At 33.5% G+C, this 55,307-nt stretch overlaps 3 protein-coding genes, 1 long non-coding RNA gene and 1 pseudogene across 4 annotated transcripts in view; 3 read left to right on the plus strand and 2 right to left on the minus strand.

Annotated features, from left to right (window-relative positions):
- The first annotated feature begins 15,628 nt into the window (after positions 1-15,628).
- LOC146930238 (uncharacterized) lies at positions 15,629-23,832 on the plus strand (annotated as a pseudogene).
- Positions 23,833-26,687: 2,855 nt separating this feature from the next.
- Positions 26,688-26,882, minus strand: LOC146930239 (uncharacterized). Its single transcript, XR_015006307.1, has 2 exons — positions 26,804-26,882; positions 26,688-26,759 (listed from the first exon to the last, which is right to left on the minus strand). It is a non-coding gene; the product is annotated as an uncharacterized LOC146930239 (long non-coding RNA).
- A 2,609-nt stretch (positions 26,883-29,491) lies between these two features.
- On the minus strand, positions 29,492-34,527 carry LOC146930240 (uncharacterized). Its single transcript, XM_085701834.1, has 4 exons — positions 34,178-34,527; positions 32,067-33,044; positions 30,696-30,743; positions 29,492-30,455 (listed from the first exon to the last, which is right to left on the minus strand). The coding sequence occupies exons 1-4, from the start codon at positions 34,361-34,363 to the stop codon at positions 30,036-30,038; spliced, it is 1,632 nt and encodes a 543-aa protein (XP_085557960.1). The 5' UTR covers positions 34,364-34,527; the 3' UTR covers positions 29,492-30,035.
- A 484-nt stretch (positions 34,528-35,011) lies between these two features.
- On the plus strand, positions 35,012-38,462 carry LOC146930241 (uncharacterized). The gene is made up of 5 exons (XM_085707518.1): positions 35,012-36,292; positions 36,418-36,516; positions 37,192-37,608; positions 37,654-37,841; positions 37,947-38,462. Exons 1-5 carry the CDS (start codon positions 35,398-35,400, stop codon positions 38,460-38,462), a joined length of 2,115 nt encoding a protein of 704 aa, XP_085563644.1. The 5' UTR covers positions 35,012-35,397.
- Positions 38,463-50,923: 12,461 nt separating this feature from the next.
- Positions 50,924-55,307, plus strand: part of LOC146930242 (aspartic proteinase 36-like) — a 4,996-nt gene continuing 612 nt past the window's right edge. Inside the window, exons 1-9 of the mRNA XM_085701836.1 lie at positions 50,924-51,347; positions 52,193-52,322; positions 52,437-52,687; positions 53,023-53,250; positions 53,773-53,935; positions 54,086-54,159; positions 54,288-54,381; positions 54,877-54,943; positions 55,166-55,237. Coding sequence (XP_085557962.1) covers positions 51,112-51,347; positions 52,193-52,322; positions 52,437-52,687; positions 53,023-53,250; positions 53,773-53,935; positions 54,086-54,159; positions 54,288-54,381; positions 54,877-54,943; positions 55,166-55,237 — 1,315 coding nt within the window. The 5' untranslated portion in view covers positions 50,924-51,111. The remainder of the gene's footprint in view (positions 51,348-52,192; positions 52,323-52,436; positions 52,688-53,022; positions 53,251-53,772; positions 53,936-54,085; positions 54,160-54,287; positions 54,382-54,876; positions 54,944-55,165; positions 55,238-55,307) is intronic.

The raw sequence follows: 55,307 nt of genomic DNA on the forward strand, positions 1-55,307 counted from the left end.
CATTATCACTCCTGATGGATTTAACTTTCTTTTCAAACTGATTTTCCACCATGTAAACAAAGCTTCTAATTTTCTCTAAAGCTTCTGATTTGTTTTTCATCATAACTACCCAAACATGTCTACTATAATCATCTAAAATGGTCAAAAAATATTTGAAACCATGAATAGATTCAGTAGAAAAAGGGCCCCAAATATCAACATGCACAAGCTCAAACATTGCATGTGCATTATTCTTACTAACAGGAAATGGTAATTTTCTTTGTCTGGCCATTTGACATATATCACATGCTACATGATCACTTACAGAAATGTAACTATACATTTTATTCATGCATTGCATTCTATCATGAGATAGATGCCCAAGTCTAAGATGCCATAGAATACCAGAGGGCACTACATTCTCAAACTTGTTATTAGAAACAGAAATACTTGAAATTTTGACTTGTTTTTGTGTTTTCTTCTCAGCCTTCAAGTAATAGAGTCCATCAATCTCTTCAGCCAAACCAATCTTCCTCATATCCTTCTTTGCCTGTATAATATAATGATTAGCCTCAAAATTCACAATGCAATTTTGTTCTTTGCATAACTTTGAGACAGATATGAGATTGACAGCAAAGTCTGGCAAATATAACACATCATATATGTGTAAAGTGTCTGACAACTTCACATTTCCTCTGTAACAAGCTTCCACAATAGTTTTGTTGGGTAAAGTAACACTAATAGGTGTAATATCCCTATAACTAGTGAACCAACTCAAATCATGACATGTATGATGTGTTGCACTAGTATCAACAATCCAGCTATTATCATCAATTTTGCAAATAGCATTATTGATAAAAAGTTTACCTCCAATGTTTACACTTAAGATATTGGTCTTCATCATGTTTGCTGAACTTTTAGCTTCAACATTGCTCCTCTCCGAAAGTGCAATCAAATTCTGATACTGATCCTTAGTTAGCATCATTCCACCCTCATCATTTTTCCCAGCAGAAGTGCTTCCTTTAGATTCAGCATCTTCACAATCCACAAAATTAGCATTAGCAAAAGAGTTTCCTCCTCCTCTACCCCAATTAGGAGGATAACCATGCTTCTTATAGCATGTTTCAACTGTGTGATTGGTTCCATTGCAGAAACTACACACTCTGATATTTCCTATTCCTCTTCCTTGAGAGAATCCATTTCTTCTACCTCTTCCAAATTGTTTCTGACCATCCATGGCATTGATCAAGCCAGAAGCAGTATCATCCAAAGTGATAGATGGTGATGATACCACATTATATTGCATCTTTCTTTCTTGCTGCATAACCATTGAGAAAACTCTGTTTATCTGAGGTAAGGGATCCATTAACAACACTTGTGATACCACCCCTTGGTACTCTTCACTCAGTCCCATCAGAAACTTGATGATTCTATCCTCTGCTCTAAAGGCTTTGTTGTTCCTCATAGCCAAACAAACACAAGCAACTGGACACGTACACTGAGGCATAGGCCTATACTGATCCAATTCTTCCCATAATCCTTTCAATTCAGTGACTTTCTTGCTACCTTGCTTCAAATTTGCAATCTCTTCTTGCAACTGAGCCACTCTAATTCTGTCTCCTCTCATGAATCTATCCTTTAAATCATTCCACATATCAACAACATTTTCTATAAACACTACACTCTGCGCAATTGAAGGCGCAATAGAATTGATTATCCAAGTATGAACAAGATTATTGCACCTTTCCCAACGAGCGTAGTTCAAATCATCTTCTTCTGGCACAGGTATAGATCCATCAACAAATTTGAATTTGTTCTTCATAGCAAGTGCTCTTCGCATCTTCATAAACCACAAGTGATAATTGTCACCGGTTAATTGTGGTGTAACCGTAACAGTTGTAGAATTATCTGAAGAATGAACATAGTAAGAATCAAGACTTTGATCTTGATTCTGGTTATTGTTTCGCACCATCGTGTAAGAAAAATCCGATCAGAAAACGATCAAAGATTCAACAAAGAACTGAGAAATTGTTCAATTAAGAACAACGAAAAACAGAAACACAAATTCAAAACGAATTCGATGTAGAGGAAGGAGAAACGAAGAAGATGAACATAACAATCTTTATTGTGCGGAAGCAGAGCAAGAAAAACTTGCTCTGATACCATCTAAGAACAAAGAAACCATGGAATCTGCCATGGATAAAGCTTGAAGAAGCTTGAAGAAGAAGAGAGAATTGAGAAACAGATTCAGTTATTTCATTAAATGAAAAACGGTTACAAGCATTGTTTATATAGAAGCTTAGAGTGACACGTCATCACTATCACTTCTAACTAACTACATGAAATGTAAATGCAAGCTAAATGTAAATGAAATTACAAAGCTAAATGAAACTTGCGCCAGAAGCCAGAAGCTATGTGTAACTTCAGACTCTAGTAAGTCAGAAGCTATGTAACATCAGAAGCTATGTGACTTCAGAAGCTATGTAACATCAGAAGCTATGTGACTTCAGAAGCTGTGTAACTTCAGACTCTAGTAAGTCAGAAGCTATGTAACATCAGAAGCTATGTCCTTATTCTTTGACTGCTCCAATATTTAATAAAAAAAATTGAATACTCGATGTTTGGTTTGGTTTGGTTTGGATGACTACTAAAAGAAAATAATTTGATTCGATCCAATTTCATGCAGTTTAGTTTGGTTCGGTTTTTGAATATACAAATTACAAATTTATGAAAAAAATATATTAATATCAATCATGTTTGAAATATATAACATATGATATCTAAGGTTTGATTTTCTCTAAGGTTTCATGAAAAATATGACATATAATATACTAAAAAATAACAATTATGGATGAAAATAAACGATTATGTTTGAAACATATTTATTTTCTTTTCAAATAATAATGTTTGGAACAAATAAAATACTAATAAGTATTATTAAAAAAAAAAAAAAACCAACAACTAATAGATTACTGAGTATTAACATTTATGTATGTCGTTCGGTTTGGTATTAATAAAAAATGAGTTAAATTTTAATTATCTTATCATGCCCTCACACTAAAATTATTCTAAAAATTAGCCCCAATTGCGTCTATAAGTACATACATGTGACAAAGTACAAACGTTCATTCACAATTCAATATCAAAACTTTAGCACCATGGCTTTCTCTAGCTCATATCTTCCAACTCAAACTCTATTTTATGTTCTTTTTTTAGTTTTCACAATGTTCTTTCTCTTGCAAGCAACAGAAGGGAATGCCTAATTGTTTAACACAGGCTATTTCTTTGATGTCAGAAACTTCAGCCAAGCCGCTGATAATTGTACCCTCCATGGGAGTGCTCGGATTTCACCCAATGGAATATTGTCACTTAACTCTGCAAACCCTAATAGGGATGCAAGTCGGGTCTTGTATTCGACACCAATTCCTATTTGGATTAAAACCACCGGTAACATTGCAAACTTTAATACCACCTTCTCGTACGTCGTAATGGACAAAGAAAAATATAATGATCCGCCTGATAAACTCGTCTTCTTTCTTGTTGGTGAAAATTTTCAACAAGAGAATCCAACGTATTCACATACTGGAATCGATGTAAACTCTAGAAATTGGTTGAAAATTGTGCCTTTCACATGGAGCAGTGGATCATTGATTTCAGTGAGGATACAATATGAATCGTCGACGAAGACATTGACCGTTCTTGAGGATGACATGTTCCATTTTCACAAATTTGGTGAAGTCGTTAATTTGAAACATGTTCTCCCAAAGACCGTAAAAGTTGGTATAGCTACAACAAAACATGACATTCATATCTATTCATGGAGTTCCATTCACACTTCACATCATCTACAAGCAGCATGGCCCGATGCATCAACATTGATATTGCAAGCTATGCATTATTATTTTTTATCTATATTATGCATGAATGGTTGTTATGATAACTTGTACAATATGTCTAAATAAGGACTATATATATGCTACCTATAGATAGACATAGTCTGTGTGAACCATGTTTGAGTTTTTTTATTTGTGTGTGACCCATGTTTGAGTTTTTTTTTTTAAGAAAATAAAATTTTAAATAAAGGTAATGATTTTTTTTTTTGAAGAAAAATAAAGGTAATGATTGAAGTATGTGATTTGAGCTAATATTACTTATTACTTAAATTAGATTTTGGGTAATCGACTCATCGAATTGGTTGTTTAGACTAATCTATAAGAATCTCAACTCGAATCATGTTCTAAATTATAATAAATTAATAATCAAAATCTAAGTCATTAAACCATATCAATTTATGCATAACTAATAACAACTACTCCTTCAGTCTCATTTTAATAGCCGTTTTAGAGTTGTGTGTGGTTTTTAGGGATGGCAATTGGACCCAGGCCCGACGGGCACCCGCAAAAAATACCCGCAATGGGTAGGGTAAAACCCTGCATTTATGGGTATGGGCTTGGGTCCGGGTAATTACCCGCAAATTTAGATGGGTATGGGTGCGGGTAAGGGCACTAAACTACCCAGCCCCGCAACCCGCATATACATATTTATATAATATAATTAATATTTAATTTATTTTTGGTGTACAATTATTTAATTTATTTAGCTATTTAAATATAAACTTAAACCTAAAAACTAATATGGTAATCATTTCATTCATGCATCCATAAGCTCACGAGTTACAAATTTATGATTTAAATCAATTTGATGTTTATTTTAGCATGCACTTTTTTATATGTATTTTGAATGTTTTTATTTTAATTTTCGAGGAATATTTTGCATTTTTTTAATTGGCTAAATACTACAATTTCTACTATTTTATGAGTTGCTTTAAAAAAAATTGGATCATAGTTTTATTTCAATTGTGATATTTTTTTATTGTCTTTTTATAATTAAAGTGTGGGTAATGGGTACGGGTATGGGCACTTAGGTACCCATAGGGTATGGGGAAAGGTACTAAAGTTGTTACCCACGAGGGTATGGGGTCGGCTACGGACATTTTTTACAAACGCGGGTATGGGGAAGGGTACTATAGTACCCTACCCATTGGGTACCCATTGCCATCCCTAGTGGTTTTTAAGAAAATAATTAGTTGAGTTGATTTCATTGCTAAAATTAATATAATTTACTAAAACACCATTATTAATTGTAGATAATGAAGTAGTTAAGTGAAATGGAATTCAATAAATAAGGGTATATTAGTAGAAAAATGATAAATATAGTATTGGTATTTTAAAATGACAATTATTTAGAGACATATAAAAAATATTAAAATAACAATTAAAATGAGACGAATAGAGTAATTATTATCAAGCAAGTATCGAAATCCTTGAAGAAAACAAAACAAGCAAGTATCAAATGAGAAAGAAAATGGATTCTCTAATTATGTGTTTCTCCTGCGGTAGATAAAGGGAATTGGGTTTGGGAAAGTTTTTGTGTACCCTCCAATTCTTATGAAAAAATGAGTCCTGGTTATTATGAATTCAGTTAGGATATAAATATAGTCGAACTAAAAATTGTACTATCCAAAGATTAGAGTCGAACTAAAAATTGTACTATTTTCATAATTAAAAAATCTTTTAAAATTTCTTAGAATCCTAATCCAATACATCCCTTATTAGATCAGAACCTCTCTCACAAAAGTTTTCTTCATCTTTCAACATAATTTTATTTTTATCTAATTATCTCTTAATTATATTCTCTCTCCTAACACCTCCCAATTTCCCATTTTCTCTCTCCTTTCCCTTTACAACACAACATATTTACATACAAGGTATTCCTTGAGCCGGAAGCATTTTGCATGAGCAATTTGCAGTGCGATCACAAACTGCACACTACTTCACAAAGTTTACCATTTATCTCAGTATTATCACTTATATGAAATAATTCTCTTCCATCTTCCTCTTTTTTATTTTCAATTCTACAATACATAATTCATTATGAACTTAGGTCCCTCCAAACATCAGAAGCAAGGGCGACTGCTTTCATATACAAGGGGTAGCCAGAGAAAAAAAATTATTGAATGAGTATGTATATTTTTATATTAAATTACCCCTAATAATATATTTGGCTACCCCAAGTTTACTTTTAGATGGAATAATTTTTTGTTTAACTTTTCAAACTCCGGATTATCTTATCTCTTCCTCTAGGAACCGGAGAGTGAACACAAAAAAAGAAATATTTCTTTGATTGACAATGAAAATATGACAACGACCACAATCTATCACTTCCTCCCAATTTTTTTTATCACCATTGGCCCAAAGAGATTTAACGGCACTATATGAACCATTTATTATTTTAAAAACAAACCTTTTATTAACACTTTGTTTTTTTAGCTAAAAAATAACTAATTAGTAAATTATAACTCTTTATAATCCGTTCAGGTTGTTGTAAGTGTATTTTATAAAGTACATTTTATATGTGTGGTAGTTTTATTGCGATTTTTTTTTGTTTATTGTCTTCTTTTTCACAGACAAATGTTAGCGATGTCAGTAGCTATCCCAACTCTAACCTAAGACCTCCTTTAAACTGCTTCAACATCCCTTCGCTCACCAACTGAGCTGTCTATGCGGGACACATTTTGAATGCGTTGATTCTCTGCATTTGACATTGTCGTTGTGGACTTTTTATCGTTCTTTGTTATTTTTTTGAGTTTATGGCATATTTAACTTCGAGTGGTGTTCATTATATATATAAAAAAAATCAAATGTCTGTGTTAGAGTTATCTCTCATCACGTGAAAAGAAATGAAGGATCAACGCCGCTGAACGTCTTCCACCAATTTTCGTTTCACTTCACGAAGCTCTTTGTAAAGTCCCAACACAAAATTGAAGCGGAATATTTCATATAAATGATAATAGTGAGGCCAATGGTAAACTTCGAGAAGTGGTGTTTAATTTGGCTGGTCACAATGCAGATTGCTGATGCAAAATGTTCCAGGTTGAAGGAGTATATCGTAGACAAATATGTTGTGTTGTAAAGGGGATTGAGAGAGAAAATGGGAAATTGGGAGGAGAGGGAATAACATATGATTAAGAGAAAATTAGATAAAAAATTAGATAATGTAAAAAGATGTAGGAAAGTTTTGTGAGAGAGGTTCCCGATCTAACCAAGTGATTGAGATTAAGTGGATAATGAATTCACCTAAAAAGAATCGTTTAATCATACTTTATTAATCTCATGACCGAACTTAGAATAACTAGGACTCATTTTTACTAAGAATAGGAGGGCAACACTTTTTTCCCCAATCCCAATTTTTTTTATCTACCGCAGGAGAAACACGTAATTAGAGAGTTCATTTTCTTTCTCATTCGACACTAGCGTGTTAATATCATTGGGTTCGGCAATAGTGATATCCCCAACATTCCAAAACTAGTTGTTACCCCACCAGTAGTAGGAGATGTAAGTATCGGTACATAGAATAACTTTTGATTGATTTGATTAATTAGTTGTTATTAAGTTATGCATAAGTTGATATGGTTTCATCATCACTTAAGTAGATTGTAATTTTTAATTTATTATTATAATCTAGAACCCGATTCGAGTTGAGATTTTTATAGACAACCAATTCGATGAGTCGATTAGCCAAAATCTAATTAAGCAACATTAGCTAAAAAAAACATATTTCAACGATTGCCTTTATTTAGAATTTTATTTAAAAAGAAAAAAACTGAAACATGGTTCACATAGGCTATATCTATATATAGGTAGCATATATAGTCCTTATATTTAGACATATTATACAAGTTATCATAACAACCATTCATGCATAAAATATATAAAAAATAACAATGCATAGCTTGCAATATCAATGTTGATGCCTCGGGCCATGCTTGTAGTTGACATGAAGTGTGAATTGAAACTCCATGAATGGATATGAATGTCGTGTGTTTGACGACCTTCCATTTGTGCTGTAGATATACCAATTTTTACCGTCTCCGGGAGAACATCTTTCAAATTAATGACTCGATGAAATTCGATAAAATCGTGGATGTCAGTCGTCATAACAGTCAATGTCTTACTCGAGGAGTCATATCGTATCACCACTTTAATCAATGATCCACTCCTCCGTGTTGATGGCACAATTTTCAACAAATTTCTAGAGTATACATCAAGTCCAATATGCGAATACGTTGGATCGTCTTGTTGAAAATTTTCACCAACAAGAAAGAAAACGAGTTCACCAGGCCGAGCATTATAATTTTTGTTGTCCTTTGAGACGAATGTGAAGAAGGAGACAAAGTTGGCAGTGTCACCGGTGTATTTATTCCAAATAGGAATTGGTGTTGAATACAAGACCTGACTTACATTCTTATTAGGGTATTGAGGGCTGGTCAATTCCAGTATTCCATTAGGTAAAATCTGGGCATTCCCTTGTAAGGTAAAATTATCGGTAGCTTGGCTGAAGTTTTTGACATCAAAGGAATAATATGAGTCAAACCATTGGGCATTCCCTTCTCTTGATTGCAAGAAAATGAACATTGAAAAAACTAAAAAAAGAACATAAAATAGAGTTTGAGTTGGATGATATGAGCTAGAGAAAGCCATGGTGCTAAAGTTTTGATATTGAATTGTGAGTGAGCATTTGTAATCTGTCAGATGTAATATACTGATATATAATAATTTAATAAAAACTAAAATACATATTTAACAAGATTCGAATTGGGGGTAACGTACAAAATTATTCATTATAAAAATTAGTATAAATCAGAGATAGGACTCGGATCGCTTGCTAATCTGCTTCATGCAGTAGGCGATCTAGATCGTTGAAATGTGATCCAACAACTCCGATTTAAGTAGTGTAGTTTGACCAATTTCACATAGATTTAATCTTAGTTGTTCATTCGTGAACGAAAGGTCGATAACAAATATACAGTAATTGCATGGAATTTGTTTATGTCAAAGATATCAATTTCTTAGGAGGCTAGCCTTGGATATATATAATATTTATTGCAAGTTGTCATTTGTATTTGTATATGACTTGTTCTCACACTTTTGATACTCGTTCAATCTCTCAAAAGAGTAATACATGTAAAAAAAAATTAGGCTAAAATATGGTTTTAGTCCATGCAAATATGCCTCGTTTTGGTTTTAGTCCCTGTAAAAAAAAATTTGTTTTTGGTCCTTGCAAAATTTTTTGTTTTTGAAAATAGTCCCTGAAAAATTTTGCAGGGACCTTTTTAAAAAACAAAATATTTTGCAGGGACCAAAAACTACAAAATGGGTTCAGTCATCATGTGCCACGTATGCAAATCATCACAAAAATGGGGTCAGGGACTATTTTAAAAAACAAAAAATTTTGCAGGGACCAAAAACAAATTGTTTTTTTACAGGGACTAAAACCAAAACGAGACATATTTGCAGGGACTAAAACCATATTTTAGCCAAAAAATTACAAAGTAAATGACATTTTCAATTCTCAATACAACTTTTTTTTTTTTGTTTTAAGAAAAAATTGTACGCTCTAATTGAAATTGCACGCATCATTCCTAATTTTATATATCTATCTATTTTAGTTATGTAAAAATTTACAAAATATCAGTTTGGTAAAAATATCTCACACTTTTGTAGTTCATTTTAATTGAATATATCTCACAAATATTATTTGGTAAAAATATATGTGACTTGTTCATTTATACATTTCTCTTCTCTATACAAAATATTCTATCTATCTTACCAATATTTTATATATCTATCTTTTTGGTAAAAATATTATTTCTTCTCTTTCATTTATACATTTCTCTTCTCTATACAAAATATTCTAGTTGTTCATTCATTATGGAGGGAAGAGACTAATTTTCTCATACCATTTCAAGAAATCGTTCATTTTTACTCATCACATTTGAAATACTAGTTTGCTTCTATTTTTTTTGGTTGATTGTTCAAATTGACCATGTAATATACGCGATGTTTGAAAAATAACCCTGTAAAATACAAAATACATATTCTAACCCTCTAATTTGACGTTCTTATTTTTGACCCTATAATATATGCATAGTCCACAAAAATATTCTTGGGGTTGAACTTTTTATGATCTTTTCCAAGCAAGTTTAGGACGTTAAAATATATCTATACACCAAAAGAACAAATAGATTTTTCCAACTAGGAACGGAATAAGTACGAGTTTTTATTCTCTATAATTATGAATTTCTTAAACAACTCTTAATTAATTCGTATCTCGTTTAAAAACTCCAAAATTTTATGATAAAGGTTCTTATGATGTTCTAACCATGCCAACAAAAATAGAGAATTAAATTTCATCCGTGAGTATATGTTTACTCGGAATAAAATTGCAATTTTGTATGTTTTGGTTGAAAAATAAAAATAGATCGAAACATCTTCAAAATGCTATGAAACTTCGCAGATCTTTTTAATGTATTTTTATATATGATTCGCCAAACAATCAACTCAAAATTTGTTTTCTAGGTCGAAATTCCCGTTGTTTTATTTCTTGAGTCTTTGGCACTTTAAAAATTCATAATTAATCCGTCTTTAGTTGAAAAGTTTTAATTTTTTGTGTAAAGCCATATTTCAATGTCCTAAACATGCCTGAAAAAAAATCATAAAAAAAATTCAATATCCATATCACTCTTTTGGACTAAATGTATATTACAGGGTAAAAAATAATAAGAATATCAAATTACAAAGTTTGAATATGTGTTTTTTATTCTACATGGTCATTTTTCAGACTTTCCATATATTACAGGTCAATTTCAACAATCAACCTTTTTTGTTTGGATAAGCATAGTTGTTTCTATTTACTTGTCATTTTTTAAAGTTCTTATTTTGTCATTAAATTGCCGTAACTATTTATTATAGAGAGATATATGTGAGATGAGAAAATAAATAGTTATTGATATTCTTGGAAAAAGGAAAATAATTATATAAAAAGTAACAATTTTTATTTTCACAAAATATTGTATGAGTGAACATCATTCCAATATCTTTTAAAATTATCAATAAAAGGTTGCATACATATATATATATATATATATATATATATATATATATATATATATATATATATATATATATATATATATATATAGACACACATACCAATTGTTGGACTAGATGGACCTAGTATTACATCATCTAAAATTATGTACTACCTCCGTTCCTTTTTAAGTGTCACTTTTTAACATTTTACACAAACCAAGACACTCAATAAATGTTACTTTTTCTTATACAATAATCTATACTTTTACTATAATAGCCTTAATCATTTAATATCTTATTTCATATATTTCTCTCCCCACAATAAATAACTAAGGGTAATGTTGGTAAAACAACATTTATTGTTGCATTGAACTTTCAAAGTAACAGTTAAATAGAAACAAAAAAATTCTTCAAAAATGACACTTAAAAAGGAACGGAGGGAGTAAGGTTTTGGCATGCCACATATTAGGTGAATGGTTGTATGCGGTGACAATAATAGGCCAACATGAATAAGAAATACTCGATGCTCTTGGAACTAGTTTTCCAATATTTGATATCTAAAACGTTTGCTTTTACGATACCTTGGTTTATGACAAAATTTACATTCAACTAGACCTTTGTCTTTTACACCAAATTCATTCGTAGTACAACATGCACCCATTAGCACAACAATAAATTCTCTTAACACCAAGTCCTAACTTCGACACTAACTATTTAACATCATTATAACTTTGTGGCAAACCATCATTTATGAATGTTGCATCTAACATTGTAACACCCATACCAGACGTATCTAGAAAGTCTGGCACGAACGTTATTATTAGTACTGGATACATTAAAATATACAACAATAAAAAAAAATTTGAATGAATATTATTTACATCAAGTCCCGTTCGTATAAATAATAAAACAATACATCTCATCCATACATAAAATACATCCTTGATGTCCATAATATCCTGCGGCGGTACGAACGAACCCTTGTAGTAATATCCATCCGGCTACTAGCATGCATACACATCCTGCTTATCTGAAACAAATAAGGATTGGGATGAGACATAATGTCTCAGTGAGTTCCCCTAAATCCTAGGCTATAGGCAACCTCAAGGGGAAACCTATGGTCACCACGTGTCTACATTACAACCTGACGGTTGATTATACGTGTGTGGGGACTTGCATACTTAGACGGTAGTGCGTACTAGGGCCGTCATAATCTTATCTTAACTTGTTATAGGCTTCACTTCCTATACGTGTCATGGCGGTAAAGGGGGAGTCTAAGACCGCATTGCCAAGAATACGCTCTACATATCGAGGCCTAAACATAACATATCATGACACTAATCTAAACCGGACGATTAGGGGAAACCTAAGATCGTCATCAGTATCATGTTCTTTACTTGCTCTAATCCATGCCTTGTACTTGTCATGTAGCATCTAATGCTCTTATTCTTAAACATAAACTTGCATGGATTCACTCTTGCATAATCATGAACATAACATAATCATAATCATATCATACATAAACGTATCTAAGTTCATTCATTATGTTAGCGTTGAACATACAAACATTATCTGGATTCATTTTACGGATAGTCGCGAGTGGAGTAACCCCGGGAACAATCCCATACATGACTGATGTACGTACATCGGACTCCCTCGGTGTCGTGCGGGTCCATTGCGGCTTGAACCGTTCCCCTTAGGTCGAGAACCTCATGTATCCCCCTGGCGTGGATAACAAGAGACACGAGCACCTACATCTTGTTACTCAGTGACATGCGGGTCCCTTACGGCTTGAACCATTCCCATCATGAGAACCCCTTGTATCCCCCTGAGGTGGATAGCAAGAGACATGCCACCTACACTTATTAGTCATAGTCTTGTCGTGCATATAAGTTAAACATATACATACTTGCTTATTTACCTCGGAACCTTGATCGATCCGATTGACGGTAACTTATACTTATTCATACTTAACATGGTGGAGGGGTCTAACCTATCATTCCACAACTTACATATTTGCTAAGTCATTCTAGCTCATGTGCAAAGAGATTACACTTCACGTCTTACTTACATATGCACTCATTCCTATACTTGACATACTTAGGGATTCATGCTAACTTGCTAGTTCTCAACAACTATGTCGAGGCTCTACATTCATGCCCTTCTTAATTCATAGCTACCCGAGTAATATCGGCTTAAACTCTCTTGAATCACTCTTGCCATTCTTATTAAGTTTGCCATGATTTTCATTTCAAGAATCGTTTGATGTTATGTGCATTGCCTAGATGTTGTTTTGGGATTAAAAAGTTGTAAAACGTTGGAAGAAAAGCTTCGAAACGCACCACGGACCCTGAACTGGGCCAACAGGCCAAAGCAAGTTGGCCAAGTCCAGAGAGCTGCGCTAATAGCTTAGCTGGGGCGTGGTTCATCCTGAAGAATTTCGCTATTAGCGTAGATTTCGCTAATAGCGTGGTTCTTCGGGTCTGAGGTACAAAAGTTCCAGTTTTGACCCAAAACTTGTTCAGTTTGATCCTGCAATGCACCATAATCATCCAGCAACATATATTGACTTTAAATAACATATTTCATGCCAAACTAACATATAATTGACAAGAATTGCTCAAAGAGACATTAGGGTTTAAAACCTCTCATAAACATAAATCAATCCTTTCTAACATGAATTTACACAACCAAAGGTAGGTAAACTATCTATGGAACTCACCTAATCATGTTTTCTTGCTTCCCTTCAAGATCCAAGCTCAAACCCTAGATTCCTCTTCATTCTTGATCCACCATTTTCCCACCAAACCATGCTTCCTCTTGTTTCTTGCTTGCTAATCCACCAAATTACATGTCTTGTGAAGCTTTGATGCCTTAGGGAAAGGAAGGATGGGGCGGCCAAGTAAAGAGAAGGAGGAGAAACTTTCTTCTCAAAACCTAGAGAGAGAAAGTGTAAGGGAAAATGAATATTTTGTGTCCAAACATGCTTATATACTCCCTTGTGCGTAAATACTTATATGCCCTTCGTCTCAGTCGTGTTTACCTGACACTGATACATAAGTCCATACTCGAGTGATATTACATAATAATATCGTCCGTCGTACTTAACACTCTTCATCATAAGCACTTTCCATAAACCTTAATCCTCTTATACATTTAACAGATAAAATTTCCATTAGCTGACGAGCAGGATATTACAAACATCATTTTGAGACTTCAGGCCTAAAAGTCTAACACATATTGTTAACTTTGTGTTAAGAGATACTTCAAACAACGATTTATTTCTTTCTTTCAAAAGATTATAAATCATTTAGTATATAAATGCAACCTAATTTCACTTTCACTACGAATGCATATACACTCACAGACCACACACGACCATCTAATTCCCCCTTCATTTACGACAAATGGCCTCTCTTTTACGGTAATTATTAACGTCCTAAACTTGCATGGAAAAAATAATGAAAAAGTTCAACCTCTAGGTCACTTTTGTGGACTACGCATATTACATATATTATAGGGTCAAAAATAAGAAGAACGTCAAATTACAGGGTTAGAATATGTGTTTTGTATTTTACAGGATTATTTTTCAAATATCGTGTATATTACAGGGTCAATTTGAACAATAAACCTACAAAAAATAAAAGCAAACTTGTATTACAAATGTGATGAGTAAAAATGAACGATTTCTTGAAATGGTATGAGAAAATTTGTCCTTTTGTTCCATAATAAATGACCTATTAGAACATTTTATATAGAAAAGAGAAATGTATAAATGAAAGATAACAAATAATATTTTCACTAAACTACCCTTTGTGCACCAACATTAATCTAAAATAGATATATAAAATTGGGAATGATTCATGCAATTTCAATTAGAGCGTACAATTTTTTCTTAAAATTAAAAAAAGTTATATTGAGAATTGAAAATGTCGCTTATTTTAAAATAATATTTTTTAAATGTATTACTCTTTGAGAGATTGAACGAGTATCAAATGTGTGAGAACAAGTCACATATACAAATACAAATGACAACTTGCAATAAAAATTATAGGGTTTTGCTAGAAGCCACCAATGAATGTGTCTTTCAGCAATCCACAGTTCAAGGTGTGATTTCCACTTTTTAGTTATAACTTTGCTAAAAGACACCTTCATAAAAATTAGTTGGTGTCTTATAGCAAATGCTCATAGAATAACTTGCTAAAAGACACCTTCATAAAAGGTGTCTTCTAGCAAAAGCCAAAATTATATATACTAGCGAAAAGACGGGCACTCACATGTCTGTCTTTAAGATCTTTTTATTGCGCAAACGTTTGAAAATTATGAACGATATTTTTTTATGAAATTGTGATTTTGATATGGTATAGATATCCAAGGTTAGCTTCCCTAAGAAACGGATATCTCTTAAAAAAAAAAAACAAATTTCACGCATTTACTGCATGATGTATAATTGTTATCGACCTCTGTTCACGAATGAACGACTAAGATTAAATCTATGTAAAATTTGTCAAATTACACTAATTAAATTGTTGTTCTTGGATCGCATTTCAATGATCTAGATCGCCTGCTGCGTGAAGCAATTTTAATTATTTTAACCATCGTGCCCTCGCCTGAAAAGAAATTATAATTAAAAAAATAGCCTCAAGTGCGTGTATAAGTACATACATGTGACAAATTACAAAAGCTCACTCACAATTCACTATCAAAACTTCGGTGCCATGGCTTTCTCTATCTCATATCTTCCAACTCAAACTCTATTTTCTGTTCTTTTTCTAGTTTTCACAATGTTCTTTCTGTGGCAAGCAAGAGAAGGGAATGCCCAATACCTTGACACAAATTATTATGATTATTCCTTTGATGTCAAAAACTTCAGCCAAGTCGCCGAGTATTTTACCTTACAAGGGAATGCCCAGATTTTACCTAATGGAATATTGGAACTGACCAGCCCTACATACCCTAATAAGAATGTAAGTCAGGTCTTGTATTCAACAGCAATTCCTATTTGGAATAAAAACACTGGTGACACTGCCAACTTTGTCTCCACCTTTTCGTTCGTCTTAAAGGACAACGAAACTTATAATGCTCGGCCCGGTGAACTCATTTTCTTTCTTGTTGGTGAAAATTGTCAACAAGAATATGTTGGAATCGATGTATCCTCTAGAAATTGGTTGAAAATTGTGCCATCAAAATGGAGAAGTGGATCATTGATTAAAGTGATAATACGACATGACTTCTCGAGGAGGACATTGACTGTTGTGACGATTGACACCCACGATTTTAACGAATTTTATCGAGTCATTAATTTGAAAAATGACCTCCCAGAGACGGTAAAAATTGGTATATCTACGGCACAAATGGAAGGTCGTCAAACACACGACATTCATATCCATTCATGGAGTTTCCATTCACACTTCACATCATCCACAAGCAGCATGGCTCGATGCATCAACATTGATATTGCAAGCTATGCATTGTTATTTTTTATATATTTTATGCATGAATGGTTGTTATGATAACTTGTATAATATGTCTAAATATAAGGACTATATATGCTACCTATATATAGATATAGCCTATGTGAACCATGTTTCAGTTTTTTTCTTTTTAAATAAAATTCTACATAAAGGCAATCGTTGAAATATGTTATTTTTGAGCTAATGTTGCTTAAATAGATTTTGGCTAACCGACTCATCGAATTGGTTGTTTAAACTAATCTTTAATAATCTCAACTTGAACCGGGTTCTAAATTACAATAATAAATTAAAAATTACAATCTACTTAAGTGATGATGAAACCATATCAACTTATGCATAACTTAATAATAACTAATTAATCAAATCAGTCAAAAGTTATTCTATGTACCGATACTTACATCTCCTACTATTGCTGGGGTAACACCTAGTTTTGGAATGTTGGGGGATATCACTATTGCCGAACCGATGCTATTAACAAGCTAGTATCGAATGAGAAAGAAAATGAACTCTCTAATTACGTGTTTCTCCTGTGGTAGATAAAGAAAATTGGGATTGGGGAAAAAAGTGTTACCCTCCTATTCTTAGTAAAAATGAGTCCTAGTTACTCTAAGTTCGGTCATGAGATCAATAAAGCATGGCTATACGATTCTTTCTAGGTAAACTCATTATCTACTTAATCTCAATCACTTGGTTAAATCGGGAACCGCTCTCACAAAACTTTTCTACATCTTTCTACATAATCTAATTTTCTCTTAATCATGTTATTCCCACTCCTAACACCTCCCAAATTCCCATTTTCCCTCTCCTTCCCCTTTACAACACAACATATTTTTCCACAATATACGCCTTCAGCCTGGAACATTTTGCATCATCAATTTGCATTGTGATCAGCCAAATTAAACACCACTTCTCGAAGTTTACCATTGGCCTCACTATTATCATTTATATGAAATATTCCGCTTCAATTTTGTGCTATGACTTTACAAAGAGCTTCGTGAAGTGAAACGGAAATTGGTGGAAGATGTTCAGCGACGTTGATCCTTCATTTCTTTTCACATGATGAGAGATAACTCTAACACAGACATTTGATTTTTTTTTATATACAATGAACACTAACGGAAGTTAAATATACCATAAACTCAAAAAAAATAACAAAGAACGATAAAAAGTCCACAACAACAATGTCAAATGCAGAGAATCAACGCATTCAAAATGTGTCTCGCATAGGCAGCTCGGTTGGTGAGCTAAGGGATGTTGAAGCAGTTTAAAGCAAGTCTTAGGCAGTGGCGGAGCCACATTGCCTTCAGGGGATGCACTTGTCAACCCTCAAACTTTAATTTTTTCACATATACCCCTATGTTTTTTGCATTTTGAACCTGCTCATTTTTATTTTTTTTTGCACCAGCTGCCCTATACCCAAATCACCCTTACTTTACACATTTACATATTTTAACTTCTCTCTAACTATATGATCTCTTAACTTTGAGAACCTTTCTTCCTCCACTACTACCACTCTGGCTGCAACACCACCACCAAACTCCGTCGCGCCACCACCCAACCCTTCCATCTTCACTCTCGTGAGCCTACCCTCCAACCATCTACAGTCTCGGACTCTCGATTGAGTTCTCTCTCTATTGAAGGTTTGATGTCTAAGCATTCTCAAACAACTCGTAACTTGTACGAAGGCGGTTGACGGCCTCACTTGATTGTATTCGACTTCTATTGAAGCAACGATTGCCTTTTCGTGGTCATGATGAAAACATAGAATCATATAATCAAGGAAACTTACTTGAATTGCTTAAATGGTTTGCTGACCAAAAAAAGAAAGCGAAGCAAGTTGTATTAGAAAGTGCTCCTGAAATGATAAAAATGACTTGTCCGTCTATTCAAAAGGAATTTGTTAATGTCGTCTCTCTGGAAACCACTAAAGCTATTATTGAGGATCTTGGAGATGAATTATTTGCTATTCTTGTTGATGAAACAAGAGATGTGTCTAATAAGGAGCAAATGGTTTTTGTTTTGCATTATGTTAACAAATATGGATGTGTAACACCCCGTTTTCCCAACATAAAAATTTCAAAAATAAATCAGAGTTTCTCAACGTAAACGGAATGTTACATTTCTTTTCTTAAAATCGTAAACGGAATAAATAAATATTTATCCTTCAAAATTCAACCAACAAAGTACTTAATATCTTGCAGCGGAATTAATCGAAATCTAAAAATAGTCTTTGGCACATAAGGTCTCATCATAAAAGCCTCATAATAGTCTAAAACATCTCATTAGTTCAAATCTAGTAACTTAATCATAAATCTCGTAAAACAATACGTAAGGAATAGAAAACAGTGTCAAAATTCTCATCCCGTTGCGTATCAGAGCACCTAAAGACACATTGTGAGGAGTCCACTCACGACCACGCCTAATCTTGATTACCTGCAAGTTACTCATACGAAGAGCAACATTTCAAGCAGAAGGGGTGAGATTTCTCAAACAATAATATTAAGCTTATAAATCATAAATTACATTTAACAATATAAACATCTTATAATTTAACAATTATAATCAAATACATAGACATCATCATTTCATCTTAGCAATATATCATATCATATAACAGTCACAATCATCGTCACATATCATCATAAAATCGGGCCCCGGTTTAAGGTTCGTCTGGACGCGTTTTTCTCATTTCGGGCCCCGATTTTGAGACTCGGTGGCCGATTTTTGGTTGCCTATTTATAGAAAAGTGCGTTTCTGAATTAAGGGTTCACGTTTTGGGAGATCAAAAGGCATAGAAACACATAAGAAGAGATCTAGAGCATCACTGGAGGAGATTTATCAAGAATCATTCATGAATTATTCTTGTAATATCTCTTTTATCCCTTTCTCTTGTTTAATTGCTATGTGTAACTAAACCCTCCATTGTTGGGGATGAGTAAACCTAGATGAATACCTTTGCCATGTGATTTTGATTATGATTATTGATGAAACTTATTGAATTGTTTTTCTTATCTCCATGCTTAATGCTTTTATTGATTGATCACCTTTAAATTGATTTACGGTTTATATTGTGAAACGGAAGTGGAATTTATAAACGCTTGAGATAAGAGATCCTTGCCTTTGCAATCAAGGAATAGATGCAAACCCTTGGAATCGTTTGAGAATTCTTGTTTGTTCATGCTTAGTTCTAATCTTCAAATTCACTAAGGAATTAGGTTTTTATTTTAGGATTAAAGGTTCTGTCACTAAGGAATTAGGGCACGAATATTGTAGAGAATTCGGTAACAATTAAATAAGTCGATTCAATTGTGATAATCAAGTTAATAGGTCTAGGTAATAATCCGGTGAAACCCATCCCCAACGCTTTTCTCTCATTAAGTTTGAATCAATTTACTTTGCGTAATTTTCATTATTGCGATTAAACAAATCTCGTAATCTTTTGTTCAATTAAGTCATAAATCTTATTCAACAGTAAACCGCAATCCTCGAGTTTGAGACTCGGTCTTACCGTTTTAAATTACTACTTGCACGATTTCGTACACTTGCGAAATACGCCATCAAGTTTTTGGTTACTAAAAGGCATCACAAAGTAATTCGTTAAAACATCACAACTTAACAACTTGACTTGACAATGTATCTAGACTCAACTATGTAACTCTTAACGTCTTAAACCATCTTTGATCATCATGAAAATGCAAATGCATGTGGTACCAATCTAGGGCATAAGCCCTCGTCGCTATTGAGCATAAATATACTCCTAGGGCATAAGCCCTCGTCGCTATTGAGCAAAAGCTCCTAGGGCATGAGCCCTCGTCTCTGGTTGAGCAAAAGCTCCAGGGCATGAGCCCTCATCTTTAAATGAGTATGCATGGACTCAACATCTTACGTCTTAGAAACATCATGAACATCTTATGAGACTTCTCAACTTAGACCGACACTTACATCTTACATAAGACTCAGCAGTATGTGCAGCATATAAATAATTCATATCATATCAACACGTCTTCAAATATCACATCTTTATATAAACACATTTTTAAATCACACATCTTCAAATAACACATCTTTATGTAACACATCTTTAAATCACACATCTTTAACTAGCACATCTTTAAATCAAACATCCTCAAATAACACATCTTCAAATAATTCACTAACTACAATTAATCAAATAATTCATCAATTACACTTTGCTAAATAATTCATCATTGTACACAATATCAAATACCTAATAATTTACACATCGTTAAATAACACATCATTGAATAATTCATCATGGCTGATACCAACTTATTAGCACTACATTGCATTAATCCGTAAATAAATCAATCCACTTAAACACCAAAATTCAAGTAAGGTGGGTCACATGAATTTAGAACTTTGAATTTCCAAATATAGTGCCTATACTATTCACAAAGGCGTGTGTATAAGAATCACATTGTACCTAGTTTCTCTTTTGTGACATGAATAACTACAACTTGAAGTGCACATATGGTCCTTACCCTAGCGCAACCTATCATAGTATTAGGTAGGTATAATACTATTGCAAAATCAAAGATAATGCTAACTATCTTTCCTCTTGGTTTACATAAATATAGATATATCTAATTGGTTTGCTCATGATTTAGTTTCTGTTCATCTTAATATTCAGACTTTCTTTTACTCTCTAGGGATTAGCTGGGACCTGCTCTATAATCAGAACTTACAGAAAATATAAAACACGAAAATTTAGTAAACCTATAAAAGCAAAAAAAAAACGACAAGAGGATCGTTATGTTGCACAGGATGCCTAATTAAAATTTATCTGCTAATAATATAAGATAAGATACGCAAGTCGCGTCGAAAACCGATATCATGATAAACGTTATTTATACAAACATAAATGGCCAAAAAACTCTAGATAGACCAAATAGCCAAGACAAAAAGTAGCATTTGAAACTCATCAGACAGGAGAAATATCGTCGAACTCTAAATTATATTATCCAGTACCACAATAGATTAAAAAAAAAACATTACAATGGTCTTAAAAGTTCTACAATTTAAATCTATTTGTTGTTTTCCGTATCACTCTAATTACTAACAAGGAAGATTCATTAAACATCAATGCTAGTTGGTCGGTTATAGTCTTAATCAAATCAAAGGATATTCAAGGAAACAAATGTGAAGAGTCGATATACATAGGAAAAATCAAAACAAACGCGCACATACAGATGAATGAAAACATGAATTTAACACATTAACACCATGGATTCATAATTAATCACATACCCAAAATCACAACCATAAATTAGAGCACGAATTTAACATCAATTATCATAAAAAAACGGAAAACAAAATCCTTCGCTACCCATATGTTCATTGAACCCTAATTCTTCAATCCTCACAAACTCTTCCTACAACTTGTTAAATCTAATCATTAGAATCATACACGTAATAAGATTGAATGCTAGTCTCACCCTTACATCAATTCAACGGTTTTTCATCACCTAATCATCAATTCTCACTCAAACCTTAATTCTCGTAATCTTACAAAACTCATCCTAAAACACGTTAGATGCAATCTAATGACCTACAGACTTAATATTAGTGAAAGATAGTCTCACCCTTACCTTAGATAGTTTTTCTAAAATCAAAAGCAGCGTTCTTCGTTCCTAGGGTTCTCTCTCTGAGTTCTCCTCTTTCTCATCTTTCTCCAAAAAGCGGTTTAACGTAAAAACTCTTTCTAACCTAAGCTTCCTTATTTATAATACTACTCACTCTTCCTAAATCTATTTAGGCCCAATAACTTATTCTTCTTTCTATTCTAACCTTCAATTCTACTTACACTAATAATTCTCATATTCTAATAAATAATAGAATAATGTCACTTAATAAAATACTAGCACCTCACATATATAAATAAATCACATAAATAGATTCTAACTTAATAAAAATAATTAAATAAAAGGAGGGCGTTACAGGATGTATAGTTGAGCGATTTTTGGGCATTGTTCATGTTACAACTACAACAGCCATGTCTTTAAAAATGGCCACAGATGAACTATTTTGTAAGCATAGTCTTACTACTTCAAGAATTCATGGACAAGGTTATGATGGGGATAGCAACATGCAAGGACAATTTTCTGGTCTTAAAAGTTTGATCTTAAGGGAAAGTTCGTGTGCATTTTATATACACTGTTTTGCTCATCAATTACAACTTGCATTGGTTGTTATTGCTAGAGATCACCTTCAAGTCAACTCTCTTTTTAGTGTAATATCAACTTTAACAAATGTTGTTGGGTGATCTTGCAAACAGACCGACATGCTTCGTGAGAGACAAAGGATCCGTGTTAAGGAAGCATTAAAGAATGGAGAAATTGTTAGTGGAAGAGGTTTGAACCAATAAACTAATATGAAGCGTTCTGCTGATACTCGTTAGAGTTCTCACTTTGCAACTTTGGTGAATTTGATATTGATGTATAGTTCTATAACTGGTGTTCTTGAAATGTTGATAGATGATGTATCAATTAAATATGGAAGAGGCGAAGCAAAGGGTCTTTTAATTCTCATGAATAATTTTGATTTTGCACTCACATTGCATTTGATGAAAAAGGTCTTAGGTATTTCAAATGATGCACTCACATTGCATTTGATAAAAAAGGTCTTAGGCATTTCAAATGGATTGTCACAAGCATTGCAAAGGAAAGATCAAGACATCGTCAATGCTATGAACTTGGTTAACATCACAAAGGAGCTATTACAAGCTCTAAGAGATGATGGATGGGAACCTTTATTGGAGGAGGTAATTTTATTTTGCAATAAGTATGACATTAGCATTCCAATCATGGATGATATATTCTTCCGTGGAAAATCAAAACGTGGAGGTAATGTTGAATCTATCACAATAGAGAATTATTACCGCATTGAATTATTTTATATGGTTGTGGACATGCAACTTCAAGAACTTAAGAATCGTTTTAATGAGACAAATAGTCAGTTGTTCATTTGTATGGAGTGTTTGTGCCCAAACAACTCGTTCTCTAAATTTGACACAACAAAGTTGATTGAATTTGCAAAGTTTTATCCAATTGAATTTTGTCCGAACTCATTGAAGTTACTTGATAGTCAACTTGAGACTTACATCTTTGATATGCGTAGGAGTGTTGAATTTGCATCTTAAAGTGATCTTTCAAAAAAAAAAAATGGTTGCACTCAAAAAGCATTTTTATTATCCTTTAGTCTATCGACTTTTGAAGTTAGTAATGATTTTGCCCGTTGCCACATCAACCATTGAACGAGCCTTTTCAGCTATGAAGATTGTGAAGTCTAGATTGTGTAATCAAATGGGAGATGATTGGATGAATGATTGTCTCGTGACTTATATTGAGAGAGATGTGGCGGACAAAATTGATGATGAGTTGATTATTCAACGATTTCAGAACATGAAACCGTGTAGGGGACATTTGTAAAGAATGGATGGAGTTTTTGAGTACATTGTAAATTGAATGCAATGTAATTTTTTGGATATATATATTATAATTATTATAAATTAAAGTTTAAAAATTTGAACCTCCTGACCCTAGGTTCTGGCAACGCCACTGGTCTTAGGTTCGATCCCAAGAAACTGAGATAGCTACTAACATTGCTAACATTTGTCTATGAAAACAGACTCATTTAAAATTTACAAATCATCAAGGTACACTGTGTTGGAAAGCCAAAGTGTAATCTAGGAGAAATTGCAAACACTTGCAAAAAAAAAAAAAACTGTTTAAGCACTCTCCAACAAACAATCTTCAACACACTCTTTTATTTCAGAATATTTGATCAAATTTTGTAGTTGAGCACATTGATAATATCCAAGTTTCAGAATGAAATGAAGTAATTATACATTATTGTTTAAGAAACAGACGTAGTACACTCCAAGAGAATCTGAAAATACATCCATAAAAGGTTAAAAAACTATTTTATTTTTCTGTATCCAAGTTTTTTTAGAGTGGGAAAAGTTCCACTCTTTTTTAGAAGTATAGTATATAGACATTACAAAATCACCACTACAGAAAATTCTGGTATCAATCTAGTGTTCTCCATGATCCTTAAAAATAATTTTTCATCAAGATGTATAAGAACCTTCACCTATGTTTCAAATTTGTTGACTGTTCTTATTTCTAAATATTCTTTCTGAACAGTTGTCAGCATTTGCGACACTTTATATTCAATTATCCATGTATTTAAATGGAAAAAAGTTAGTATTTGGAACAATGAGGTGAATACATGATTGAGAGCTCCAAACATGAAAACTAAACCTGGATATTGTTTGGCATAACCAAACTCTAATTATTTTTCTGGAAAAGTTCAACCTCTAAGTCACTTTTGTGGACTACGCATATATTATGGGATCAAAAATAAGAAGAACGTCAAATTACAAGGTTAGAATATGTGTTTTGTATTTTACTGAATTATTTTTCAAACATCGCGTATTTACAGGGTTAATTTGAACAATTAATCCAATATATATATATATAAGCAAACTTGTATTACAAATGTGATGAGTAAAAATGAATAAATTCTTGAAATGGTACGAGGAAATTAGTCCTCTCGCTCCATAATAATTGACCTATTAGAACATTTTATATAGAGAAGAGAAATGTATAAATGAAAGATAACAAATAATTTTTTTACTAAACCACCCTTTGGCATCAGCATTAATCTAAAATAGTTATAACCCACTTGGGTTGGCCTGGAGGTGTTGGCTTGGGTCTTGGGAGTCTGCTCCTCCGCAAAGTCTCAGGTTTGATTCTCTTCGGTGCCAATTTAGGTGGGCTATTTAGCTTCTTCAAAAAAAAATCTAATATATATATATATATATATATATATATATATATATATATATATATATATATATAAAATTGGGAATAATGAATGCAATTTCAATTAGAGCGTACATTTTTTTCTTAAAACAAAAAAAAATTGAGAATTGTAAATGTCGTTTATTTTAAAATAATTTTTGTTCTAAATGTATTACCCTTTGAGAGATTGATCGAGTATCAAAAGTGTGAGAACAAGTCACATATACAAATACAAATGACAACATGCAATAAAAATTATATTTATATATATATATATATATATATATATATATATATATATAATTGTTATCGACCTCCCGTTCACGAATGAACGACTAAGATTAAATCTATATAAAATTGGTCAAATTACACTACTTAAATCGGAATTGTTGGATTGCATTTCAATGATCTATATCGCCTACTGCATGAAGTAGATATACTGATTTAAATTTTAATTATTTTAAGCATCATGCCCTCGCCCTAAAAAATTCTAATTATAAAAATAGCCCTAAGTGTGTGTATAAGTACATACATGTGACAAATTAGAAATGCTCACTCACAATTCAATATCAAAACTTCAGCTCCAGCCTCCATGGCTTTCTCTAGCTCATATCATCCAACTCAAACTCTATTTTCTGTTCTTTTTTCAGTTTTCACAATGTTCTTTCTCTTGCAAGCAAGAGAAGGGAATGCCCGATTGTTTAACACAAGCTATTTCTTTGATGTCAAAAACTTCAGCCAAGCCTCCGATAATTTTACCTTGCAAGGGAATGCCCGGATTTTACCTAATGGAATACTGGAACTGACCAGCCCTACATACCCTAATAAGAATGCAAGTCAGGTTTTGTATTCAACAGCAATTCCTATTTGGAATAAAAACACTGGTGACACTACCAACTTTGTTTCCATTTTCTCGTTCGTCTTAAAGGAAAACGAAAATTATAATGCTCTGCCTGGTGAACTTGTTTTCTTTCTTGTTGGTGAAAATTTTCGACTAGAAGATCCAACGTATTCACATATTGGAATTGATGTATACTCTAAAAATTGGTTGAAAATTGTGCCATCAACATGGAGGAGTGGATCATTGATTAAAGTGATCATACGATATAACTCCTGGAGGAAGACATTGGATGTTATGACGACTGACATCCACGATTTTATCGAATTTCATCGAATTGTTAATTTGAAATATGTTCTCCCGGAGACTGTAAAAATTGGTATATCTACTGCACAAATGGAAGGTCGTCAAACACACGACATCCATATCCATTCATGGAGTTTCCTTTCACACCTCGTATCAACTACAAGCATGGCCCGATGCATCAACATTGATATTGCAAGCTATGCATTGTTATTTTTTATATATTTTATGCATGATTGGTTGTTATGATAACTTGTACAATATGTCTAAATAAGGACTATATATGCCCTCGTGAGCTTAGCTCAGTTGGTATGGACAATGAATAATATATGCAAGGTCTAGGGTTCAAATCCGGCCACCACCAAAAAAAAAATAAGGACTATATATGCTACCTATATATAGATATAGCCTATGTGAATGGACTATATATGCTTATATATATATAGATATAGCCTATGTGAACCATGTTTCAGTTTTTTTATAGCCTATGTGAACCATGTTTCAGTTTTTTTTCTTTTTAAATTAAATGCTACCTATATATAGATATAGCCTATGTGAATGGACTATATATGGTTATATATATATATATATATATATATATATATATATATATATATATATATATATATATAGATATAGCCTATGTGAATGGACTATATATGCTACCTATATATAGATATAGCCTATGTGAACCATGTTTCAGTTTTTTTATAGCCTATGTGAACCATGTTTCAGTTTTTTTATAGCCTATGTGAACCATGTTTCAGTTTTTTTTCTTTTTAAATTAAATGCTACCTATATATAGATATAGCCTATGTGAATGGACTATATATGGTTATATATATATATATATATATATATATATATATATATATATATATATATATATATATATATATATATATATATATATATATATATAGATATAGCCTATGTGAATGGACTATATATGCTACCTATATATAGATATAGCCTATGTGAACCATGTTTCAGTTTTTTTATAGCCTATGTGAACCATGTTTCAGTTTTTTTTTCTTTTTAAATTAAATTCTAAATAAAGACAATCGTTGAAATATGTTATTTTTGAGCTAATGTTGCTTAATTAGATTTTGGCTAATCGACTCATCGAATTGGTTGTTTAAACTAATCTATAAAAATCTCAACTCAAATCAGGTTCTAAATTACAATCTACTTAAGTGATGATGAAACCATATCAACTTATGCATAACTTAATAACAACTAATTAATCAAATCAATCAAAAGTTATTCTATGTACCGATACTTACATCTCCTACTACCGGTGGAGTAACAGCTAGTTTTGGAATGTTGGGGATATCACTATTGCCGAACCCGATGCTATTAACAAGCTAGTATCGAATGAGAAAGAAAATCAACTCTCTAATTACGTGTTTCTTCTGCGGTAGATAAAGAAAATTGGGATTGGGGAAAAAATTGTGTTACCCTCATATTCTTGGTAAAAATGAGCCCTAGTTACTCTAAGTTCGGTCATGAGATCAATAAAGTATGGCTAAACGATTCTTTCTAGGTGAACTCATAATCCACTTAATCTCAATCACTTGATTAGATCGGGAACCTCTCTCACAAAACTTTTCTACATCTTTCTACGTAATTTAATTTTGGGTCATGTTAACCAGTGTCTCCGGGGCACTAGTTAAGAAAACCATAAAGAGAAAGTTTTAATTTAAAAAAGACACTTTATTGACTTTTAAGGGATTGAAAACACAATTTTCAATGCAATAAATTACTATATTTGCTTCTTGGCACTGGTTAAGATTACCCTTTAATTTTTATCTAATTTTCTCTTAATCATGTTATTCTCTCTCCTAACACCTCCCAATTTCCCATTTTCTCTCTCCTTCCCCTGTACAACACAACATATTTGTCTACGATATACTCCTTGAGCCTGGAACATTTTGCATCAGCAATTTGCATTGTGATCAGCCAAATTAAACACCACTTCTCGAAGTTTACCATTGGTCTCACCATTATCATTTATATGAAATATTCCGCTTCAATTTTGTGCTACGACTTTACAAAGAGCTTCATGAAGTGAAACGGAAATTGATGGAAGCCGTTCAGCGGCGTTGATCCTTCATTTCTTTTCACATGATGAGAGATAACTCTAACATAAAGACATTTGATTTTTTTTTTATACAATGAACACTAACCGAAGTTATATACCATAAACTCAAAAAAAAAAATAACAAAGAACGATAAAAAGTCCACAACGACAATGTCAAATGCAGAGAATCAACGCATTCAAAATGTGTCATGCGCATAGGCAGCTCGGTTGGTGAGCTAAGGGATGTTGAAGCAGTTTAAAGGAGGTCTTAGGTTCGATCCCAAAAAACTGAGATAGCTACTGACATTGTTAACATTTGTCTATGAAAAAAAAAAAACTCATTCAAAATGTACAAATCATCAAGGTACGCTGTGATGGAAAGCCAAAGTGTAATCTAGGAGAAATTGCAAACACTTGAAAGAAAAAAAAAAATCAGTTTACCAACAAACAATCTTCAACACTCTTTTATTTCAGAATATTTGATCAAATTTTGTAGTTGAGCACATTGATATTATCCAAGTTTCAGAATGAAATGAAGTAAATTATACATTATTGTTTAAGAAACAGACGGAGTAGAGGATCTGAAAATACATATATGAAAGGTTAAAAAACTGTTTTTTTTTTTTCTGTATGTAAGTTCTTCTAGAGTGGGAAAAATTCCTCCCTCTTGAGAAGTATACAGACATTACAAAATCACCAGTATAGAAATTTCTGGTATCAATCTAGTGTTCTCCATGATCCTTAAAAGTCATTTTCATCCAGATTTATAAGAATCCTCACCTGTGACTGTCTTATTTCCAAATCTTCTTTCTGAACAGTTGTCAGCATATGTGACACTTTATATTCAATTATCCATGTATCTAAACGAGAGAAAAAAATAGTATTTGGATCAATGAGGTGAATCCATGATTGAGAGTTCCAAACATGAAAACAAACACTGGATATTGTTTGGCATAACCAAACTCTTATTTTTCTCAATTTTTGCTACATTGACAGAAGCAGGAATTCAAATCCAGAAAAATATACAACATGTCAACGTTTATATATACAATGAACACTAACCAAAGTTAAATGCACCATAAACTCATTAAAAAAGAGTGAAGTCCACAGCCACAAAGTAAGATGCAGAGAATTGACTGATTCAAAATGTACAAATCAAACCCCTAAAATACTATTACGGGGAGACAAAAACGCAGTCTAGAAGTTGCAAACAATCGCAAAACATCAGTTTATAAATAGCACTGATAAATTAGATTTGAAGCAACCCATGTAATACTAGTTTATGGTGAAAGAAGGGCTTCCCAAATCACAAGTTCGATGACAAGTCTGTAATACACAGAAAATCATGCTAGCAACTCACTCTCCAGCAAACTATTTTCAATTCACACTCTTTTGTTGGTTGAAATTCTTGTAGGGCCCATGTGATTTAGTGGAATTCATTTGAATTTCAACCAATAAAAGAGTGTGTTGTTAGCACTACTCTTCCATAGAATTCAAGTTCCAAGGACCAACAAGATGTGTCCATGCAAAAAAAGCAAAACAAAAACAGGTTGGATATTCTTCACTAATGGCTTTAGAAGTTGACGACAAACAAATTTGCATCTATGTTGATGACTTTACGGGTCGGGAGTTTTTGAGTGACATAGGAGATCCATTAATAGATATATTCCTCACACCAACTTCCACCAACTCCTGCTCGGCCTTTTCCTTGTCCTTCCTTCTCTTTTCAAATGAATGCTCATTGATTGCATCAGGTTGTGTACTAGTCAGTGAGGGCTCAAGAGTTCGAGGACCTGCACTTATCCATGGATGGGTAAGGCACTGAGCAGCTGTTGGCCTCTTTTCAGGGTCAAAATCAAGTATTGGAAGAAGGAAGTCAGCCATGTCATTTGCATCTTGTTCACTGAAACTATACTTCTCCATCAGAATCTTTTTTTTCGGCCAGAATCGCAACTCACGGATGTGCCTCAAGTCACCATGTCTATTGAAAAAATCTCGGGAATAGCGGCCACCAAGTGCAATCTGCAGGAAATATTTGATTAAATTTTGCAGTTGACATCCAATTTTCAGAATGAAATGCAGTATTTTATACCCTATTGTTTTGTTTTTTTTAAGCAAAAAAAAAAACTCATTAAGAGACAAATTGAGTACACAATTATCATAAAATAAAATAAAAATGAATAGTGTTTATTGAACATGAAAACATGTAAAATCGATGACATGTAACTTCATAATTTCCACCAGAGCAGATAAGTTTCCTACCTTGCTAGGCATCTTTCCAAGAAGTTCCATCATCAATGCCAGATGATCCTGTAAAACAAATAAATATCATTTAAAAATCCACTTATTAAGCTAAATTCAGGAAGCCAAGGCATTCTTTTCAAATTTTAAAGCATATTCCACAAGAATGGGAAGCTTTGACCCATATCTATCTCTTTAATTTATGTTGAGTCAAATCTTCTAGGTTTATCATTAAAATCAATGTCGACAATTTATGTAAATCGTAAGAGGACAAAATATAAACTTTATATCATATGGGCTTCAAGTCTCGGTGATTTTAACTATTTTACCAATTATTTATTCAAAATTTTCATTAATTAGCAACAAAGAATCATAGTGAAGCCTCAATTCTAAGATCAACAATAGGGTAACAGCAAAACATATTCAAAATTGAAGATTGCAAATTCCTGTTGAAACAAACAGGTCATGTTTTAGCCACATTATATTTTCCAGTTCCAAATGTGAAGCACAAAGGAAAATTATAAAGAGTGCATATATAAATGAGAATCAAGAGACAAGCATGATAATATTATTGGTCTAGACATCAAAGAGAAAATAGTATGTTTAGGGGGAAAATGTTTTTGAACTATCCTAGACAAATCCTTTGTATTATTTTACTAAGCCTTAGAACCCCATAATAGTATCTCACATTGTCAAACTATAAATTATAATTCTATAGCTTAAGCAAAGCTTTCGGCATTATAATTTACAGCTCTATCAAGATAGAAGAACTATATCTCACCCAGCTTTCTCTTGGCATAAAATTATTTCCAAAATGTAGCATTTAACTTTTTCTTTCAGAAAGTAATTTAGTAAAGTCGGTAGATAATTAAATATATGCAAAACTGTACCAGGGGGCCTTTAACTTAATTAAAAGTTTCAAACAGATCCTTTATCTTTATTTTAGATGAACAAGGTCATTTATTTTTTTAAATGACAACAAGGTTGAACCTTTGGATTTTCGGCCCAAAACCATAAAAAAGTTGTATGCTGCTGGTTGGATGTTTGACTCGATTGAGCAGCGGCACTGCTGGGAGTTGTAGAGACCATACCAGCAGCAGCCAACTTTGATCGACTACCAGCAGCATACACTTTTTTCACGGTTTTGAACAGAAAATCGTTAAAGGTAGTAAATGATTGTAAAAGCATGAAAAGGTTGAACAATAAGTTGTATAATAACCAACCAAAAATTTAAGGACAAAAGAGCTTCCACTCTGTTCAGAAAACACTCAGTAGCAAATCAGTTTTCAAAGACTAATAAAGATTATCACAATTAAATTACCAACATCAAATGATAATAGCACAAAATAAAAGCAAAACAGTAGTTTCTTAGTACGAAACAGGGGAACTTGCCTCATCCCTATCATAGTTGTCACCACTATGAGGATCAAAAAGAACATCACCAGTAGCAAGCTCAAAGCAGATGCAAGCAAAGGACCACATATCTGCTGGAGTTGAGTATTTAGAACCAAGAAGAACCTCAGGACACCTATATTGCCTTGTTTGAATATCATTTGTGAACTGTTTATATGTCCAACAAGCATTACCAAAATCAACCAGCTTGCACTTAAGATCAACAGCTGCCAGCAGCTTCTTTCTCATGGAACGGCTACTTTTCTTATGACTGTCGTTTCCTGGTGCAAGGTCCTTTTCAATAGTCTGTGTTGATTCACCTTTACTCGAAGCGCTATTGGGTTTGTTTTCAACAGATTCTACACCAGATTTCACATTGTTACAATTATCCTGCTCGGGTTCTTTACAATCCTCCCCAGATTCCTCTGGACTTTCCGTCTCAACACAACCTTGAGCCACCCTCTTACCCTTTTCCTTCATTTTCTTCTCCTGGTTCTTCGTCGGATCTCCATTCCCAATTTTACTGTTTTGGATAATGTCATTATTAGACACTGCCTCATTCTTCGTGTTTGGAAGGATAAGTGGAGCACCTGATTTCCTTGGATCCTTTGACGGATCAATCAGTGAATGAAGTAACACATTCTCAGGCTTCAAATCAGTGTGTATGACAGATAGCTCACGGTGCAAGTAATCCAAGCCCACTAGAACATGAAAACATATCTCTTTAACCATCGAGAGAGGAACTCCACGATAGTCACTATATTTGATAAGGGTGAGAAGATTATCACCAAGGAATTCAAAAACCATACACACATGCACGCCATTAGGCCCTGAATGCTTAAAGTGATCCAAAAGCTTCACAACACATTTTTTGTCATCAGGGTCTCCCTCTTCAATTTGTTTGAGAATCTTTATTTCATCCATTGCAGCTTCAGTGTAGTGTTGCGCGCTCTTTTGAATTTTAAGGGCCACATAACGCTACAAACAAAAAACTTTCCAAATCATTAACAGAGTTCAGAAATCCAAAAATATCAGGTAAGGGTAATGTAATTTGTTATCAGATCTTCATCAAACACGAGTTAGGAAGTTTGTTCTATGTTGAGTGAATCAACATTCTAGTCCTTCAAATTGTCAGGGTCGGTCAATTTCGTCCCTCAAATTTGCAAAATAGCAATTTAGTCCCTAAAATCAAACATCGGTCAATTTAGTCTTTTTTTCGAAAATAAGCAAAACAATTGTAAAGGTTGTATGCTTGTCTTAATTCAGCAAGAGAATATTCAAGTCAACTTGTCAGTCTTTTGAATTTTGATGCATATTTACTAAAGAAATATTTTGATGCAGGGACAAAATTGATTGACGTTCTTCAATGAAAAGGGACTAATTTGCTATTTCATATGTTTGAGGGACTACATTGCTCAACTTTTACAAATTTCCAGGACCAAAATACAGACTCTTATATGATTTCACTAGTATCGAATGTTGATACTAATGTGATATCAAGTGTGCATCATTACCAAAAAAAATATGCAACTGCATATGGATATGTAGGTAATGTGTTCTATATTTTTGGTAATATTAACAAAAACATAACATTTTCACCATTTTACTTCCTATTTTCAAGGTTATTACAATTTCCTAGTTTTTTTTTTTGTTTTCCGTAGGTTTCTTCAACCGAAAATAATCCCATGTTAGATACAAATGTGGGTAACTTTCCCAGCCAAGATTCAAACCTTGTTTCGTCACGTTGTGGGCATGGAAGAATCTAGCTCATTTGAGGTAGATCAATTGAACCCCCTAAACTTTAAAAAGCAATGCAAATATAACCCTATATATTTTGCATTTTGAACCCCTAAAAAAATCTTTTTACACCACTAGCCCTATAACTCAAAAGTTTGAACCCCTAGATCAGGGTCCTGAATACGCCACTGGTACCCAACCCACATTGATTACTATTTCTACATCAAAATCAAAGTGTAATTTCATAATTACTACGGAAAACTCTAATGATACCCGATATCAAGGACGAACACATCAAACAACAAATTCCAAAAACAAAAACAACAAAAAAAAAGGTAAGAAAACAATGAAGTTGTTAAAAAGGAAACACCCACCGATTTGAGAGTATCCCAAGCAAGCCAAACAGTAGAAAAATGACCCCAACCAAGCTTAGATTGAACAACATAGCAGCCATTGTTGAAAGCATCACCAAGTTTCACAGCATGGTACCCACCACGCCTATAGTGTTCAGTACCTTCATCTTCTGAACTGTAATCATTGTTGATTCCTTTTCTCTCCATTCACTTCAAAATGAATCTGAGATTTTGGATCCAATTGTTGAAGTGAGTGAAAATGAATCTGATTGAGAAAAGTGTAAACCCTAATTGAAAAGGGAAATTTTGGGGATTAGGGTTTTGATAGTGTTGCCGGGAAAATGCGAAATATGAATGTGAGAGAAAGGGACAGTTCTTATTACAATTTTGGAAACATATTTATTGTATTTTAATTCTTTTTAATGCTTGTATTCTCTTTTCTTTTTTTTTTTTAATTAAAGAACATTTTGATGAATAGAGCTTGAGAGGGTCCTTACATCAACAATAGCATAAGTTGAACTTACGATCTTGTGTATAAGTCAATTCCTTATCAAATGAATCATCTTTCATGATTGTATCTTTTACTATTGGATGGTCATAGTTATAGGAGAGTCGTTGGATCTAAATGAATGTTAGGATGTTGATTTAGATTTAAAGTTGTTTGATTTTTGTTTAGATATACGAAATGGCAAATAAACATTTAAATTCACACATACAAATGGAATAGTTGAGGTTTGAACCTCGATCATGACGTTCAGCTTAGACCAAGTCCAATGGGGTTATTGAAAGGTTGTTTAACCTTGTTGAATGATTGGAGGAGAGGGTATTGAAGATGAGATGGAGGAGGGAAGTGATGAAAGCATTCAACCTTGTTTAATCTGCACCGGCCAGGCCACGTGGCGCTTTTCTGTTGGACCACGCTAGCGCGTGTAGCACACGGCCAGACAGGGCGCGTGACAGCAGTTGATACGCGGAGAGAGAAGAAGATTTGGGGTAAGGCTGTGACACGTGGTGCAATATGGTTGGCTGCTTGGATTTTTATCTTCTTAATAATTTGGACTCAATTATTTCATTGCAAATAATTTTTTTATTTTTTTTTTTACCAAAATTCGTAATTTTTTTTTCTCTATAAATAGAGACTTGGATCATTTGATTTGGACACAGAAAAAAAAATCAAGTTTTTCACTCTCTTAATCTTATTATTAGCCTTTCTTTTGAAGTTTTAGTCTTTGATTAGTGAAATGGATCCCAACAACAATCAATTCAACACCCAAAATTCTTCTAATTACCCATTTAGCTACCAAAATCCCAACAATTATCAACACCCAAATCAATTTCCCAACAAACATCCTCAAAACCCAAATCAATTTCCCAACCAAAATCCTCAAAACATGCCTAATTTTGGTTATGCCTCAAATTTCAATCACTCATCCTCTGTTCCAAACAACTTTCATCCATATTCTAGATCTATGATGGGATATTCATCTCAAACACCCCCATTTAACGGTTATATGCCAATGATGAATGAAAATTTTCAAAGTGTTGGTGAATATCCTGAATTTTCATCACAAATAAATCGTGGTGGAATGACAAGAGCTAATGAAGTCACTCCAGAGGATACAACTCCTAAGAGCAAGAAAAACCAGCAACCAGCATGGAACACTGAACAAAATTTGGTGTTAATTAGTGGGTGGATAAAATATGGAACATGCAGTGTTGTCGGGAGAAACCAGACAAGTGAATCATATTGGGGTAAAATTGTTGAGTATTGTAATGACCATGGCTCATTTGATTCTCCGCGCGATGTCATTGCATGCCGAAACCGTTTTAATTATATGAGCAAATTAATAAATAAATGGGTTGGTGCTTATGATACCGCTAAGCGTCAGCAAGCAAGCGGTTGGTCGGAAGATGATGTGTTGGAAAAAGCCCAAGAAATATATGTAGGTGGGAAGAATGTTCAATTTACTTTAAAGGAAGAATGGCGCGCTCTCCGTGATCAACCTCGTTATGGCAGTCAAGTGGGAGGAAATGTTGGCTCAGGAAGTAGTGGATCTAAGAGATCTCACGAGGACTCTGTAGGATCTAGTGCTCGTCCAATGGGTAGGGAGGCAGCTAAAAAAAAGGAAAAAAGAAAAGCAAGGACGCTGGCTTGAAGGAGGTGGAAAAGGAGTGGGTTCAATTCAAAGAAATGAAGGTGCAAGAGATGGAACACTTTAAAGAGTACACCGAAAAAATGGAAAAGTACACCGCAGTGCAACAAGAGAAAAACAGATTGAAGAAAATGGACATGTACATAAAGTTAAGTTCCCAAGAGCATCTCGATGACAGGAAAAAAGATCTGTTGGAAAACTTGGAGCGTGAGCTGTTTGGAAATTAATTTCACTAATATTTGTTTGTATTCGGTCAAAATTGTCACTGTTGTCTAATCCCCAATGTTTACTTTAATAATTGTCAGTGTTGTCTAGTCCTCAGTGATAGTCCCTAGTGTTGTCTAGTCCCCCGTGACTTATTTCACAAACTATTTGCTTTAATAATTATGCATACTATTTGCCCATTACTAACTGTGTGCCCATTCTATGGTCTTCCTCACTATTTGCCATTAATAATTATGCATACTATTTGCCCCGTGACTTATACGTGACTTTAATTGTCAGTGTTGTCTAGTCCCCCGTGACTTATTTGCTTTAATAATTCACATACTATTTGCCATTAATAATTATCTCCACCATCTCCACTATTTGTTAGTGTTGCTTTAAATAAACCATCACTGACTTTAACTATTATCTCCACTATCTCCACCATCTCCACTATCTCCACTATCAGTATCTCCACTATCTCCATTATCTCCACTATCTCCACTATCTTATATATAGAGACTCATACCTACTTCTAATATCACAAATCTCATTCATATCTACTACCAATATCACAAATTGCATTCAGATCTACTTCCAATATCTCAAATTGCATTCATATCTACTTCCAATATCACTAAAAACTATCAATGGATCCTTTTGGTTTTGATATGGAAGCCTACTTCCAAAAACGTGATGCTGAAGACACTTATATCGTCAACCGATTTATTCAGCGTCGAAAAAAACAAGAGGAAGGTAGTGGATCAGGTAGTGGATCTCGTACAAGAAAATATTTAAATAGAGATCATGCAACAGCTAACCAAAGACTCATTGACGACTACTTTGCCAGTGAGCCTACATATGACGATGCAATGTTTCGTCGTCGGTTCCGGATGCAAAAACACGTTTTCCTTCGAATCGTTGGAGACCTTTCAAGTAGTGATAACTACTTCACCCAGCGAGTTGATGCCACCAACAAAGAAGGTATATCACCATTAGCAAAATGTACCACAGCAATGCGAATGTTAGCATATGGTGTGGCAGCAGATGCGGTCGATGAATACATCAAAATAGGAAGTAGTACAGCATTGGAGTGCTTATTTAGATTCAGCAAAGGAATCATACGACTGTATGAGCAAGTGTACTTGAGAGCACCAACCCAAGATGACCTGCAAAGAATACTACATGTTAGTGAAATGCGGGGGTTCCCAGGGATGATCGGGAGTATTGACTGTATGCACTGGGAGTGGAAAAATTGTCCTAAAGCATGGGAAGGTCAATTTATCAGGAGGGATAAGGGAACCACCACAGTTATTCTTGAAGCAGTTGCATCTCATGATCTATGGATCTGGCATGCCTTTTTTGGATGTCCGGGAACGTTGAACAATATAAACGTTCTAGACCGGTCACCAGTGTTTGATGATGTGAAACAGAGAAAGACTCCAAGGGTGAATTTCTTTGTGAATCAACGTCCCTATAATATGACATACTATCTAGCTGATGGTATCTACCCTTCTTATCCAACTTTCGTCAAATCAATTAGACTTCCTCAAAGTGAACCCGATAAGTTATTTGCAAAACATCAAGAGGGATGTCGGAAGGACATCGAACGTGCTTTTGGAGTGCTTCAAGCTCGATTTAAAATCATCCGTGAACCAGCTTGCTTGTGGGACATAGCCGATTTGGGTATCATCATGAGGTCATGCATCATATTACATAATATGATTGTTAAGGATGAACGAGATACATATGCTCAACGTTGGACCGATTTTGAGCAATCTGAAGGAAGTGGATCTAGTACACCGCAACCATACTCGACCGAGGTGTTACCCACTTTTGCAAATCATGTGCGTGCTAGATCCGAGTTGCGTGATCCAAATGTTCATCACGCATCGCAAGCAGATCTAGTGAAGCACATATGGACAAAGTTTGGAATGTTTCGTAATTGAAGATCATTTGTATCGTACTAAATAAATTACGCGTATGTTGTGTGCTTGTTTGTTGTCTTGCATTTTAAGCTATTCGTGTGTCGCGTGCTTAGTTTGTTGTATTGCATTTTAAGTTAAGAAAATAAAAATAAATTATTTAAATAAATATTGTTTTTAAAAAAAAATTATTTGTATTATTTTAATTTAATTATAATCGATAATTATAATTTTATGTAATTATAAAAACAAAAATTAAATAAGAATAAGAAATAAAAAGTGGTGGTGTAGGGTGTTGAATGAAAACTATTGGAGTGGTAAAAATTGAATGGGTGTTGAATTAAGAGAGAGAAAATGATGTGGAGTGTTGGGAATTGAAAAAGTGGGTGTTGAAGGTTATTGAATTTTTTTTCCCATTGGACACGGTCTTAGCAATTTTGACATTTTATCAGCTGAGTTATAGCATGTAAACTTTAAACTATTTGTTTGTTTGATTTATATGACATGCTCGTCTTTCTGCTCTTTTTATTGCGCTTACGTTTGAAAATTATGAACGGTATTTTTTTTATGAAATTTTGGTTTTGATTAAAATTAAAAATGTAAATGATTTTTTCTTTCAAATTATAACAAATAAACTAACCATGATTAATTATTTCAATGATACCAATAATATAAAAAAATATATATATAATCTAAATTCTTGTTTTTTTAATGACACCAACAACATCTTTATTATAGAAAAAAGTTGTTTAAGAGTATAATTAGGATAATAAAAAATTAAGTATAAATATACTCATCTAATTTGTTACACTTCATGAAAATCTGGCTTGGATCCAAGAGTGATGGTTCAAAAATGCCCTACGTGCCATTAGTCTTTGTCATCTACTGAATGGCAGCTATTTTGTTCTTGACCATGGCATCTTGTCTGTTTTTGTTGAGAGATGGAACAATGAGACCTCTAGCTTCCATATTCCCAATTAGGGAGATGACAGTGACACTTGATGATGTGTCTTGTTTGTTGCATCTCCCCATCGAAGACACACTCTTGGACCACAATGGTCCCCTTTCCAGGCCTGATGTAGTGGCTTTGATGGTGGAGATGTTGGGGGGTTTGTCCTAGGGAGGCTGAGTGCCAGGCGAGAAAGACGAATGATGCTCATGCACATTTTTGCTGGTTGATGGATAATTTTAAGCAGCTTCTTAAAGAGGCAGCTGATGTTGAGGAAGATGGTGATGTTGTTTAGATGCGGCTGAAGCGGGATTAGATTGTCCGCATCTATCTGCTCTACTTGGTGGGTGTCATGCTCTTCACTGACAAGAGCGCCACATATGTGGACGTGACATACATGCAATACTTCAGACTTGGAGTTGGTTTCCGACTATGCATGTGAAGCGGCTGCCCTAGCTCACTTATATAGAGAGAGTTAAACACCTGGGCAGATACTTACTTTGTTACAAGTATATATAATAACGAATTACTTATTTTTTTACATGTTTGTTCATGACCACCATGACATGATGTTGTTATACTAATATTTATATGTGTTGACTTTGAAAGCTTGGGTATATCGGCACTCTTATGGAGTCGAGGCAAGAGATTATTGGGATTGATACATGGAGGATCAACACTCATGTATCTTGATGTATGTTCCCCTGAAGGGTTGTGCTATCGCGGATCTTGTTAGATTGCATCTGTAATAGATGGATCTTATATTTGTTGTCATGACCCCTTACGAGCACCACCATGAGACATGTATGTTCGAGCAAATTAGTATCTACTCTGGATGGCTCAGATACGGACCTTGCATGGTCCGATATCTACCGAAGTGGGTGATGTGTCAGTTTGGTTATGTTCAAATCGTCCACATGCATCCACATAAAAGTGCAAGTCCCTAGACGACCAACCAGTAGATCAATCAGCGCTATGTGCAGTATCTTTACGACAGGTTGAGGGAGCAGGATTTGGGTTTGATTGATCGTACTGATGTAAAGATGGATGATGGATAGATAAGATGGTTTTGTGCCATTTCACATCCATGCGTCATAACTCCATCAGAGGATGTGTATATCCAGAGGCCGCCTGAGCAGGACACCCTTAATGAGATTGCTATCGAGGAGGAGGGAGACACTCAAGAACTAGACATGAACGGACAATTATGGCACATCAGAGACCATGTCTTAGCTATCATGGGCGGTGGTGTAGTGCACCAGGGGAGTGACGCTTGGGAGACCCCAATAATGTGTATTTGTACCCTTCAATTTGCCTTTAACTTGGTGTTATGGGTAGGTTTCAAATATTTCAGATTATATATGCCAAATTTTGTAAAGAATCAGTATTATATATTTCGAACGTTATTTTCACAAGCTCTGGTAAAGCATCAACGTAGTTCTATGCTTGAATTTAGTTTTTACACAATTTGGATTTAGGAAGCAGAAATAATGTTTGGCTTATAGAATTCGATCAAAGGGTATTTTGGTAAAAAAATAGGGCACGCGAGAAACAACGAGGGTGGAAAAAGTAACACTCATTTTTATTTTGGCTAAATGGGCTAAGGTCAAAAAGGTCTGATTGTTTTTTAACTTGTTTTTTTAGTGTTTCTTTTTCCACCCTCCAACTCTCTCGCGTACTCTATTTCGGAATATAAATTCTCAAAGGAAAAAAATGGAGGATTATTTAGCTTGTTTTACACTTTTTATATTATATAATCTGACATTTTTAGGGAACGTTAAAAGCCAATGGGATGAGAAAATAAACAATCTTGCTTTTTTATGGCTCAACCTGAAGTTTTAATGGTACGTTGGAGCAATTAAACAAGGGTATGTTTAACATGTGCAATATTGCACATGTAACTAAAAATGTGTTTATTAAAAAACAATAATTATTTATTAAAAAGTTATATATTTAATACAAAATATACAAGTTTTAATACAAAATTATTATTTTAAATTTCTTAACATGTACAAATTTGCACATGAAAGAAAAACTCATTAAATAGACATACTAATCTAGAGATTAGCTCAATTCAAAGAGCTAAACTTTTCTGTTTGTTGTACAGTGGTTCAGTACTTAAGTTGGTCACCGATGAAACTTGTTTCACATGTGCAAATTTACCTTGTTTCACATGTTGACCATCACTTTAAACACTTTTCATAAATAATATTGAATATTCATACATGAAGAGATCATACTTGCGGGTTTCTAGGGCATATTTCATACACCCTCCGGTCACTAATATAAACAAAAATCCACTTTTTAGGTTCATTCAATAAATGATGTATGTAGTGCATACATCATTAATTGAATGAACCTAAAAATTGAATTTTTACTTATATTAGTGACCGGAGGGTGTATGTTCATATATATGACCAAACTAATCATGCATGGTAATAATTTTTTCACGAGTTATAGTTTTTTTATTAGGGTCTAATGTTTTTTAGAGGAGCTTATAATTTCTTTTATAAGTTACATCAAATAGTCTTTGAACTTTTAACTTATCATTTTCTTTTGTCAATTTTACTCTTATTAATTATAAATATCATTCTACCCTTAAATCTTTTTATATTTATCAGTAATTTAATCGTTGATTCATTGATTCTATCATCTATTGCTATATTCAATATCTATTACTCCCTCCGTCCCGTTTTAAATGACCTAATTTTAAAAAGTGTATTATTCATATAACATGTTTTGACCTCATTTTTCTATTAATTCATAAATACAAAATATAGCATATAAAATCTTGTTGGATTCGTCACGATGAATATTTTCAAAATATCAAATTTTCATAATTTTTTTTAATAAATTATTAAAAATATTAAAGTTAAAAATTGTGCATTGGCATACGTGACATGGTCAACTAATATGGGACGGAGGGAGTATAACTTATTAGATCATTCGCTTTTATCTAGCTTGTCAATTATTCGCTACTTTAGTTGTTTGATTTGCATATATAATTGATTGATTTTACATCTAGACTCATATTTTGCACGTAGACTTGTTTAGGTGGGATTGTCATGTTGAAGACTTATTTTCCTTCAAAAAAAAATGTTTGAAGACTTATTCTTCAAACAATTGAGCATCATACATTTTACATAAGCTTAGTCATTAAGTCATCTTTTCCTGGGTCCAAATTTCTAGTATGTGTTGACATTTTATCTTTCACTAATTTTTTTGGCTTTCAACGGTCAAAAGTACAAATGCTCCTGCCGTAATCATAATCGTTATACAATTACAGTAACATTTTCTTTTTCAAATTAGTATTTTCTGGAGGAATTATTTCAAAGTTAGAAATGTAAACAACTGCTATAAGAATATATTTGGACCGATCGAGTTTACGTACTCACGTAAGTATTAATATTTATAAGATTGTTTATTGTAATGTATGGAAACAACTTATGACATTACTTAAAAAACACCTTATAACATGTCTGTTTTTAAGTTTTCTAATATAACTTCTTGTCCAAAAAGAAAATCTAAGAACTTATGAAATATGAAAACATTTTATAATTTAGACTAATATATATTTATTTGAAATTACTTTCATATCTCTTAGAAAATCGAATCAAAACATGCACAACTTTATTGATTGAAAATTTCGTGTCTTTCAAGATGAACTATAAGATAAAGAACTTAATCAATAAGTTGTTGTTGGGACCTACATCGTTAGTTTGATAGAGGGAGAAGGAATTTATCAACATCGAAGAAATAAAAAGAGACAAAACGATTATTCTTTAAAAAGTAAAGACAAATAAAAAAGTTAAGTTATTATTGATGCTAGTAACCTTTGTCAGCTTTGTTAAAATGCAACCTTTGTCACTTGACTAGGGGTGTTCGCGGTGCAGTTTGGATCGGTTTTGAGGTAAAATGTCAACCGATCCAAAATAAAAATCACATGCGGTTCGATTCGGTTTGGATGAGTATTCTAAAAAAATCCGAACCGAACCGATCCAAATATATGCGGTTTAATTTGGATCGGTTTTTGGATGTCCAAAATGCAAAATATATTTTTTTATTTACTCTTTTTTGAAGAATATAATTTTTTTTATTAATATTAATATTACACAAACACGGTAAAATAATAGGTTTGATGCAAAATATATTAAAAAAATAAAATTATAGTATGAAAATTATCGATTATTTTTGAAACATGATAATAATATAGATTAAATTAGTGCAATGTATAAGATTAAAATTTAACAAACAACATAATAATGCAATCTACAATACTAATAAAAGAATAAATAAGTATTAATATTTATTTTTGCGGTTCGGTTCGGTTTGGTTCGGTTTTCAAAAAGTGATCCGAAATCCGATCCGATCTTAGCGGTTTTTACAAAACAACATCCAAACGCATCCAAATATATTCGGTTTTTTGCGGTTTTCGGTTTTTTTGGATCGGTTTGCGGTTTGATTTTGGATCGGTTTGGATTTGAACACCTACAAGAATAGGAAGTTGCGAAAAATAGAAGCCGTAGTGGACAAGTAGCGGTGAATTATTTTTTTTTCCGACCCAATTCTGAAAATAAATTCCAGCTCTGACCCCCTATGAGATATATCTACATAAATGACCCTCTTTCTGATTTTTTTTTTTTTACTACCAGAAAGCGCCACGTGTCACTCCCTGATTTGCTGACTTTTTTTATTATTTAATGATTACCGCCAGATGGAATGGCGGTAATGACTTTTTCAGCGTCAGTCAAACAGCCAATGACAGCACGCCACGTGTCCACGCGTAACTGAAAATTGGGAAAAAATTGATATGGTCTCGGCGGGAATCGAACAGTGCACATACAACCAAAATGCATCCAGCCTTACCACTGAGCTGAAAATGCATCCAGCCTTACCACTGAGCTGTCATGAACAATTTGATAATTACACAATCTAACAAATATTAATATTAACATTACATACAGTTTCCCATCAATAGTATTCTTTTTTTGTTACAATGCTAAAACACATTAATAGAGTATAGTATATATATAAAGTAAAGTTTTTTATGTGATGTCAATTATTGGTAAAAAGATATACATACAGTTAAAACTCTATAAATTAATAATGTCAGGACCGGAGAAATTTATTAATTTAGAGAGTTATTAATTTATCGATAAATTAATAATTATTAATTTAAAGAGTTTTTAAGTAATTATACTGTACATACCAAACAAAAAGGCAAATTAGTCTATGCCTCTTAGAATTATGTTGCAGCGAACCTTGGGACTCAACGTAAATTAGTAACTACTGTGTTCATATGCATTGGAAATCAATAATGACTTTTAAAGTACAGTAAATGTAAACAAGAGAAACAAATGTGTTCAATGTATTCTTAATATATTTTTTTAAGTTTCTATGAATTATTAATTTATGATTTTCTTGGGACCGAAAATTATAAAGGGATCTTCCGAAAAATTATTATCTTATTATTTTATCGAGTTTTTCAATTTTTTACATTGGCCCAAGTCGGGACCGGACAAATTTATTATTTTAGAGAGTTTATTAATTTACCAAGTATTAAATTAAAGAGTTTCTACTGTAATTGATTTTTATTATTAATATTTTATTTTGATTGAATTTTATTTTCAATGTCACTATTTAACATAATTTGTTTCAATAAATATAATAATTTTTTATTAGTTCTCGAACTCTTCAATTCATTAATATTTTTTAAATTAATTTTCTTATCTTTTAATTTTCAATTTGTATTACAAGCATTCAAATTTTTATATGAATTTTCATCATATCAGTTTTACGAAAAATATATTATAATTAGTTGAAATTATAAATTTTATGTATACTATTGATTTTAAAATATTACTAGAACTTTTACTTGTGCTACCACCCGTGAAACTATATGTAATGTTAATATTAATATTTGTTAGATTGTGTAATTATCAAATTGTTCATGACAGCTCAGTGGTAAGGCTGGATGCATTTGGGTTGTATGTGTACGGTTCGATTCCCGCCGAGACCATCTCAATTTTTTCCCAATTTTCAGTTTCGCGTGGACACGTGGCGCGCTGTCATTGGCTGTTTGACTGACGCTAAAAAAGTCATTACCGCCATTCCATCTGGCGGTAATCATTAAATAATAAAAAAAGTCAGCAAATCAGGGAGTGACACGTGGCGCTTTCTGGCTATAAAAAAAAATCAGAAAAAAAATCAGAAAGAGGGTCATTTTCGCGTGGACACGTGGCGCGCTGTCATTGGCTGTTTGACTGACGCTAAAAAAGTCATTACCGCCATTCCATCTGGCGGTAATCATTAAATAATAAAAAAAGTCAGCAAATCAGGGAGTGACACGTGGCGCTTTCTGGCTGTAAAAAAAAAATCAGAAAAAAAATCAGAAAGAGGGTCATTTATGTATAAATATCTCATAGGGGGTCAGAGCTGGAATTTATTTTCAGAATTGGGTCGCAAAAAAAAAAAAATCGCGGTACGAGTCATTAGGTCCAGTCCACATATTAATGTTTATAAGGACATATTATATTTATTTAATCTTATTATCTACTAATTCGTTTTGTGAGAATTTGTTTCATCAGAACAATTTGTGTTCAAACTCTCAAACATGCGAAAACAAATTAAAACTCAACAAATCGGAGAGTATGCTTTTTACAGTGAAAATGCCTTGTGAACATGAGTCTGCGCCTGGTTCGACTCCTGCTGGGAGCAAATATATAAATTTTCTTTTTGGATCTCTATTCGTTATTATTTTGAAAATCATGCGCGCCTGGTTCGACTCCTGCTGGGAGCAAATATATAAATTTTTTCTCAAGCAAATATATAGCAAATATATAAATTTTTTCTCAATTTTCTGATACATTCTGATACACTACAGGTCTCATGCGCGCCTGGTTCGACTCCTGCTGGGAGCAAATATATAAATTTTTTCTCAATTTTCTGATACATTCTGATACACTACAGGACAAAACAAAAAACGGCTGACAAAAAACGAAAAAAAAATTGCGCCTGGTTCGACTCTTGCTGGGAGCAAATATATAAATTTTTTCTTCGACTCCTGCTGGGAGCAAATATATAAATTTTTTCTCAATTTTCTGATACATTCTAATACACTACAGGACAAAACAAAAAACGGCTGACAAAAAACGAAAAAAAATTAAATGTTCATTCCCGCCGTTTGAAATGGCGGGACCGAAAAAAAAATTCAAAAAAAATAAGTCAAACCTGCATGACCAGTAACGATGTGACATGTGTCAGATGGCGGCTCATTCCCGCCGTTTCAAATACAAAAATTGAAAGTGGGTCATTTTGGAAAATAAGTCTCATAGGGGGTCAGTTTTGAAATTTTTTTTGGGAACAGGGTTTTTTAAAAAAAAAAACTCAGGTAGTTTGAGTTTTTTTTCTTTCAAGAAAAGGTTATTTAAATTTTCTCAATTTTCTGATACATTCTGATACACTACAGGACAAAACAAAAAACGGCTGACAAAAAACGAAAAAAAAATTAAATGTTCATTCCCGCCGTTTGAAATGGCGGGACCGAAAAAAAATTCAAAAAAAAATAAGTCAAACCTGCATGACCAGTAACGATGTGACATGTGTCAGATGGCTGCTCATTCCCGCCGTTTCAAATGGCGGGAATGAGGAAAACGACAAAAAAAAAAATCAACAAAAATTGAAAGTGGGTCATTTTGGAAAATAAGTCTCATAGGGGGTCAGTTTTGAATTTTTTTTTGGGAACAGGGTTTTTAAAAAAAAAAAACTCAGGTAGTTTGAGTTTTTTTTCTTTCAAGAAAAGGTTATTTAAATAAATAAAAAATGATATTTGAAGTTTTTAATTGCATTTCATTTGTCATTGCAGAATTTCTAAAGTGTAATGAATCTCGCCAATCTATTTGTCCTTGCATGAATTATACCATGCAACACCACTTAAAAATCAAAACTTTCTAAAATCAACTTTTATTTTCACCAACAAAGTTTAGCACCACAAGAATTTAAAAATTCTACAACACAATAATTTCGACTGGTGGTGTAAAATGGTTGTGGTTTATTACTTGTGGCGGATTGTGCGACAATTCTTGGCAACTATCTTTGTGTCTATTAGACCCCAAATCGTGATTTTTTTTGTGACGCGTGCTAACCCTTCTTCAGAGATTGTGATCCTCAAAATCTGTTCATTTCCATTTTTCAAACCATGAACCCCAAATCCTTTAATTCATGTGTTTTTGAATCGAGCAAATTTTCCCTCCTAAACGGTACCACTCAAGAGACAACGATATGAAAACCCGTCAAATGATGGTTTTTCTACTTTTGAGCCTTCTCACTTGAGAATTTCATTGCCTTCTGAGGGTAGCAACAAAATTGTAACCTCTTTATGTGATGTTAGCTTCAATCACCAAATTTTAAACCCTAATTTTGCCTTTTTGGGTTTCTAATAATAAAGATTATATTTTTGGTTCATATTGTGAACAATAGGCTTAAATATGTTGAAATTATGTCCTTGTAGGTTAATGGAGGCACACTTGGTTGTGCACAAACCCAAATAAAAATATTTGGGCATACACACAAAACCAATAAAAAATTAAAGGAAAATAAAATTTCAATATGTCAATTGATGTGACTAAATACTTTTTATTTAATTTTGTTAGTTTTATGTGAGTGTGCCCAAATAATATTTAGGGTTAATTAAGTTTTTAGTCCCTATAAATATTCACAGTTTTGTTTTTAGTCCCTACAAAATAAAATCACACTTTTTAATCCCTGTGACATTTTCCTTAAGCATTTTAGGGACTAAAAATGCTGATGGAAAAATTTTATAGAGACTAAAAATGCTGATGGAAAATTTTATAGGGACTAAAAATGTTGATGGAAAATTTTATAGGGACTAGAAAGTGTGATTTTATTTTGTAGGGACTAAAAACAAAATTGTGAATATTTATAGGGACTAAAAACTTAATTAACCCTAATATTTATTTGAGGTTGTGTCCATGAAAGACTTTTCCTAAGTTAATGATGTTGCTCTTGTGCTCATATGGGACTATTGCATTTTATCTTCGTCTGAAAGACAATGATTAAGTTTTGATTCTGATGATTTTTTTTCTCTTCCTTTAATATGTTAATGATTTTATTTTATTTAATCTAATTATATCGTATCTAATAATTTACTGTTACTAGGTTTTTTTTGAACAAGCCAAAATGGGATATATTAACGAAGAATTCTACTCTCTAACACAAGGAGTGCTAACAGAAGCAGAACAAAGTTACAAAAACCAATCTTGATACAATAAAAAGGTGGAAACGGTCAGTCAATCCCCAAACAAACAAGGGGTTGCTGCCCCCACATATAGTAACCAAAAGGAAAGCAAACATTCTTAGCTTTCAACCAAGTAAGAGAAGTGACTTTTACCGTTTCCAATAGCTGAACAATTGATTTAACTTTGTTAGAAAATAGCCTTTGATTCCTTTCATTCCATATGACCCAGATACAACAAAGCCAAATCATGTGAAGGAATGAACGGCGGGGATAATACCCACCTGTAGAAAACCTGAATTGTTGACAATGATCCAGAACACATTGGGGATCCACAAAATACACACCAAGCCAATTTCCAACGTGTTGCCAAAGAGAACCAAAAATAGGAAAATGAATAATTAAATGGTTTGCTGATTCTATTTGACCGCAACCTGAAACACACAGTTGAGAATCCAAAGAAGTGACTCCACGACGCCTTAAGTTATCCTTTGTTGGCCACCTATTGCGTAATAGACGCCACACGCAGATAGAAACCTTCAAAGGAGCGTTTTTATGCCACACCACATCTGAGGCATCATCATGAACGTGCATCTCCTGCCTCGTGAGCATTCGTTACACACCTCGAACAGTGTACCCGTCAGCAGCATTCGGACGCCAAGTCCAAGCATCTGGTCTAGAATCCTGTAAAGACACATTAGAAAGTAAAAGCTTAATTTCCCCCACCGCCTCCTCCTCCCATGCCATCAACCTACGCCTCCATCTCTAGGCTTTCCCATCTCCCCCCCCCCCCAACCCAAAGCTTTCATCTCCCCCACCGTCTTATCCTTATGACAAATCATTCAACCTCCTAAATATCTCCCTTAACTTCATCGAACCAACCCAGCAATCAGTCCAAAAGAACGTATTTAAACCGTTCTCCACACTCTTAGAAATATTCTCTTCAAACCAACTCCCACCCTCGACACCTATCCCTTCCTGTGTTCTCACTATCACACGCCACCACGCCGACCCCCTTCTACCACCATCTTTAATGCGGCCTCCTTCCTCCCCATAACGAGAAGACGTGACCTTAAACCACAATCCATCCCTATCCACTAAACACCTCCAGCACCATTTACCTAACAAAGCAATATTAAATTCTTTCAATCTCCTGACCCCCCAAACCACCAACCTCCTTACTCAAACAAATTGAATCCCAGTCAACCCAGGCTATTTTCCTATGATCCTCACACCCACCTCAAAAAAAATTAATTAAAATAGATTCAATGGAGGAGATTATACATGCGGGAGCTCTGAAAAAAGAAAGGGCAGAGAGGACAGGACAGACTTAAGAAGAATCAAGCGACCACCAAAAGAAAAATTCTTACTTTTCCAATCAGGCAGTCTAGACTTTATACGATCAACAACTGGTTCCCAAAAAGACAAACGTCTAGCATCACCACCAATGGGAAGGATGGAGATAGAAGATGATTTTTTTTTCAAGTGTTTTTGAGTTTTTTTTATATATAATTGTGAATTTTTTTCATGACTTTTTGGTGATGTCAAATTTCACTATTAAGTTGATTCCTTCCAAATTTCACTATCAAATTGATCTCGCATATGTGGAAGGTGACTCGACGAACTCGTCATCATTTAACAATATGCATCAATATATCTAACAATTGTATTTGACGAAGAGATATATTTGATTGAAGTTGAGCAAATTAAAGGACGGTTTAACCATTTTGAAAAATTGAAAGACCAAGTTGATCATTGGGTATAAATTAATAGACCAACATGCAGATTGAAATCATCACCGTTTAACGGACACTTCAATTTAAAGAGATAAACCAACGAAGTAAATATAATTGGTGTTTTCCAACAAAAAAAAAAAAGTTACTATTATTTCATGAGTAAATCTTTCCACAAATGTACTCTCTCTGGTCACTATTATAAGCAAAACTTCACTTTTTAGATTCATTCAATAAATGATGTATGTAGTATATATATAGACAACATACATTATTTATTGAATGAACCTAAAAAGTCAACTTTTACTTATAATAGTGACCGGAGGGAGTAGTGTCTATCTATTAAATAGAAAGAATCTAGACCTCAACATATCTATTCACTCATTTTTAAATGCATATTCCCTTAATTAAAACAAAAAATGTAACGTGGTCACAATCCCGCTAGCGTTGTCTTGAGACAGAAAGCGTAATCCGTTACAGTTATGTTTGCTTCAAACTTGCAACTTGCACATCTTCTCAAACTTATTTAACTCTTCTCTCTCTCTCTCTCGTTCTTGTCTCTTTTGAACCATATCACACATATTCTCTCGTTCTTGTAATCATGAAACACCTCAAAAACAAAAACAACACCAATTTTCATTCATCCTTGTTTTTTGTTTACATATTCCATTAGTTAGTTAGTTAGTTACTGCTTTCTAAATTCACTTTCCTTTTCTGTTTCAACCACCGACACACACCATGGTAACCGCCGTAATTCTGTTCACCGTCACGGTGGTTCTCTCATTGGCGGCAGCTACTATTTCTTCATCTCCGGTGACATTAACACTTGAAAGAGCTTTTCCTTCAAATCATGGAGTTGAATTGAGTCATCTTAAAGCATTGGATAGTTTCAGACATCAACGATTTTTGCAGTCTACTACTAGTTATGTTGTTAATTTTCCTGTTAAAGGATCCTTTGATACCTCTAAAGCTGGGTAATTTCATTTTTCTTTTACTTTATCAATTTCTGTTATCAAATGAGTTATTTTTTTGCTTTTACTTTATTAGAAATTGGAATAATAAATTGCTTGGTTTGAGCTTCAATGATAGTAATTTTATTTGTAATAATGGTTATTGGGAAATAATAGATAGTGTATGTTTGGTTACACATCATTCATTTATCTCATATAATTGATTTTGACATGTTTTGAGGTTAATGAGTAGCATATAAATGTTTGATCCATGTAGCCGACCTCACTTAGTGAGATAAGGTTTGGTTGTTGTTGTATGTTTGGACTTTGGAGGTTCTCTCCTTCAATCCTCTTTGTTGTTTGGTTTCCCCTTGTTGGAATTCAAGAATTCAAAAATGAGCGGTTAGTTATACATCGATTAGAAATAAGATAAATGAATGATGTGTAAGAGCAGTAGTGACTTATATATTCAATACATTTTCTTGGTTGTCGTGACCATTTAGCATGTTGTTACTCCCATTTTTTCCCGGACTCTCCAACAAGTGGTATCATAACACTTGTTCGGCTTGATGGAGGAGAGTGTGTGGATTTAAGTGTGATAGATCGAATATAGGGATTGGGAGACTCACACTTGAGGGGAGATTGTTGGAATTCAAGTGTGGGTGGTTGGTCGAACGTTGACTAGGAATTAGTTAAATGAGTGATATATAAGAGGTAACTTATATACCCGGATATTTTGGCCTTTTAGCCTCTTGTTGCTCCCGGTTCTTCTCCAGACTCCCTAACACCTCTTGCTTTGCTTTATGTTTTCTGCTTGTCAAATATTGGATTTTTAAAAAAATAAAAATGAAATTTGTGGCTTATTTCAGGCTTTACTTTACGAAGGTGAATTTGGGTACTCCTCCAAGAGAATTTTATGTTCAGATTGATACTGGAAGTGATGTTCTTTGGGTTAGTTGTGCTTCCTGCATTGGTTGTCCCCAAACAAGTGGTCTCCAAGTAAATCCCTTGTTACTTTCTTTGTTAATTCAATGATATAAGCCTATAACAGTGAGATCAACATACTTGTGAGAGTTGTGAATTTTCATCCACTATTTCTGGATTTTGTTACAGATTCAGCTCAATTACTTTGACCCTAGGAGTTCATCGACATCTTCATTCATCGCTTGTTCTGACCAAAGGTGCAAGAATGGAGTACAGTCATCAGATAGCAGCTGTTCCGGTCGGAATAACCAATGCACTTATATATTCGAGTATGGAGATGGTAGTGGAACATCAGGCTATTATGTGTCAGACTTTATGCATTTTGCTAGTATTACTGAGGAATCTTTGTTGTCAAACTCCTCGGCGCCTGTGGTTTTTGGGTGAGTCTGAAATGATTGAAATTAGTTTCATATTTTGACCATGTTTCGATAAATAGCTTAATTAAGCATGTATAGCATAAGTGCTTATCTATAAGTTATGTCTTTAATAAAAGATAAAATAATGTCAAATTGTTTTCATATAAGCTATAAGCTGTATTTTCCTATTATATCGTGGAGAGCTTGTGGAAATAAGTTGAAGACAACTTATGGACATGTCATAACTTGTTGCCAAAAGCTCTACTAAACAGTCTCACAAGTACTTATTACAGTAGATAAGCTCAAATAAATCAATTCAAATAGACCCTTTTTCATATTTATTGGTTTGAATGGAACAGTTGTAGCAACCAGCAGAGTGGGGACTTGACAAAGTCTGATAGAGCAATTGATGGTATATTTGGATTTGGGCAACAGGGCATGTCAGTAATTTCCCAGCTCGCTTCACAAGGAATGGCACCAAGAGTTTTCTCACACTGCTTGAAAGGAGATAGTAGCGGTGGCGGCTTATTGGTTCTTGGTGAGATTGTGGAGCCAAACATAATTTATAGTCCACTCGTTCCGTCACAGTAGGTTCTTCCATCGGAATAAAATGCTACATTTTATCTTTTCTGTACATATCATCGCTGTTTGTGATCTGATGCTATGATAAATCAGTGTAGCTACTTTAAGGCTTTAATGTATTCAAAGATGACTTTTACCCTTTAGATTATATATTTGATATTGATTGACACTATTCAGTAAGTGTTGACTTCTGTTGATTTTCTGTATATAGAAAAAGAAAAATGTTAAGTAAGTGGAGCTTCTTCCCTTTTTTCTTAGGATCCTAACAAGACGAGAGAATAATATTAGTTTAAGACTTTTATAAATGGTGTTTAAGACACATTTTTCTTAGTTTAGGACTCATCGTGGACTACTTCCTTTTTCTCTTTTCCTTTTCTTACTTTATGGTTTCCTTAAATATTTTAGAAAAGTTGAACAAGAGTTTGAAAATTTAAAGTGTTGCTGCCAGAAATTTATTTGTACTGAAATGGCCATATTCTTTCATAAAAAATTAAACATTAAGATTAATTCCGTGGTAAATATTTCAGGCCCCATTATAATCTAAATCTTCAGAGCATCTCTGTCAATGGCCAAATTTTGCCAATTGATTCGGCTATTTTTGCTACATCAAACAATAGAGGCACGATCATTGATTCCGGAACAACTTTGGCATACATTGCCGAAGAGGCTTACAGTCCCTTTATCAATGCGGTGAGTTTCAATTAGGTAATTGTTTTCTTCCAATTGATTAGTAATGGATATTGCTTCGATTATTCATGTATAATTAGCGGAAATGACATGGATTTTTTTCTATGTAAAAGGATAATCTATATTTTAACGGAAATATTGTTCTTCGTGTAGATTACAGCTGCTATTCCACAATCTGTACGCACTGTTCTTTCCAGAGGAAATCAGTGTTACTTAGTTACCAACAGGTTAACTTGGAACTGTTCATAGATGTTTAATGGATTATTTTTCTGACTTCTTTTTTCCAATCGATCCTGAAAATAGAGGATCTTGACACCCTTTCTCTACCTCTTTCTGACTATACTGTATTTAACAGCCTTGACAGCTTTCCTCAAGTAAGTCTGAATTTTGCTGGTGGTGCTTCTCTCGTTTTAGGAGCACAGGACTACCTTATAAAGCAGAATTATATTGTAAGTTTTCAATTTTCTGAGGGTTAATGTCTTGGTTGCATGATTTACACATTGATTTCAAGTTGGAGTTATTTTTTTGTATGATTGAAGATTCACCATCTATAATTTGATTTTTATTTCATTTCTGTTTCTAAGTAGCCTAGTGTGGTATATTTGAAGTTCAAATGGAAGTAGTCTGCAATTGCATGTTGTATTTTGTTATAAATATAATTGGTTAGATTTTATCATTCCTATGCCTTGCTAGTCCTCTTCTGTGTGCTTTACGAAAGGTATAGAGGGTATTAAACGCTGCTATTCGATTTTCATATTCCAACCGGAAACAAATGTTGAGCTACTTCATGGTTAATTTAGGACATTGCTGGCTTGTATGAGTAAATGCATGTGTTTTATTTTTCATTTACATCGCACTGTTATGAACTTATGATAGTACTTTTAATTTTTTTTCTATAATGAATGTTATGTCACTAATTGAATGATAAACATTGTATTTTACAGGGAGATGGATCAGTGTGGTGTATTGGCTTTCAGAAAATTGCAGGTCAAGATATAACAATTCTAGGAGGTAATGTATAATGCCAGTTCGAAAACTTTACTTCGTATACTATATTGACGCTGATCCTTCTGTAATATATCATAAAATGAGTATGGCATTTGACTGAAGTGTGTTAAACTAATATAATTGAATCTTGAAGATATAATTAGGTACATAATTCTTATGTTAATTACCAATCAGTCTGCCAGAATATCAGTTTATGATACTAACAAAATTATTCTTTTCTGGCAGACCTTGTATTGAAAGACAGAATTTTTGTCTATGATCTTGCTGGTCAACGCATTGGATGGGCTAACTATGACTGTAAGTTTTAGCTGCAGAAAATTATACGCTCATAGTAATCGATACATACATATAGGGAGAGACTCTGATG

This window comes from Medicago sativa, chromosome 4, assembly GCF_051527215.1.
Source record: "Medicago sativa cultivar Bolivia chromosome 4, Bolivia_mono, whole genome shotgun sequence".
Classification (NCBI taxonomy): domain Eukaryota; kingdom Viridiplantae; phylum Streptophyta; class Magnoliopsida; order Fabales; family Fabaceae; genus Medicago; species Medicago sativa.

Excerpts from the sequence above, each read along its gene's own strand:
- LOC146930241 (XM_085707518.1), top strand. The coding sequence starts at position 35,398 with ATGGATCCCAACAACAATCAATTCAACACCCAAAATTCTTCTAATTAC. Across the intron at positions 36,293-36,417 it reads TAAAAAAAAGGAAAAAAGAA|AAGAGAAAAACAGATTGAAG; the intron begins AAGCAAGGACGC and ends CCGCAGTGCAAC. Across the intron at positions 37,609-37,653 it reads AAGTAGTACAGCATTGGAGT|TGTACTTGAGAGCACCAACC; the intron begins GCTTATTTAGAT and ends TGTATGAGCAAG.
- LOC146930240 (XM_085701834.1), bottom strand. The coding sequence starts at position 34,363 with ATGGAGAGAAAAGGAATCAACAATGATTACAGTTCAGAAGATGAAGGT. Across the intron at positions 33,045-34,177 it reads CTTGGGATACTCTCAAATCG|CGTTATGTGGCCCTTAAAAT; the intron begins GTGGGTGTTTCC and ends TTTTGTTTGTAG. Across the intron at positions 30,456-30,695 it reads TTGGAAAGATGCCTAGCAAG|ATTGCACTTGGTGGCCGCTA; the intron begins GTAGGAAACTTA and ends TATTTCCTGCAG.